A 71,797-nucleotide genomic window follows, 5' to 3' on the forward strand; every position below is an offset into this window, starting at 1 on the left:
TTCCTCATCTGTGGAAGTGGAGGCATAGAAATGTTGTCCCTTAAGATACTTGGAAGAATTCTGTGAAATAATCCTAGCAGATCTTGGGAAAATCATACTGTTGCCAGGATGTAGATATTTTGACCAAAAACAAAAAACAAACCTTAAAATTGTACAGAATGCACACTCTCTCTTACACACACACACACACACACACACACACACACACACACACACACCAGAGAGAGAGAGAGAGAGAGAGAGGGAGAGAGGGAGAGACAGACAGACAGACAGAGGGAGAGAACAAGCTAGACACAGACATAACAAGCCAGAGAATGAGAAGGCAACAGAAGATTAGAGCACATTGCTAGAGCGAATTTGAGGCCAAGCACAGCAATTCAGTCTGAAGCCAAGAGAGAAGCCAGATTGAAGCAGTCAGCTAGGGGAGGCGTTTGAGCCAAAACAGCTGAGTTGAACCAGCCAGCTAGGATTCAGAAAGAACTAGAAAGGGTGAGCTTATTGAGCAGTAAGTCTCAGAGGCTGAAAACATCCTAGGCCTAGGTTAGACTGTACGGAGGCTAGAAGCTTCCAGGACTAGGCCTGGGTTAGCAGACGGAAGCAGTCAGCCTCTGCGATGACAATTACATCAGACCAAGTAAAAGATACTTTTACAGAAGAGTGTTGTCATCCTAAAGCTTGAGCAGAGAGGTGTAGGTCACAGAGCAGCATGAGGTGGTACGGGGTTCAAGGGGTGTAGGTCACGGAGCAGCACGGGGTGGTATGGGGTTCGAGGGGTGTAGGTCATGGAGCAGCACGGGGTGGTGTGGGGTTTGAGGGGTGTAGGTCATGGAGCAGCATGGGGTGGTGCGGGGTTCGAGGGGTGTAGGTCACGGAGCAGCACGGGGTGGTGTGGGGTTTGAGGGGTGTAGGTCACGGAGCAGCATGGGGTGGTGCGGGGTTCGAGGGGTGTAGGTCACGGAGCAGCATGGGGTGGTGCGGGGTTCGAGGGGTGTAGGTCACGGAGCAGCATGGGGTGGTGTGGGGTTCGAGGGGTGTAGGTCACGGAGCAGCATGGGGTGGTGCGGGGTTCGAGGGGTGTAGGTCACGGAGCAGCATGGGGTGGTGCGGGGTTCGAGGGGTGTAGGTCACAGAGCAGCACAGGGTGGTGCGGGGTTCGAGGGGTGTAGGTCACGGAGCAGCACGGGGTGGTGTGGGGTTCGAGGGGTGTAGGTCACGGAGCAGCATGGGGTGGTGCGGGGTTCGAGGGGTGTAGGTCACAGAGCAGCACGGGGTGGTGTGGGGTTTGAGGGGTGTAGGTCACGGAGCAGCACAGGGTGGTGTGGGGTTCGTTTAGCCATCAGAAGGGAGACTGAGGAAGGTGGTGGAGGCGAGCAGGGTACACCAGCAACCCATCCCCCAGCTCCCCTCCATCTAGTGTCCGGCTGAACAAAAAAACCCCTCAGATTTGCCATTTTGCTTCTGTTTCTTAGACGTTGAAGAAGTTCGTTTTTGGCCCAGTGGAACTGGGGGCTGAATAATGAACAGAATTCTGGGAGAATCCGTTCTCAGAGAGGACAGGTTGACAAGAGAACAGTCCAGCACACGTTACAAACCAACCCAAGGCGAAACATTCTTCAGGATGTGAGCCCCAGATGAGGAATTCAAGCCATTGGAGGGCTGAGCACCCAGGCTAAAGCTGCTCTGAATGTCTTCATCCCGCCGCTTTAAAAGGACAATCTTCTCTGACATCTGCCCCGAGAGAGGCCAGGGTGGGCCCTTAGCTGGGAATCTGCTAGATAAACCAGGTTGGGCCTCTATTGCCCAAGTTTTAGCTGGTTTTTTTTTTTCCTCTGTAATTCTCTATCTCTATACCCATGAGTGGGAAGAATAACAGCAAGCAATTCTTAGCGTTAATGTAAGAATTAAATGAGAGACTGGAACCAAAGTCTCTAGGGACAGGCACACAGTGAGCTGTCTCCAGATGGTAACGTTTTTATTGTTTAGAGACTGGGTCTTATACAGACCAGGCTGGCCTTAAACTAGCCACATAGCTGAAGCTGGCCTTGAACTCTTGAACACTCTGCCTCTATCTTCCAAAAATTACAATTATAGATGTATGCCAATATATAAAATTCTTTATATCAGAATTTCCCCTGGGCTGAGGCGGTAGCTCAGTGATAAGAGTGCTTGCCTAGTGTACCCCAAAACCAGAAAAGTATAAAGCAATTTTCTCTCTTAGAGCAGTGACACAACCCAGTAGTAAGAAGGTAAGAGAGGGCGGGCAAGATGGCTCAGACGGTAAAAGCACAGCCTCCAAGCATGTGCCCTGTGACCAATCTATAGACGAGAACCAATTTCCTCAGGCTGCCCTCTGACCTCCATATTCATACCATGATGAAAGTGTACCTACCCCTCCCCACCCCCACAAAGAAATCAATATTTTTTAAACTAAGGAATTAGCAATTTTCTTAATTTATTTTTTCATTTTTGGTTTTTCGAGACAAGGTTTCTCTGTGTAGCCTTGGCTGTCCTGGACTCGCTTTGTAGACCAGGCTGTCCTCGAACTCACAGCGATCCCCCTGCCTCTGCCTCCCGAGTGCTGGGATTAAAGGCATGCGCCACCACCACCCAGCTAGAATCTTTTAAAATTTATTTATCACTATTATGAGAACCAGTAAGTTCTTAACTATAAGGACTTACCCATAAAGTAAAGACTTACCTTTAAAGCTTGGAGACCCCAAAGCAGCTACAGCAGCACAAAGTCCCACCCCATTATGGATGACGTAATGAAAGCTGCACCACAGTCCTCTTCCTGTGTGCTCTACGCGCAGCTGGTGGGGGTAAGAGACGAATTTTATTCTTGTTAAGTTTGATCCTCCAAGGACTCTAAAGCAGCTGAGACAGAAGCCAGACCTTTATTCCTCAGCCTGTGCCATACGGCACATCCAGCTGGTAAAAGCCAAGCATTCTGTAATCTGATAATAAAACACCAAACTGGATCTAGAGGTGCAGCTCAGCTGATGTTTGCCCAGCATGGATGAAGCCCTGAGGCTGGGTTGTGGTGGTCAGCGTGTTATGTGGCCCTGTTCCAAAGCTACAGCTAGGGGATGGGGGAAAAATAACCAACAACTAACTAACTAAATAAATAGAGGGCAGTATAGACATAGCATCATTTCATGTTTTTCCTTTTGTTCACAATGTTTCTAACATGGCTATTTTCTCTCTCCTTTCTTTTAAACTTTGTGCGTGTGTGTGTGTGTGTGTGTGTGTGTGTACAGGTATGTGCAGGCCAGAAGACAACCTCAGGTGTCATCCTCACTTTTGTGGCAGAGTATAATGGTGAATCTATGTTTTAAAGGTTTTATTCTGTTTTCAATTACACATGTACATTGATTGTTAGAGCGCTTCCGTCCGCCTACCTATGATGCCACTGCTCACCTGCCGCAGGGGCACGACCCTGCCCAGGGTCATATAAAAGAGTAAATCCTCCTGTGGTCGCTCTTACTTTCTAGCCTCCCGCCCCCCCTTACCCCTCTCCTCTTCCTCTCTCTCTCTCTCTCTCTCTCTCTCTCTCTCTCTCTCTCTCTGGGGTACCCTTTCCTCTTTTCCCTCTCCCTCGCATGCTCATTTAATAAACTCCATATAACATAATATCTGGTACCTTGTGTCTGTCATTATCTTATTTTTAAACATAACACATATGAGTGCTGGTACCTGAAGAGGACAGCGGCATCAGATCACCCGGAACTGGAATTCCAGGCAATCGCGAACCTCCTGGTGTAGATGCTGGCACCAGAGCAGTGTGTACTCTCAACTAGTGAGCTAAGGCAGGGATGGTGTGGTGGGGATCTTTCTGGAATAACCACTCTGACACCAAATGGAGTGGAAGAGAGGCAGTGTCACTAGTGGGTGGACCAAGGCCAGGGCAGCCCCTGAAAGGCTTCCACCCGGGGTCCTTTTATCCATGGGTGGGCGGGAAAGCAAGTGGGACTTTTCAGTAGCATGCTGGCAGTCAGTAAACTGTTGAGGGCAGCGGCCCGTTGTCCCAGCCAGTTCCCCAGGTCATTCTGTGTGAGGCAGCAAGCGAAGTCAGTACCTGGTAAACCCAGAGTGCAAACAGTGCTTTAAGTAAATTGCTGAGTAAAATCAACAAATCAATATCTAGTAATTAGTCTGTTCTACTGTTCTACCTCAATGGTTAATCTTAATTGTGAACTTGATGAAATCTAGACTCACTTAAGAAAGTGGGCATGGCTGTGGGGATTTATCTTGGTCAGGTTAGCTGAGGTGGGAGACCTGCCCACTGTGTGGGGAACCATTCCCTGGGGCTGTGGGTTCTGTGTGGCGGCTGCTTCACCCTCCTGCCGCCTGGCGTCCCTGCTGAGATGGTTTCTGTCTTTGCGCTGTGAGCTACAGCAGATCCTTTCTCCTTTTAGTTGCTTTTGTTGTGGTGTTTTATTCTAGCAACAGGGGAAAAAAATGAAGATGCAGAGTTTCTCATTTTCCTGTCTGGCCCAAAGCCCCAGAGATCCACCCATCTCTGCTCCCCAGTGCTAGAGTTAAGTGTTCACCGCACTCAACATTTTACATGGGTTCCGGAGACTGAACTGGGGTCCACACACTTCCACGGCAAACACTCTGTTTTTTTTATTTATTTATCTATTTATTTTTATGTAAGTACCTAATTTTAAATTTAAAATTTAAATGCAGGCAGATCTGGCCCATGGCTCCTGTTTCAAATCTCATTCCCTCCTCTTCCTGGATGTCCAGACCACATTTGGATCCCCGCCCCCACCCCATCCAGCTCCTCCCCCTCTCCCTCAGAGCAGAATTGTTGAACTTTAATGTTAACCTATGACAAGAGATGAATGACATAGCTTAGGATGCAGAGATGAGCATTCCAGGACAGCCAGAGAGAAGCAAAGCAGAAGCCCCTGGAATTACCCACAAGCCATCGGGAGTCATCACAGTTGGGGTCTAAAGGGCCTGAGGGCAGCAGTGTTTACTCTTCTTGTTCGTCCCTCAGAGCCTTGTGACTAGTGCAGCCCTTTGCAGGAGAGTTGGCAATCCATCCCAGAAATGTCGATGTGCCAGATGATGCACCAGGTGCTACAAGCTCACTGGAGGGCACAGGCAGGTTGGCAGTGACTGTCACAGGAAAAAAAAAATCAGAAAAACCTCAGGGAAGCCACTCTCAGAACACAAGGTGAAAGTGCTTGGTGATTTTCTTACTCTTTTAAAGAAAATTCCTCTCTATTTCCCATTTCAAAATTTTTAAAGAATCAACACCAAATTGCGGGCCTGCCCACAGTGGCCCCACCCGCCAGGCTTTGGTCCTGGGCTGGCCTTCTGTTAGCTCTTCATCAGCTGATCTGGGGGCACCAACCTCCCAGGCAAGCGTCTGGCACTGACCGTGGCGCTGGTCAGGGTGGGTGGGCATCTACAGACTAGAGGGGGCTCTGAACAGCATGACGTCATCGCTCAGCCGACGGAAACCAAGGGACAGAGCTCGGCAGGTCCATTAGGAGCAACAGGAAGAGGAGGAAATGCTGTGAGAGGTGAGAGCCCAGGGCTGGTGAGGGCGCTGAGCTTCAGCCTCGCAGCTGATTCCAGTGTCTCTGTGGTCATGAGCGGGGCTGGCGGGGGTAAGGGATCACCAGGGGCAAGGGCAGGAAGGACACTGTGACTCCCACTTCTAACAAGCATGGTCCTCTGTGTCCCCTCAGTAGGTACATCTGAGATCACTTCCCAGCGTAGGGCCTGGGATTACTCTTCTCAAACAGACACAATATCCCACATGCCAACAAGAAAATGGAGGATTAAAGAGAAATGCACGACTTGAGTCTGCTGTACGTGAAAAAGAAGCAAATTAAGTGACACCATGAGCAAAGGACTCCTGGGAAATCCAAAGCATTCTCAGAAGAAAGTGTTCCTCTTCTCTCAAGCAGACTGGGAAGCCATTCCAGACTAACACAGACCAGAGGCCCGCCCAACAGCCAGGGCAGCGGTCACGCCACGAGCTCAGTCTAACACAGATCCAGGGCTAACAGGCACCGGGGGAAGGGGGCCATTACAGAATCTAAATACAGACTCTGGTGTCCTGTTCCCTCCGGTCTCACCGAGACGTGATGCTTAGTGTGCTAACGGGCCCACCCAGGTCCCGCCCTTAGGACTGCGAGCCACATTAGATACACTCATCCTACATGTGAAGGAATCCGCACAGCTTCCAAACGTCTATCGGAGATACCTACAATCAGTTTAGATTTACTTCCTAAGCTTTCTATTGGTACACACAATTAAATATCAGTTTCTTGTCAAGTTGCGTAGGTAGCTCCGAGATGGTGGGGACAAGCTAAGGCAATGAAAGTGGGCTGGAGGGAGACAAGAGCGTCCGCCCAGCACTGCGGCTCTTCGCCCCCACCAGCACTGCCGCCCAGCTCAGCGCCGAGCCCAGGGGAGGTTGGAGGTTTGTCAGTTTCTAATTAACAAAGGAACTCTTGGTGGAGGGCCCAGAATTTCTCAATAAGTGGCCAATTTTATCTCATTAACTTCTGTTATTTCATTCAAAAGCTTCTGTTTGAGAGTAGAGGTACAAAAATATCCAACTGGTAACCCTGTCCCCAAGGCTTAGACGTCTGCAGTGTTATTTTGTAGATACATTGTATTGGAGAGATGTGGCTTCTCCCCAGAGGGCGGCTTTTCCTTTCCTGCAGAGGGAAATGTCAGAGTGCATACCCTCATGGGAACCCACATACCTGCAGCGTTGGCAAAGTATGAACTATCATTCTCACTCTGTAGACTTTATAAAGCATAGATTAGAGAGCACATAATTACATTTCTGCAAATACACAAAATGAAAATATAATATCTAGGAGACTGACATCCATAAAAGTATCAACTGCTAATTGTCTGCAAGACAGAGAAAAGCATGAAGCATGCCTCCCTGGCTGAGAGCAGGTACTTGTCTTGCGGGGGGGGGGGGGCCAGTTTGGTCTCTAGAACCCACATAGTAGGTCACAGCTACCTGTAAGTCCAGCTCCAGAGGATCTGGCAGCCTCCATGGCTTCTGCATGCACATGGTGCACATAAACTCACACAGGAAAACTTAGGGAACATGTAAGTAAAAATTTAAGAAAATCTTTAAAAGGAAACAGAGACTGTACTGGCTGGTTTTGTGCATCAGCTTGACACAGAGTAGAGTCAACAGAGAGGAAGGAGCCTCGGGTGAGGAACTGCCTCCATGAGATCCAGCTGGGAGACATGTTCTCAATTAGTGATCAATAGGGGAAACCAGCCTATCGTGGGTGGGGCCATCTCTGGGCTGGTGGTCCTGAGTTCTGTAAGAAGGTAGGCGGAGCAAGCCATGGGGAGCAAGCCAGTGAGCAGCATCCTCCACAGCCTCTGCATCAGCTCCTGCCTCCAGGTTCCTGTCCTGCTTGAGTTCCTGTCCTGACTCCTGTTGGCGATGAACAGTGGTGTGGAAGTGGTGTATAAGCCACATAAACTCTTTCCTCCCCAACTTGTGTTCGGTCATGAGGTTTCATCACAGCAATAGAAACCCTAACTATGACAGATACCTACACAGCCAGCAGAATTGAATTTCTTTCTTTCAGCAACAAAGGAGGGTGACACTCAGCCTGGCACCATACATATTACAATCAGGATGCGTGAGTCAGTTTAAGTTGAGTCTTCAGTTGGGGTTTGGGGGGAGCTGACAGGAGACAGGCTAACCTCTTGGAATAATAGCTAAAGATTAGGGGACAAGGTGGGTGTAAGTGAGCCCTAAGGGCAATAGTCCTTTAATAAATCTAGGTGAGACAGATAGTAAAAGTTCAGATAGAAGCTTGAGAGATGGCTCAGTCAGCGAAACGTTTGCTGTACAAACATGAGGACCTGGGTTTGGTACCCAAGTGAAAAGCCCAGCATTATTGTACACGTCTGCTGTCTCAGGGCTGGAGGGACAGACACCAAGCTCCCTGGAACGCCCTGGCCAGCCAGCCCAACTGAATGGGCGAGCTTCAGTTTCAATGTCAGACCTTGTTTCAAAAAAATAGTGTAGCAATCTGGCCTCCCCAAAAATCGCACGCATACACATGGGTGCACACACAAGTAAATGAATGAATGGGTGAATAGAAAGTAAATCCAATTCATGAAACAATAATAAAGTTATCTGCTAACCCATCCTCCTGGGCAGCAATTTCTTGCAGAGTAGAGGAGTAATTTGAATGCAGCCAGCACCAGCACTTGATTCTATTAGGTTTGGGGCTGCAGGCGCCTTCCATCTCAGAGAGCAGGGCTGCCCACAGCCTGTCTCAGAGAAGATGAGTCAACTGAACTTGACCTCTGACTCCGGCCTCATATTCCAGTGCCAGTTAGTCTGATAGGAGCATTTTCTAACTGATGATCTCTCTTCCCAGATGACTCTAACTTGTATCAGGTTAGCATGAGGCTAACGAACACACTATGTTATGCTGGATAGCGTGGTGGTAGCCCTCCATTTCAGAGCCACTGGGGTCTTACGTGGAAATGGGTTTTCATATATGTAATTAGCTGAGATGAAGCAACGTGCACTAGCATGGGCTCTAAGCCTAAACCCGGTCTCTGTACAAGGCCATGTGAGCACACGGAGCCACAGACACAAAGGAGATGAGTTGTGCTGATGGAGGCAAAAACTGCGGAGGTGAAGCTACAGTAAGAACACCTGGGTGTGGCAGATACCACCAGAAGGCAGGAAGACACCTTGACTGAATCTGTAAGCTTTAAAACTGAAGGATGTAATCCCAGCACTCAGGAGGCAGAGGCAGGGGGATCGCTGTGAGTTCAAGGCCAGCCTGGTCTACAAAGCGAGCCCAGGACAGCCAGGGCTACACAGAGAAACCCTGTCTCAGGGGAAAAAAACAAAAAAAGCCAAAACCCTGAAGGATGGGTTTCTGGTTTCAGTCCCCACTGGTGGAGCTGAGCAGGAAGCCTTGCCATGAGCCATAAACAGCCTGGACCTGCCGCCTCTGCTGGGAATCACGGCACCAGATGGATGGATGGGGCTGCCAAGGGCAGAGCGATTTAATGGAGGCAGAGGGACATCGTCTGCACTGTAGCTTTTCATGGTACTCTGTCTATTTGGCCGACATTCAAGAAGAGATTCCTTTTTACAAAAAAAAATCCTCTAACCAAAACTAGTCTGGAACGCTTCAAAACATGGCCCCTGCTGCACCTCTCAGTTCTCCCCCTGTGCCTCACCATCAACACAGGAAATAGAACCATTCAGGACTGATGCCAGGACAGATCATGCGGGAGAGGAAGGCTCAAGGTTCTTCTGCGTGGCGGGTGCCTCCTTACTCTAGTGTCTTCTCTCTGACCATACGGCTTACCGGCCTTCAGAGCTGGTGTGGGGAAGACATGGAAGGGTTCAGAGCTGTGGACTAGAGAAGCCCCCAGAGAATACAGGCAAAACTATCAATGCGCTGTTCTGGTGGAAGCTTGGAAGACCAGCGTGCTGATGTGTGTGCAGTGGAGGCTGGGTTTGTAAGGTTTCAGAAAGGACGGGGGCAGGGATTTAGTTAGAGGTCACTGGAGTTACGTCCAGTCAAAGGCTCGGTCATGATGCTGTCTCCGTCCTGAAATTCTGAGTGGGGCTCATTCAAAAGTAATGGAATAAGTTGTTTGGTGAAGGAAATTCTGAGCGAGGACAGCGTTCAGGCCGTGGCTTGGCTACTGGCCACTGCTCTCCTTCAGATTTACAGTGAGGGAGAGCAGGACAGTACCAAAAACTGTGCAGTTTGATGAGGGAAGAAATAGCAACAGGGTTAAAGTTGCAGGTAGGGTGGGTGCTATACAGAGGATGGTAGGCAGGGCATCTGACAACCTGTGTGACGCTGACTCTTGTGGATTTTTTTTTTTAATTTGCAAAGAGGGTACTTGAGTAAAGAGCCTCCTGAGGATCCTTCCAGAGCAGGGCTCTAAGGGAAGTTTTTGTTTTGTTTTGTTGGTGTTTTAAACTAGGTTAATCCTTGAAGGGACACAGCGGATGCAGCAGCTGTTGTCCAAGGGGGGGCAGGCTGCGTACATGGTGCTAGCTTTTCATACATGCAAAATACAACAATTCTGAGGTGATAGAGGTTTGCACTGAGTCTCCTGAAAGCTACTGACGCCATCTGCATACAGCGGCTAAGATTCCCCGCGGGGAGTCCCTGAGTAAGCTGTGCGTGGAGCTATCATGCTGCAATGGAGACTCCAGGATACTAGAATGTCAGGAACGTGGGGTGGAGTGAGCCAGCCCATGAACACGGCCACCCACGCATAAGCAGCTGAATATGAGGGGCCAGGGTGCCAGAGCCCAGTGGAGTAGAAATCACGTCAAAACTGTTAGGCCTCAAACCCTGGGGAAATGGCTTACTGAGGTGCATATCAAAGCAGAGCTGGCTGCCAGGGTCTTCAGCCTCCATCAGCCCCACCCCCACCCCCACCCCGACCTCTCCGGCCCGGGAGCTGGGCGGGCCTTCTTCCCTACACACAATCAGGTCATTCTGGCTGTGCAGCCCTCCCACTTTTTTCCCCCTTCACCCTTCCGGTCTCCTGGTCTCCACCTCCACTCTCCTCACTCGGTCATCTTCACCTTGGACTCTCCCAGATGTCCCCGCCTCTGTCTATGCTCTCTCCTACAACGGCCTTCTCCTCCACCACGCCCAGGGGCAGCCTTGCCCTCCTCTTTATGTCTCTTTTCATTCAATAACCATAAGAGCCCCCCAAGCTGGACACGAACCCTCTTAGTTTAGGTCTGTCTTTTGGGTTTTTTTGGTTTGGCTTTTCAAACACCACAGGGTTTCTCTGTGGTGTAGCCTTGGCTGTCCTGTACTCAACTGTATAGACCAGGCTGCCCCCGCCCCCAACTCACAGCTGCCTCTGCCTCCCTGAGGATTAAAGGCATTCCTTGCTAAAGGTTTTTGTTTGTCACTGCTATTGTTTTTGAGACAGGGTTTCTCTGTGTAGCCCTGGCTGTCTTGGACTTGCTTTGTAGACAAGGTTGGTCTTGTAAAAAATCTGCCTGTCTCTGCCTCCTAAGCCCTGGGATCAAAGGTTGCAGCACTGTTGGGGACAATAGGCCACATGGCCAATGTTTAGCCATCTTGTCAGAGCCTGCACCGTTAAGTTTCTGTTTTTCCCCTGGGCTTGTCTTTCACCAGAAAGTAGCTGACCCTGTTGTGGGTCGGCAGTTAGACTAAAGACAGATAGAGATGGAGCAACCCTGTTGTGGTTTAGCAGTTAGACTAGACAAAGATGGAGCCAGAAACCCTGTGTGGCAGGACGTTATGACCCTGCCTGGAATTCCCTGTGTTGTGAGAAAAGCATGCAGCTGGGTTGCTATAGCAATATGTTTCCCTGCCTTCTGACTTATAAATGCTGCTGACTGACTAATAAAGTTTGAGAGCTTGATCAATACTTCAGACTTGCTCTCCTTATTTGTGTCTTGCATTCCAACAGATGAATCTCCTCCTGAGTTTTAGTCGAACCCTGCAGGCTGGGGCACAGCACCACACCCCGCCACGCTTGGTTTAGGGTTCACCTTGTTGGTTTCAGTCTTGTCTGGCCTGATCTTTCCTCCCCTCCCGTCCCCCCCATCCCTCCCTTTTAGAATGGGATTGTTTATTCTGTGCCATTGTATCCTAGATGTACATAATCTGTGTTTGCTTGTTTTGTTTTACAAAGGCTCACAGCTAAGAATTTGTCTTGAGTCTAAGAAGGGAGTTTGGACTCTTGGACAGCATTGGAATTGTTCGTGTACAGGCAACTTTTAAAGTTGGACTGAAAGTATTTTTGCATTATCAGATGGTCACGAGTTTATGGGCCAGGAGTGTAGTCTTGTGGTTTGGATGTGAAATGTTCCCGGCAGACTCTCTGTTCCCAGCTGGTGCTGCTGCTTCGGGTAGGACCATTAGGAGATGGGCTTAGCTGAAGGAAATGGACGATGTTGTGGTGCTGGGGTGTGTGTGTGTGAGGCTTTTTAGCATTTCCCTACATCCTGTTCTGTCTCTGTAATTCACCCAGAGGGGAGCAAGCTCCTGCTGCCATAGCTGGGAGCCTATCCTGTGCCATGCTCTCCTTGTCTGACAGATGGTATTCACTCACCCAAAGTGTTAGCCAAAATGAACTATTCCTCCTTAAAAACACAAGGACACTGAGTTTGTGGTGTGTGTGTGTGTGTGTGTGTGTGTGTGTGAGTGTGTGTGTGTGTGTGTGTGTGTGTTTAAAACTAGGAATACTTGCTAGGCATAGTGGGTCACAAGAGCAACCTCAAAGCTCAGGAGACTGAGGTAGGAAGAGTTTCAAGTCATTCCAGGCTATATATTGAGTTTCAGGGTAGCCTGGATGCTTAGCAAAACACTGAAAACCCAGAACCAAGGCCAGAGTTCTTATGTACAGCAAAAACTGACCCTTTGAAGTAGCAGCTTTGTGAGCTTTGACAGGTGACAGGATGATTAAGTGACCACCCCCAAAACAAGATTCGTAACAGTTTTCTCACCCCAGAAATATCCTCGGGGGACTCAACATACTCCCAGGGGCATGATTCAGGCTCCACTAAGTTTCCAGCTAAGACCACTTTCCTGAGAGTTGGACGGATGGTTTCCCATGTTGTCTCATTAGCCCCGCAGCTGAAAGAGCTGGGTTGCTAATGTCACTTCTCTTGCTCCTCCTGAGAGCAATTTTCTGGACCTGAACAGCCCCCATTGAAGCAACTTCTGTGGGAGGAAGAGCATCACCTGCTTCCCAGAGCAGCCACAAGCACTTTCCCTGCCAGCTGCTCCAAGCACCGGAGAAATAAGTTCACTGATTTGGAGGCCCCAGGGTTCTCTTCAATTAGGGTCTCTTCATGCCAACTGCCACCCACACACCAGACACTCAGAGGGCTTCGCAGGCAGACAGGCTCTCTCAGCAGAAACTATCTGGCTCCTTCATGGTGCCAAGGTCAGCAGCGCATCTCTCCCTGACAGGGAGGCGGACCCTCTCCAGCCTCTTTCCTGAGCCGGGTGAGACTGGCAATATAGGGCGGGGCCTCCCGCATAGAGCTGCCTGCTGTGGCCTGGCGGCCTGTGGGCTTCATTGTCCCCACCTCCCTCATCCCCCCACCCCTCCCCCATCCCCCCACCCCTCCCCCATCCCCCAGTCCTTCCCCTCCTCCCCAGTCCCCATTTTACTCTGCCTCAGTTTCAATGCCAGGGAGGAGACCTGGGGACAAGCTAAGTGGCAGGAATGCAATGCCCAGGGAGCAGTGCATGTGTGGGAGTGCACTTCACAAAATATTTTTGTGTGAGGAGGGCTTGCAAGAAAATGGAATGTGTGTGTGTGTGTGGGGGGGATATGCTAAGGACCAATGGCGAGGTCAATGAAACCGCTAGTAATCAGGCTCCCGTACACAAGCACAGTACCACGCACGCGCACAAATGCCTGCATGCAACAGAACTACGGTCCTTCAGAGGAAGAGGAGCTGATAACTCCAGTTTTTTCACTTACTTGGCCCAGTCCTATTCAGAACAGTGGCAGACTCCTGGCCTTCACAGCCCAGGAAACCATATTCCTCTCAGATGACGCCTGCATGAGCCCTCATCAGACCACCTAACTTCTGAGTTAGAAAATCCTCCAGTCACATATTACCACTAGAGACGATGGGGATGTCCCTGGTCCAGACAACTGCTGGGGACCACGTGGATGTCCAGGGCTGTGCAGAGCCGGCCCCGCCCCTCACTGGCTCTGTGGAGCTGGCCCAATCATCTCTCACAGGCATGTGGCTCAGGAGAGCAGGGCCCTGTACCATGCCCAGGTAGCACAGTGGAGCTGGCCCTAGTGTGGGGTTTGGGTGAGCTGGCCCGTAGGGTTAGGGTTAGGCTGATCCAGCCATTTGTCTGTCATGGGGTAGTATGCAGAAGTCACACACACACACACACCCTGACTTCCTCACTACCTCCCCAAAGTCAGGAAAGCTGACCACAGGGTCATGAGCCTGGGAAAGCTAGCTCTGCCCCTCGCTAGCTGCAGCACTTGAAAGGGCCGGCCCTGCGGCTCATCCGGGCAACACAGTGGAGCCGGCCCTGAAGACATGGGTGCAGGTGAGCCAGCCCTGAAGATATGGCCAGATTGGGTAGCCTCACTGGAGCAGGGCTGGAAATCTCACCCGGGTGGTGTGGGTAAGGCCCACTGACCAGCTCAGCTACCAGCCAGGCCCAGAACCAGAGCTCTGAGTTGGCCCACCCTGAAATGGATATCATCTGTGAATGGTTGGGGTGTGTGAAGGGGCCAGTCTTGCTGATCCAAACCTGCAGGATCTCCATGACACAGGCCAACAACAGGATAACCAGGAGGAGTCCTGATGAGGAACCAATATTGATGATGTCACAGAAGCCAGAGGCCTCAAACCAGACCAATGACTCATTGCAATGAACATCTGCAAATGAAGATTTGGGAACAGAGGGTGTACTGTGTGACACATTGTGACACACTACAGCTTCCATGATGAGATGTCTTCTATGCTTTGGTTTTTGTTTGTGTTTTTTTATTTTGGCGGAGGGGGGGTAGTTGCAAAAACAAAGAGTGGATATGAGGGGGACAGAGAGATGAGCAAGGCTGGGGTGCATGATGTGAAACTCACAAAGAATCAATAAAAAGTTAAGAAAGAAAGAAAGAAAGAAAGAAAGAAACAAAGAAACAAAGAAAGGAAGAAAGAAAGGAAAAAGAAAGAAAGGAAAGAAGGGTAAGTCTTGAGTCAAAACCAAGCACTGAAGTCTGTGGCCAGCGCCATGAGAGGGGCCTCTAGGACAGCCAGCAGGACGGTGGACAACACAAGGTCATCAGTTTCAGAAACACTGGTGGGCTTTGGGGTGTGTATGTGAGTGTTTCTTCTTACCTGGTACACGGCTCTGCATAAGGATTTGCATAAGGTGTCGGAGATAAAGCCAGGACTCTGTACTAGTGGGTTTGTATAGAAAAAGTATGCCGGAGAAGCCCTTTGCTCTCACCAAGGATTGGCCAGATTTGGGGTGGGCAGTCACTCCTTGGCAGCAAGACCACAAGTGCCGGAACAAGCAGACATACAAAAAAACAAACAAAACAAAAAAACCAATAACATGGTAAGTACACACCTGTAATCCACTTGGGAGGCGGAGGTAGAAGATCGGAAATTCAAGGTCATATTTGTGTCATGGCCAGTTTGAGTCCAGGCTGGAATACATGAAACACTGCCTCAACAATAACAATAACAACAACAACAAAAATCCACCCAGAAACATACTTAAGACATTTAGGGAACCAGGCATTGTGGCACCCGCGCCAAGGCAGTACCAAGTCGAGGGCGAGGGACTGCGGATTTAACTCATGTGCCACAGCGGCAGCAGTTTATTATTCTTGTCCCCTTCAGAGTTCCAAAGAGCCTTCTTATAGGCAGCCAAATAGGAATCCTCCTCCCAGGTGAAATCCCTCAAGAGGTAATCACACACAGGAGGACAAGTCTCGAGGAAGGGAGGGGTGCGTTCTCAGAGCAGTAAACATGACTAGCTAACCAAGATAAACACAGACATGGAAGCTGCTAGAAACAGGACATGAAACAGCAAGACAGGCAGGCAGCCCAGTCGGGCCTGGTTCCTACAAGGCATGGTAGAGTACACTTTTTTTTTGTTTTGTTTTTTGAGACAGAGTTTCTCTGTGCAGCCTTGGCTGTCCTGGACTTGCTTTGTAGACCAGGCTGGCCTCGAACTCACAGCGATCCGCCTGCCTCTGCCTCCCGAGTGCTGGGATTAAAGGCGTGCGCCACCACGCTCAGCTTAGAGTACACTTTTAATCCCAGCACTCAGGAGGCAGAGGCAAGCAGATTGCTGTGAGTTTGAGGTGAGGCCAACCTGGTTTACAAAGAGAGTTCCAGGACAGACAGGATTGTTACACAGAGAAACCCTGTCTCAGAAAACAAAACAAAAACAAAAACAAAAACCTCACAAACAAACAAAACAAGAAACAAACACCCAGAAGACATATTTAAGACATTTGGGTTCCAGACAGACAAATTCAAAAAGAATATCGGAGGAACAGGGTTCCCCATCACTTCTGTCTCCTCAGTCACCTCCCTCTCAGGGCCTGGAGACCAGGAAATCCATATTCCCTCAAGCTATTCCGTCAGACCCACACCCACCATGTCGAGTCTACTATTTTTCGGACACTGCACTTGCCACAATTTCTTAGCTACAGGTGGCTCAAAAATCTTCAGAAAGAAATGTCACCAATTCTAAGGGATGGGTGGGTTATGGACCCACAGGACCCACCATTGAGCAGACTGGGCCCATCTGGGACGAGGAGGTTTTGCACCCTCCAGCTGAGCTCCTGCTCCTGCACCCTCACTTTCTGCTTTTCCTTCAGATCTCAGAAACTCCATGTACCTTACTGTCACACATTACCCCCTCCCCCTGCCTGGAACGCTGTCATTCCACGCCTGACTCACTGCTGTTCAGATCTTAGATTAAACATTTTCCTCTCAAAGAAGCCTTGAAAATATCTTTCTGTCGTATCCTTTGATAGCACCCTAAACTTTTAGGATGCTCACCACAATTTATAGTTTTTGCTGTTTGTGTTATGTTTATCTCTTTTCCAAACCAAAATGTCCCGACCAGCAGGACCAGTAATTACGGGGTCGCGAGGGGAGCCATACCTGAAAAGATGGGACGAGAAAGAAGGAGACCGAGACCAAGTAGAACTCCTATCAAGGTCTTCTTTATTGAATCAAAAGCAAAAGCTTATATGGGGTGGAAGCAGGAGCCAAGCAGTAGGGGGTCTGAGAATGTCTCCAGGTGATCTCAGCAGGGGAACATCCTGTGATTCATCTTGAAACAATTCCTATCTTACTTTAGCTAACTATCTCTTGGAAAGTCCCGGCTAAACAACATCTGCAGAGGTCGAAAGGAGGAGGTTATGCAGAGGCTGAAATGAGGAAGTTATGCAGAGGCTGAAATAAGGAAGTTATGCAGAGGCTGAAATAAGGAAGTTTAACTTTGGAATGGGGCTTCAGAATTTTGCCTCAGCCAGTAGATTCTTTTAGCCTTTAATGACCCTGGGCTGGCTCCGGACATCTGCCCCTTCTTTATTAAATAGAAGCAGAGAGAGAGAGAGAGAGGGGGGAGTAGAGGCCTGACCCTCCTGAAGATGGGCGTTGCGTTAAGAGGTCACTGCATGGCCATTTTTTCAGGTCACACATGTCCCCAACCTCCCAGACGCGTTTGCGGAGGACAGGAAAAGGATAGTAACATCCTTTATGCGCGTCAGCCTATATGCAGTCAGGCGTGCCCCTCAGGAACCTACCGAGGTGTCTGGCATGGTTCCCTGCAGTGCTTAGCCTCGCACCCTCTCAAGCGAACAATCGACTCAAGCCCTTAGGTTTCAGCTTGTTGAAGTCGAGGCCATTTTTAGCCACATTATCAAGGACGGCACAGTCTTCTGCCTCGGGGTCAGGTGGTTCGAGCCTGTGGTAATGAACTTCCACATGGGTGGGTCCCTGTATGGCAGAGTCTACTTGGCGTTTGACAAAGTCAGTAATCTTTCTGAAAGCCCACGGTCCAAAAGATATTAGTAACAAGAACCCTATAAGAGGTCCCAGCAACGAAGGGAGGAGGGTAGTCAGAAGAGGGGAAGCAGAAAACCAGTTTTTATACCAGGATTCAGCTCTATCTCGCTCCCGCTTGCGATTTTCTAGACTTTCTCTGACCTTCCTCATGCTATCTTCTACGATCCCAGTTTTATCGGTATAGAAACAGCATTCTTCTTTGAGTGCTGCGCATAATCCCCCTTGTTGTAAAAACAGCAAATCTAGCCCTCTCCTATTCTGCAGTACCACTTCTGCAAGGGAGGAAAGCGAATCCTTTAAAGCTGCCATAGCAACCTGTATTTCAGCAATATCCTTATCTATGGCTGCACTAAGCTGGTGATAGTTTTGATTGGAGATCACTAAAGATGAAATGCCCGTCCCGGCCCCGACAGCCCCGAGCCCCAGTAGAACTGCGATGGTTGCGGCTGTAATGGGCTCGCGTTTGACTCTGGATGGTGTACCCGGAGGAGTCCAGAAGTTGAGAAATTCATCTGTAGAATAAACTGTTAATCGAGGAAGTAGCTGAACAAGCACACAGTAATCATATTGTTGTAGGAAAGGCTGTACCACGATAAACGGGGTTAGGCCAGTGGAACATGCCAAATATGTATCATTTGGGGCTACCAGGTAGGTGGAGCCACCACTGACCTCAAGGGTCTGATTACACAGAGGAGAAATAACGGAGGGTAAACACATCCTGGGTCCCCTGATGCAGAGCCCCAGGCCTGAGACTTGGGCCAGGGTCATGCCTTCCCTGGCCTCTGGGTTCCAGCGAACCAGGGAGGAGTCGTTAGTAGCAGTAAGATTGCCATGGATAGCAACACCCTCATAAAAGGGTGGGGAAGCATGATAACATAACCAACAATCATCTGCAAGGTTGGGACGAACAGCGTGCAGGGCAGACCAGGATTCATTAACCATGGTCAGGATAATATTAACAGAAGGTGAGGGGCCAGGAGGTACGGTGGGTTGAAACAGGGTGGTATGGGGTGTACCAGTGGCTGTTGGGTGGCGTGGATCAGACCGCAGGTTCTGTAGGACCTGATTTGGGCCAATGGCCACCGGTTTTGAATTGGGAATGGTCTTGAGTAGTTTAATTTTAAAAGTAAGGCCAGGATCATATCCAATTGTATATAACCTAAGTCCCCACTCTAGGCCTCGATTCTCCCATGTGGCTTTCTTTCCTTTGTCAGTGAAGGTAATCACAAGGGGGTTGCACCAATTACTACAGTCACGTGTGCCAGAGGGGTCAACTGTCTCTGGGAGATCCTTTCTTTTAACAGTTATATAATCCCAAGAAGATGAAGGTTTCCAATAGGTATCTCCCGTAGTCTCACATCCCCAAGCGGCACAGTAAAAGTCACTAGAGAAGCCGCATTTGTGACCCAGGGAGCGATCTCTGTGTCCCCCGGGACACACATAAATGGGTTTTTCTCCCAAAAAGTACCTGGGCACTTGTCCATCACATCCTGCTTGGACACCCTCAGGCCGAAGATCCAGTGGCTTATCTTGGGGCATATAATAGGAGGGGGTTCCCCAGGCCTCGCTGGCTCCCAAGGCCAGCATACATAAGTCCACTTCCAAGTAGGCCACGGTGTTTGATGAGTGATAGAGGAAGAGGAGTTAACAATGTCCCTTTCCTCAAATAAGAATAGGGTCAGGACCCTGCCACCGGGAGGCGAATGGATCTTTCCATAAGGCTTGAGCATAAGTCTGAGAGGTTGTAGCATGCCATAAGTGATCCGCTGCTGATCTGTGATTTCTGTCTGGGGTAAGGAAATTTAAGACAAAAAGTGCATGGCACAGAAGGGTTTTGTTATTGCCCAATGTGGGGAAGAGTGTTCCCCCTGTACCTTGTAATTTCAGCAGCATATTTTTAAGCGTTTGGTGAGCTCGCTCGACATTTCCCTGTCCCTGCGGGTTGTAGGGAATGCCAATAATATGTTTGATGTTTACTTGGGCACAAAATTGTTTAAAATTGGCGCTGGTATATCCAAGTCCATTGTCTGTTTTGATAGTTCTAGGCTGTCCCATGACAGAGAGGCAGGTCAGTACATGGTTGATGACATTTTTAGTGGCCTCTCCTGTTTGAAGGGAGGCGTAAAGAAAGCCACTATACGTATCAATGGTAACATGGACATATTTTTGTTTTCCAAAAGAGGCAACATGGGTAACGTCCATCTGCCACAATTCGCCTGGGACCAGTCCTCGAGGGTTGACCCCGAAGTGGGCTTCGGGGAGAAAGGTCAAACAACTCTTACAATTACGAACTATCTGTCTAGCCTGTTCTCTGGTAATTTTGAACCGCAACCTAAGGGTGTGGGCATTAAGATGGTGGAGCTCGTGGGCCTGTTGGGCTTGGGAAATTAGATCAGAGGGATAATCTTGAACCTGAATAGACCCGACCATCTGGGTGGCGGCATCGACTAACCGGTTTCCCTCGGCAAGAGGTCCAGGGAGTCCAGAATGAGCCCTAATATGTCCAACAAAAAAGGGTTTGGTGCGCCGATGGATAAGGCTTTGTAATGCCGCAAATAATGGGGCAGCATTAGTGGTAGGTTTTATGTGAGGCACTGTTTCTAGCAAGGGGACCGAACAGGCAATGTAGGCGCTGTCGGTATATAGGTTAAAGGAATGGTCTGGGAGGGCTGTAAATACCTGTATTATAGCATATAACTCAACTAGCTGTGCCGAAAGAAAAGGGGAAGACACACGAGTGGTTACTCCATCAATGGAATAAGCTGCTATACCATTAGAAGACCCATCCGTAAAAACTAAACTAGCCTGGGAGATAGGGGACAATTTCGTCCTTTTAGGGAAAATAATAGGCATTTTGTAAAGGAATTGAAGCAACCTATCGGGGGGATAATGGTTATCGATTTTGCCTTGAAAATCTATGCAATTAATGGCCCAAATATCAGAATTGATAAATAGCCAATTAATCTGAGCTGGGGTATAGGGGAGGATCAAAATGTCGGGTCTTTTCCAAAGGTTTTTCTCGATTGTAAGCGGCCATCCTTTATGAGCTGGGCCACCAGAGATGGGTAGGTGGCAAGAACCTTAGACGATTCCGAAGGGAGGTGTACCCAATAAAGGGGGGCGCCCTGCCAAAACACCCCCGTGGGCGTAAAAGGGGTGGGAAGGACAATGAATTGTAAGAGTTTAGTAGGGTCAAAAAAGGAGATAGTTTGGTTGTTAATGGCAGACTCAACACGAGCTAGGGCAGCCTGTAATTTAGGGGGTGTCAGAGGCCACTGGTCTACCCAGACAGGGGCATCACTTCTCCAAGAGATCTTATCTGCCTGGGGTGCAGGGGATACAGTGAAAAAACAATCCTTAAGTCTAATATAAGTTTAAAAACTTACATCTTTGTAAGAAACTTAGCTTATCAGCAGATCACACTCTGTGGAGATCAGGTTGAAATTTAAGAGTTCTGTCTCTGTTAATCTCCAAGTGTTAGTGAAAGACCCTCCTCACGGAGTGTCCTTCGTCAGGGAGACCCTCCCCAAGAACCAGCGAAACCAAAAGTCCGGTTGCAAACGCAAGAGGCTTTATTGATTACACGGGTACCCGGGCGACACAGTCTATCGGATGACTGGCGCGCCGAGTGAAGGGGAGGAGACCCTTTTATAGGGTGGGAAGCAGGAAGCGGGGGTTACAGAAGCGAGAAGCATAGTTACAGGGTCTTGATTGGCTAACTTAATGTGGCTAGATTTAGCTCTGGTTAGGGCTTTGGAATCAGGAAATGGTTAGGCTAGCCTATTCACTGACCATACATCCTGTTTTTCCAATAACTTGGCCCCAGGGCAGTTTTCTAGAACCGCTTGTGTAGACCTTGTGAAATGGTGGGTGACCATGAACCTTGTGACGTCTGCGAGCCTTGTGACATGGTGGTATTTTTCCAGTCTGACTGAGCCTTTCAGGTGACCTACCTTAACCATTGTACAAGCCTTACAAAATAGAATCATTTACAAAATAGCAAGCCTTGACTAAACAACATTTAGAAGTGGGGTCTTTCATTCCCCTCTTTTTCTATGAACTAGAATGGAATCTTTCATTCTATTTCAGTTTCCATTTCCTGCTTCAGGCGATGGTATTGCTGGGTGAGGACCATCGCTTGGATTATGGATAACCTATCTTTCATGAATTGGACCAATCTGTTGAGGATGCAGGGTCCAAATAGGAGAATCAAGAGTATAATAATGATTGGTCCCAGCAGGGAGGAGATTAAGGTGGTAAACCAGGGGGACCCATTAAACCATCTCTCGTACCATGACTGGCCTGACTCAAAGAGACGCTGTCTCTGCTTTAGTCTTTTTCTTAATTTGCTCATACTATCTCTGACTAGCCCAGTATGATCCGCATAGAAACAACATTCCTCTTTCAGAGCTGCACAGAGTCCACCTTCTTGAAGGAACAGAATGTCCAGTCCTCTCCTGTTCTGGAGGACCACCTCAGAGAGTGAGGTTAATGATTTTTCTAGGGCCGATATAGATTCTTCTAATGTCACAAGATCGGTGTGCATGGCCTGCTGGAGCTGTCTGAACTGGTATGTTTCAGCTAGGGCGGTGGCTCCTGTTCCTATTCCTGCAGCTATTCCTCCCACGGTGAGACCGCCTAACAACAAGGCTAGGGTGAGGGAGACAGGTTCTCTGGGATGTCTGGTCATTCCTTTATAATGAGAGTATATATAACTAGGGTGATGGTAGGTAACCCTGGGCCAGACTTCGACCAGAACACAGAAGTCACTGGTTTGGGTAAGCACTGTGGCTGACACACAGGGGGTTAGTCCCGAGTTGCAGGCCCATTGAGTCCCAGTAGGCCCGGTGAGCCAATATTTGCCGGGATAGATCGTGAGGGTTTTGTTGCATAGGGCCTGATGGGAGTGGGGCACTTTTTCTAAGCAGAGCCCTTTTCCCGGAGAGTGCTGCCAAGCGAGCGGCTTTATCGGCCATCCTGTTTCCCTCTGCCTCCAGGGAAGTTCCTTTCTGGTGCCCGGGGCAGTGTATGATGCTGAGTTCACGGGGCAAGTGTAGGGCTTTTAGCAGGGCCAGTATCTCAGTCTTATTTTTAATTTCTTTGTCCTCCGAGGTCAGTAGGCCCCTCCTCCGGTAAATTTTTTCATGGATATGGGCTGTGGCAAAGGCATACCTGCTGTCGGTGTATACGTTGAGGCGTTTACCGCTGGCCAGCTACAGTGCTTTGGTCAGAGCTATCAGCTCGGCACGCTGGGCTGATGTCCCCGGGGGGAGAGGGCTGGACCAAATTACATCCTTGGTGGTTGTTACGGCGGCTCCTGCTCGCCGTTCTCCATTTTCCAGGAAACTGCTGCCGTCCGTAAACCAGGTGCAGTCAGCATTCCGGAGGGGCTGGTCGGTTAGATCAGGGCGGGTCCCGTGAGTCTCAGCCAGTATTCTCCTGCGTATTGAAGTCCCATTTAGGGCGTTTTAAGGGAAAAGCGCTATTAATCTCGTTGAGCAGCTGGGTTGGCCGCCCGTTCTCTCCTGGGACATTTTTCCGTGCCTCTTGAATGACTCGCTGGTATTTCTCGGTGGTCAGGAGCGTCTGCAGGAGTTGCTGGCAGTCGTCCCAGGTAGGCTGGTGAGTCACTAAAATAGACTCGATCAAGGAAGTAAGTCTAGTGGGATCCTTAGAAAAAGGAGGGTTATTATTTTTCCAGTTGTAGAGGTCTGAGGCAGAGAAAGGCCAATATTGAATTTGTCCTCCATTGCCTGCTCGCAAGGGAAAAGCCTGGGAGGTGGCGTCCGGGGTTTGTTCCCGGCGGTTCCCGCAAGCGGCCCGCCACAGGGGAGGAAGCTGCTGCTTGGGATTGGGGAGGTGCCTCCGGAGCGGCGGGAGGTGCAGCACCCGCCGGGGGCTGAGGGCCCTGGTAAGGTGGAGGGAGTGGTTAGGTGGCGAGGAAAGGAAAGGCTTAACCCAAGGGGGTGGGTCGCGGACCAGAGTCTCCCAAGTAATGATGTATGGGACTTGGTCAGGGTGGCCATGAGGGCCTGGGTCCATCACCTTTGCCTTAACCTGTAAAATGAGAGTCAGGTTAAAAGAGCCCTCCGGTGGCCAGTTAACATTGAAGGTTGGCCATTCGGAGGCACAGAACGTTTGCCATCGGTCCTTACGGACCTCCACAGATTGGTTGTGTGCGATGGTCCGGACTTCCCTGAAATGTTTAAGGGTTAAGGTCAGCGGGGTGGTAACTGTCTGGCCCATGTCTGCAGAGAAAGGGAGTGTACACAGAGTGACAAGAAAGATTAACAACAAACCAAAAGAGATAGATCGCGCTGCGCGGTGCCGGCACCAAAATGAAAGTAAACCAATTGGAGACTGCGTTGGGGTTCCGGTTTCCCCGTCTCCCAGACGAGGAGCGTATCCGTTGACCAGGGGCGAAGCCCCAACCAAGCCGAGTCGGATCGTCCTCTCAGATGGGTCCTAAGGACCCCGGATACCCCCATGGGACGTCTCCCAGGGGTGTGGAGGAGAAGTCCGAGTTCGTCAACTCCTTCTAGCCTCCACCAGATACTAATGACCCAATTGAGTCTCAGAGTAGCACAGAGATGGAGGACAACCAGGAGACAAACAAGACACACAATACCCACAATGCCAGCAGCAGAGAACTTACCTCCCGATTTTGGGTCGGTGGTCCCTGGGCGGGGGTCTCTATCCCGGACGAGCCCCCAAATGAAAGACCCTCCTCACGGAGTGTCCTTCGTCAGGGAGACCCTCCCCAAGAACCAGCGAAACCAAAAGTCCGGTTGCAAACGCAAGAGGCTTTATTGATTACACGGGTACCCGGGCGACACAGTCTATCGGATGACTGGCGCGCCGAGTGAAGGGGAGGAGACCCTTTTATAGGGTGGGAAGCAGGAAGCGGGGGTTACAGAAGCGAGAAGCATAGTTACAGGGTCTTGATTGGCTAACTTAATGTGGCTAGATTTAGCTCTGGTTAGGGCTTTGGAATCAGGAAATGGTTAGGCTAGCCTATTCACTGACCATACATCCTGTTTTTCCAATAACTTGGCCCCAGGGCAGTTTTCTAGAACCGCTTGTGTAGACCTTGTGAAATGGTGGGTGACCATGAACCTTGTGACGTCTGCGAGCCTTGTGACATGGTGGTATTTTTCCAGTCTGACTGAGCCTTTCAGGTGACCTACCTTAACCATTGTACAAGCCTTACAAAATAGAATCATTTACAAAATAGCAAGCCTTGACTAAACAACATTTAGAAGTGGGGTCTTTCATTAGGATTAAAGGTATGCACCACCATGCCCTGTCACAGAGATCTGTTTGTCTCTGTCTCCCGAGTGTTGGGATTAAAGGCATGTGCCACCGTGACTTGTTTAATTGTTTTATTCTAATTTTAGTAAAAAACTTTTTAAACATCTCAAACAAAAATTAATCAGGAAAACAAGAAAATTCTAAGTCCTAGGTAGTTAACTACATTCCCTAGCCTAGTTTAGAAATCTATCAGCCTCCTAGTTCCGCCTCTCCAAATAGCCACGTGTCTGTAGCCATCTCTGCTCTGTAGGAGTCAAGCCCACAGATAACTAGGAGCAGTGTCTGTAAAATTATCTGGCCCAAGGAAATATTAGCCCTGGACTTGTTTAGTTAGTTGGATCTAAGCTGGAAACTCTCAGCTGTAAATGTTTGTTTCCAAGGACAAAACTAGTTTATATCTCTTATTTGAGAATCTAAAAAATTTTTAGAAATATTTCAGGTAAACATTAAGCAAATAAACAAGAAAATTATAAACACCTTGTAGCTAAGGAATTTGGAATTAACTCTATTTGCTAGACCAATTTGAAAAACTGTTAGTCACTTACAAGCAAAAAAATTAAGCAAGAAAATTCTAAGTTTTAGGCAATAAACTCTATTTCTTAGACCGTGCTTTTTCAACTTGTCACATGTTTGCAGCCATGCCTGTTCTGTAAGAGGCAAGCCCCACAGGCAGCCACTGTGTCTAGGTCCAGGCCCTGGAAAGGGCAGGCCTGCTCCTGCCTCAGAGGCAATACTCTTACTGTCTCATAGGCTGTGTGTGCCATGTTGTGCTGCACTGTTTTAGAAAATTGGCCAGCGAGTAAAGCTTAGCCCTCTATCAAGACATAGAAAAATGAAACAGTATTTTAAAAAGTAAACAAATTTACAGACATAGACATAAAATTTGACATGACAATTATAAAGCAATACCCGAGTTCCCTGTGTCCTGAAGGACTGTTTGAATCTCTGTAAGAAAAGCTAATGCTTACAAGGGCTTTTTTAACTCTAACTCCTCTTTCCCTGAGAAAAATTTTAAGGTGGCGAATAAATTACGCCTCCTTTGAGAGACTTTAACCCATCTTATTGACAGAGATGAACACTTACCAAAGTGCGGAGAGATCCTGTGATCGGCAGGCCCGCACCCGAGACGATCGGAGGTACTTTTGACCTCGGCGAGAGACTTGACCGCGGCGTTTCTGAATTCTTTCCCATGAAGGGTCTCTGTCGTGGTAGAGGGCTCGTACCTCGTGGCCACGTTGGGCGCCACGTGTCCCGTCCAGCAGGACCAGTAATTACGGGGTCGCGAGGGGAGCCATACCTGAAAAGATGGGACGAGAAAGAAGGAGACCGAGACCAAGTAGAACTCCTATCAAGGTCTTCTTTATTGAATCAAAAGCAAAAGCTTATATGGGGTGGAAGCAGGAGCCAAGCAGTAGGGGGTCTGAGAATGTCTCCAGGTGATCTCAGCAGGGGAACATCCTGTGATTCATCTTGAAACAATTCCTATCTTACTTTAGCTAACTATCTCTTGGAAAGTCCCGGCTAAACAACATCTGCAGAGGTCGAAAGGAGGAGGTTATGCAGAGGCTGAAATGAGGAAGTTATGCAGAGGCTGAAATAAGGAAGTTATGCAGAGGCTGAAATAAGGAAGTTTAGCTTTGGAATGGGGCTTCAGAATTTTGCCTCAGCCAGTAGATTCTTTTAGCCTTTAATGACCCTGGGCTGGCTCCGGACACCAAAATGCTCACAAGCATAGGGAAACTTCTGACCTTTGACCCCCCCTCCCATGATCCCCCCTCTCTTTCTCTGCCTTTACCCCTCCCCTCTCTCTTTAACACACGCCATGTAGCGTAGGCCGGCCACACACAGTCCTCACCCTCCTGAGTGCTGGGATTACAGGCATATACCACCAAGTCTGAGAGTTGATATTTTCAACACAATACTATCGTCTATAGCACTTCATAAAAATAGCAGCAATTAACATTTTCTAAATGCTTACGGTGCTCCTCACTCCATTGGGGCTGCTTTGAGGGTATCCACATCACGTAACAAGTATTCACCAAGTGATGATTTGTGCTGGTCACGCAAAGAGGTGCCAGGCACACAGCAAGGACGAAAACAGATGAAAGTAGCTGCTTCATGGAGCTGACATTTTAATGGGGATGGTAAATATCCTCAACAAAGTGCTGTGTGTCAAGGAGAAAGAACGCAGGCAAGAGGCTGTGGCAAAGCTTTTGAGATTCCGCGTTCCCCAGTTTTCATAGAACTAGAAATTAAAAACTTGCTCAAAAACCGAAGGCCTTGGTTATCCAGTAGTGGACTCAAGATTTACACCACAGGCTAACCACTGTACTTTCCCACTCCCCAGACAGGTGATCAGTAGGTTTGAGGAAAGCCTAGCCTGAATCTCGGTGGTGGAACACTCGCCTAGCACGCACAGGCTCTGGGGTGGAGACTTGGTGCTGGGGGCGGGGACAGAAGAAGGGACAGATTCAAGAGTTGCTTGTGCTATTCAATGGCCTGAGCATTCACAGTCAAGGGGACCCACTGGGTACCAAGTTTGCTTCATAGGGACTTGCAGCCTAAAAAGTTCCTTTAAGCACCACCCTGCGGAGTGAAGGAGCAGGAGTGTCAACCCCTCTCCAGCAACTGTTTATCCATTGAGCATGCTGGGGTTCCGGATGAGAGCCATGGTGGGGGTGCCTAGGTAGGCTCCACTGAGACTGAAAACAGTAACACAACACTCTCAGAGTTACAGGCCCAGCAGGGCGCTCGCATCTGATCCGTGTCCAGTCCTTAAGCTTTCCTCTGCACCAATGCTATTGACAGACCGTGGGCACCAGAAGGAAGGGTTGAGGCAGTCCGGATAGCACTGGAATTCCGATTTGTCCCATTTCCTCTTCTTCTGGCCACAGAGATGACCTTTATCTCCTAACATTCTTTGCGTTTGTATTTTTCAGTATCCTTTGAAATTACATACGGCCTTCTGGTTGACTTCTTGCCAATAAAACGTGAGTCTATGTGATGGTCTCGGGGTTTGGGCCCGTAAACCCCGCTCACGTGATTCTCTTCATCAGTTCGGCTTGACTCAGGAGATGCCTCATGCTGATCCAGAGCCTGGACCCCCAGTCACCACTTGGCAGAGACCCATTTGTCACACCACCCCGAAGTTGGAAAGTATCTGATACCTGGAGCCTCTAGCTTCCTGTTTCTTTCTTCTAAACTATTTTCAGCCTTTTAAAGATTCCGGACACTTTCAGAATCACTTTGTGAAGAGAAAGACAGAAAATCAAGGAAAACAACACCTAAACCAATGCATGACTACATAATAATTTTTTTGTTTTGTTGTTTTTTGTTTTTCAAGACAAGGTTCCTCTGTGTAGCCTTGACTGTCCTGCATTCGCTTTGTAGACCAGGCTGCCCTCAAACTCACAGCGATCCACCTGCCTCTGCCTCCCGAGTGCTGGGATTAAAGGCGTGCACCCCCCCCTCCACCCCCCCCCACCCCCCTGCCGCCGCCGCCGCCGCCGCCACCACCACCACCCGGCTTACATAACATTTTTTACTCTTTTTTCCTTTGGCAGTGCTGATGTGCTGATCTAGTGGCTTCTCCCATGTTAGGCAAGTTCTCTGCCACTTTGCATGTATTATCTACAGAGTGTTTAAAGAATTAAGTATTATATTTTCTTTTACGTGGATGGTGTTTTACACACCACCGGTGTGCTTTGTGCCTGTGGAGCCAGAAGAGGGCTTTAGGACCCCTGGAGCTAGAGTTACAAACAGCGGAATCCAGGTCCTCTGTTAGAGCAGCCAGTGCGCCTAATCATTGAGCCACCTCTCCAGGCCTGCAATGCTTTTTGAAAGAGCGATAAGAAAATGTCAACAGTACAAAAGGAAAAATGAATAACATAAGAACACGAATAGGCAAGCCACAGCACACGCAAAAACCGACAACGAATATATGAAGATGGAAAATGGCCGCCGTAGGCTCACTGTTAGGAGGAAGTGTGTCACTGGGGGGCGGGCTTCGTGGGTTTAGAAGCCCAAGCCAGGCCCAGCGGCACTCTCCTCCTCTGCTTGCCGAGCCGGTTAGAGAACCCTCGGTTACTTTTCCAGCACCGAGTCAGCCTGCATGCTGCCATGACAATAACGGACTAAACCTCCGGACTGTGAGCCAATCAGATGTTCGCTTTTGTAAGAGTTGCCACGGCCATGGTGACTCTTCCCAGCAGTAAAACCCTAACTGGGCCTCGTCCAGCAGCGCAAGCCTGATGCGAGCCGGTTCACCTTGCCTGTCACTTAGCTCGAAGCGCCCGCTGCCTTTGCTCTTTCCCCGCTCGCTCCCTGCTAACAGGCTTCTTCAGTGTGACAGTGGGCTTGGTGAGAAGAGGGGCGTTTCCTTTGCAGACATGAGAGTTCTGTTGTTCCAACAAAGGCTGGCAGAGCTCTGCCTGGATGTGTTGACAGCGTTTTTACCACCTAGACATCTGCTAAAAGACTTGAGCATGTCTAGTTTTTAATTGCCTTGCCCACCCACATAGAAGCTGTTCGGAGCACTAATCTAGGCTGTTTCGTACTTTCTGATTGCAACCCCGCCGGTACATACATCGGCACAGTTCTTTGGTGAGATGAGAAAACACTGAGTTTCTTCTCTGGTAGAAATGCCTGTCCTATGAAGCAATCACCAAAGAGCGTGTCTACTTCATAATCACAACGGAGATGCAGATACGTCAAGAAAAAGAGGAGGAAGAGGAAGGGTGGAGGCCAAGCAGCAAAGTTAAGGTCAGGAGCAAAAGAAGAAATTAAAAAATGGTGAGAGGGGCTGAAGAGAGTTCGGCTTCGTAACGCGTACTGCTCTTGTAGGGGACTCAAGTTCCGTTCTCAGCACTAACACTGAGAAGCTCACAACCACCTATAATCCTAACTCTGGGGAATCAAACACCCTCTTCTGGCCTCCACAGGCGCGTGCATGCACACCCACACCCCCCACACACACACAGGCATGCACACCCTCCCCACACACACAGGCATGCACACACACACACACACACACCCACAGGCATGCACACCCACACACACAGAGGCATGCACACCCACACCCCCCCACCCCCCCCACACACACATACACACACAGGCATGCATACCCCCCCACATACACACACAGGCATGCACACTCACACACACACACACACACACACAGGCATGCACACCCACATCCCCCCCACCCCCCCCACATACACACACAGGCATGCACACCCCCCCACATACACACACAGGCATGCACACTCACACACACACACACACACACACACACACAGAGGTATGCACCCACACCCACACACCCACACACACACAGGCATGCACACCCACATCCCCCCACCCCCCCCACACATACACACACAGGCATGCACACCCCCCCACATACACACACAGGCATGCACACACACACACACAGAGGTATGCACACACACACACCCACACACACACAGGCATGCACACACACACTCCCCACACACACACAGGCATGCACACACACATACCCCCCACACCCCCACACACAGGCATGCACACCCACACCCCCCCCACACACAGGCATGCACACACACACACACACCCCACACACAGGCATGCACACACACACACACCCCACACACAGGCATGCACACACACACACACACCCCACACAGGCATGCACACACACACACACACCCCACACACACACAGGCATGCACACACACACACACACAGAGGCATGCACACACACACACACACAGAGGCATGCACACACACACACACACAGAGGCATGCACACACACACACACAGGCATGCACACACACACACACCCCACACACAGGCATGCACACACACACACACCCCACACACAGGCATGCACACACACACACACCCCACACACACACAGGCATGCACACACACACACACACACATAGGCATGCACACACACACACACCCCACACACACACAGGCATGCACACACACACACCCCACACACAAGCATGCACACACACACAGAGGCATGCACACACACACACACAGGCATGCACACACACACACACCCCACACACAGGCATGCACACACACACACACCCCCCACACAGGCATGCACACACACACACACCCCACACACACACAGGCATGCACACACACACACACACACATAGGCATGCACACACACACACACCCCACACACACACAGGCATGCACACACACACACACAGAGGCATGCACACACACACACACACACACACACCCCACACACACCCCCACCCCCACACACAGGCATACACACACACACACACACACACACACACACACACACACACTACGTTAAAAAGACATCAAGACATTCTACAACCAGCTGCTTGGACTTGCCATGCTCTGAAGGAAACAGGAAGATGGTGTGAGATGTAGATGAACTCTTACCCAGAATGCACTGTGTTGTTCCTCATGGAAGATGGCTGGGAGGAACACATATTTGGACATGGGACAGCCGGGTGATGGTGGCGCACGCCTTTAATCCCAGCACTCAGGAGGCAGAGGCAGGCAGATCTCTAAGTTCGAAGCCAGCCTGGTCTACAGAGTGAGTAACAGGACAGGTTAGGGCTACACAGAGAAACCTCTAAAAAACAAAATCCTTATTTAGGAGGACCGATGCCCCACAGCCTCAGGCCAGGCTTGAGTCACCATGGCAACCACACAGAGCAAAGCAGTGGTTGATAGACACAATTGGGAGCGTGAGGAGCCAGGACTTTTACCACCAGGCATGGGGTCTCCAGATGCTGCACTGAGCCCGGAACAAGTTCCTGACCAACGAAGACACGGTCACACGTCTTAGGGGCCTGTCTCCAGCTGGCAAGGTGAAGGGGCCTCTAAGGCTGCTCTCCCTTGAGAGAGTAGGCTGTGGGCAGTTTTCAGCAGCCTTTGAGGGTACATGAAGGACACTCAAGGAACTTAATTTTGTGCACTGTCGCTCTCAAGGATGTGTCTGAAGGAAGTTCTCTAAGACAGGATGGTGCTGTAGTGGCAAATATATCTGATAAATCTAGTGTGTGAAAGTAAATAAAGAACAAATCTTTACCAGGCATGGTGGCACACGTCTTTAATCCCAGCACTCGGAAGGCAGAGGCAGGCAGATCTCTGTGAGTTCGAGGCCAGTCTAGTCTACAAAGTGAGTCCAGAACAGCCAAGGATACACAGAGAAACTCTGTTTTGAAAAACAAAAAATAAATAAATATTTTTTTAATTAATGGCAAAAGAAAATGGTATAAATAAAATATTTCAATTAGACATCTCCAACACTATCATAAATAAGACCATTGACTGGAAAGGCACAAGTATGTGTGTGTGTGTATGTGTGAGAGAGAGAGAGAGAGAGAGAGAGAGAGAGAGAGAGAGAGAGAGAGAGAATTTTTTTACATGGTAATTTTTATACTGCTTGAACAATTTTTCTGGAGTAAGCTATGGGAGAAAAAATAAAGTTGTTAGAGCTTGTCTCACTCCATCCATCAAGTGTGTGTATGTGTGAATTTTCCTTTTTTTTTTCTTCTTTGCTGGCGACAAGCAGTACCAGCCCTCTGCTGTCCAAGGGAGAACAGGCTCAAGTGAATCAAGCATTATTCCACCAGAGAAAAATATGGTTGAGTTATCAGCTATAGACTCTATGTCCTGCCTCAGTTTATCCTGTGATGTTGAAGCTGGCCTTCAGCAGAAATGTGGAAAGGCTTCACCATATTAAATATATTCACAAGGTTTCTCTCAAGTATGAGTGTTTTTATACTGATAGAGACTACATAATTGTGAAATGGCTTCACCATATCACAGGGTTTCTCTCCAGGATGAGCTTTTTCATGCCTTCGAAGATGCCCGGACATGCCAAGGCTTTACCACACTGGTCACATTCAAAGGGTTTCTCTTCAGTATGAGTCTTTTATGAATGTGAAGATGATTGTGATGTGCAAAGGCTTTACCACACTGATTACATTTTTAGGGTTTCTCTCCAATATGGTTCTTTTATGCCTTTGAAGGTGACAATGACTTGCACATTGGATAGATACATTCATAGGATTTCTCTCATATATGAAATTCTTTAATGCCTTTGAAGAAAAATATGACATTCAAAGGCTTTACCATATTGATTGCACTCATAGGCTTTCTCTCTAGAATGTGCTCTTTTATATTGGAAACTACGGTGATGTGCAAAGGTTACACCATATTGAATAACTTCATAGGGTATCTCTCCAAAATCAATTCTTTCATACCTTTGAGGCTGACTCTGATATGGGAAGGCTTTAGCACACTGAGTATATTCGGAGTGTTTCTCTCTGCTATGACTTCTTTCGTGCCTTCCATGTCTTCTAGAACTTTGAAAATGTTCTTCAATATTATGGTCTTCCCAATTGTAGCCTACAGCAGTGGGGGTTCGTGTGGGTCTCCAGCATCACATCTTTGTAGAGACTTTCTGGGAAGGATCCAGCAAAGCCCACTCTTCCCGAGTGAAGCTCACATGCTCATCATCATAGGTCACTGCATCCAGCTTAGAGCTCCTGCTGCTCTTGAAAACAGTTGAGGTCAATGGCCAGTATTTACATGGGAGCTCACAACTATCCATTATTCCAAGTGCAGGAGTTCTGACGCCATCTTCTGCTTTTTCCTCTTCTCCTACGTCTAGTCCATTTCTCCTGGTATTGCCCAGTCCTCCTCATGTGTATTCTTCCTTTCCTTCCTGCTCTTTCTCAGAGAGAGGGAGAGATCTTACACATCAGCTACTATGGCAGAAGAAACTAGAATCAGGGAAACTCCCATCCAAGCTGGTACCATCCATGCAGGTGGCCAATAAGCCATTTGCAGCCACCCTGGCAGTACTTGTCAGGACAGAAGGCCAAATGCTCCTTGGCACAATTATTCTGGGCAGACACCAGTGATGTTCATGGTAGGAAGATGCTCCTTGTAATGACGTGGTGACACTGGACTATCTCTGGGGAAATGGCAGCGTTTGCCCTGGTAAGGTAGGTAACTGGAGTGGGATCGGCTGTAGTTGTCTTGGACCGCAGTGCAATTAGAAAGTTCCTCCTCCTCTTCCTCGATAAGGAGGCCACAGAACATCAGTTTCCTTCCAATAAAGCTTGAGCTGCCTACACTCACAAACGCAAGGGGTGAAGGGAGGCCGCCAGCCCTTTTCCCTTTGGCAGACACCAGGAGCAGCACTGAGGGAAAATGGCCATGTCTGAAGGCGGTTAACAACAGCCTTTTTTTTTTTTTCTTTTTTCCTTCTCTAGCCTAGGAAGCAGAAGAGAACTGAAAGCAGTTTGCGTTTCCTGGGCAGGAACAGCGGCGCACCCTCACCATTTTGTCCAGAGTAATAGCAACTCTCTCACTCTTCTATTCTACAAGAGTCTTGATCACCTTGCCGCCTCATAAGACACTGGTGGAGTCCAACAGAAAGAAACAGACGCTTCTGAAGGACCTTGGGGAGACACAGATACCAGACGCTAAGAAATAAATCCCATGAAAATGAGACCCTAGCATCTTGGTGAGTTTCTGGGGGACACAGTTGTCTTAGTCCACTTTCTACTGCTATGGTAAGGCACCATGAACAAGACAAGCTAAAGAAGAAAGAATCTTGGGGATTATAGCTTCAGAAGGTTAGAGGTCATGGCCATCATGGCAGGAAGCAGGCAGGCACATGGTGCTGAAGTACCAGCTAAGAGTTGTTGAGGCAACAACCAGGAAGCAAAGAACGTTCACTGGTAACGGCCTGAACTTCTGAAATCTCAAAGCCAGCCCCTAGCGGCACAGTTCCTTTAACAAGGCCACACCTTCTAGTCCATCCCAAACCGTTCCACCAACTGGCGACCAAGTGTCCAAACCTATGAGCCTATGGGACCAGCCTCATATCAAACCCCCGCAGCCATCTGAAGGGATCTGGAACATAGCACAGTTATATCTGTAAATCAAAAGAGTTGTACACAATTTGTGTACAATATGTGCGCCAATAAGAAGGCACAACACTCACTTTGTGCTTCTGAGTTCCCTAGGTAGCTTTCCAGGCTCAGCCAGCTCAATAGCTATGTCTGCCCAGTTCCTTCCTCACTCCACCCAGACCCCCAGGTACCTTATTCCATTGCGGGAGTTTTCCAGTGTGAACTGGAGAGGGGAGTAAGCGGAGACTGTAGCATAACACATTCTTCTGAAGGTCGTTACAAATTAACTCACTTAATCTCCGCTCCTACCTAGAAGAACCCTCACTAAGTCCCCACCTCTGTTTTTGGGCCTCTGTGTTACAGTATTTTGTATCCCCTTGGCCTACAAAGCAAATAACTGACACAGGGAGACTGAAACGTTCTTTAAAGCTGGCAGCACTTCGCCTGGCAGTCTGAACTGATTCTAATCTACTCGAAAACTAAACAAACTACTCTATAACACACATATATTCCAAACACTTGCTACTGTGACCCCAGGGCCCATCCACATCAAGTTCCCACCGTCCTCCGCCAACCGTCCAAAACTCTTTTCTCTCTCTAACCATCCAACTTTTCCTCCCTCTCCAGGAAGTCCCGCCTCTCACTTCCTGTCCTTCTGCCCAGCTGATTGGCTAAACAGCACTTTATTGACGGTTGATATTTTCACTCAGCATTCTTCCACACCTTTGAGAAGAGAGGACAAGGGACAGAGCTGCCTTTGCCACCAGTTCACTCCCAAAGACCAGTTTCTGCCTGGCCCACTCTGTGGGTGTTTGAGAGACATTGCTGACTCCATCCATTCAGCATTAGAAGTGACGAGGCCAGACGGCCCCAGGAGGTCTAGGGGAAACCCACCCACAGCCAGGCTGAGTCCAAGCTCCTCTGATGGGAGGCCAGATGAGCTCACACGATTGTCTGACCACTTCCAGCACAGTGGCTATTTTTAACTACCTGGTGCTGACCATACCCCTGGGCACCGTGACTGTGAATCACCTGCAATGCTGGTGAGGTCTGCCGAAGGGCATCATGATATATTTAGCCAGGACGGCTTCACAAAGACTTACATCTGGGACGGGGGAAACAGTTTTTCTTGGTTACAACTTGTGCTATGCAGCAGGCTGGCTCTGTCGCCCAGGGCTGGCAGGGCCTTCCTCAGGCAGACTCTGTTCTCCAACCAGGGGCACAAACAGATCCCTGGATGATTGAGCAGGAGGCTAAGGTGTTCCCTGAGGCTCCTGAGGAGCTGAGGTGAGTGCTCTGCGCACAAGGAAAGCCCCAGATCATGGAAGAAGTTGGGGTACGGCAAAAGAGCTGGCAGCAAATATCCAGGTTTTTTTTTTTCTCCCAGGTTTTGATATTTTGCTAACCACATTGTAGTCATGGACCAGCCCTCTCTCGACCTACACTGTCTTCTTGCTCAATGGGTGTCATACAAACTTCACACGTTTGTAGGGAGTGATGAGAAGAGGCTTTATAAACTGTAAAGTGCTGCTCAGAACAGTGGTTGCTACAGGGAGACTAAAATATTGATTTAGAAACTCCAGGTTTTCTGTCTCATCCAGACATAACTGGACAACCAAGGCCAGGCCAGCTCCTTTAGTGCCCTGGGACACTTTTAGTAAACAACTTTCTGTTCATGACTTGAGCAGTGACAGTCCTTTCTCCAAGCTTCTGGCAGCAAGGGGTCTTCTCTGTCACAGGTCTGCCTGTTGTGCTGTGGGCAGTTACGTAGCCAGACAGGATGGTCTGGAAGCGGTCTGCACTTTCCCAGGGAAATGTTACTTCAGGGCCCTCTGAGCTGCTGACTGCCCCTCTGACCACACCCTCACAGGCTCACTTTGTTTTTTTCCCTTGTCTGCAGCACAGGAAAGGGCTGGGGAGCACAGCTCAAGGGTAGTTTCTTCTCTTTCAAAGGCAAACACCCATCTCAGCTGCACAGGAGAGCCTGCGGTCTCTGCATATGGTCAGTAGGAACAAATGGGTGTGTCGTTCCCCAGCTCCTGAGAACCACCCTTGGGAGCGAGACTCATACAATTCTCTTTTAGTGAGTTCTTTGTTTTAAATATATATAATATTTTTTATTTTATGTGTGTGAGTGCCTTGCATGTGTGTGTGTATGTATGTATGTATGCACGTATGTATGCATGCATGCATGTATGTGTGAATATATGCATGCCACATGCGTACAGTACAGAAGAGGGCATTAGATCACCTAGAACTGTCGTCACAGCTGGTTGTTATCTTGTGAATACTGGAGAACAAACTCGGGTACTCTTCAAGACAGCGAGTGCTCTTAGCTGCTGAGCCACCTTGCTAGGCCCTTGGTGAGTCCTTAAAACAAATACATTTATTTTCTTTCTTTTTTGTTTTTGTTTTTGTTTTACAAGACAAGGTTTCTCTGTGTAGCTGTTCTGGTCTCACTTTGTAGACTCAGCCGGCCTTGACCTCACGGAGATCTGCCTGCCCCTTCCTCCCCAAGTGCTGGGATTACAAACATGCACCATTTCACCCAGTTTAAACACCTTTATTTTATTAGCAAACAAACATCCCCTCTTTGTGTACAAGCCGCTAGGGTAAAGAGTACTAGCCTTGGAGTTAAAGGAAGTTAAACTAAGGTACCTGTCTGGGATTGATTTCCTCATCTTTAAAGACTTTTTAATATTTTTAAAGTGTGCGTATTGTGTATATCTCTGTGTGGGTATGTACAGGTGAGTGCAAATGTCTGGGAGGGCCAGAGGTGTTGGATCCCCCAGAATCTGGACTTATCTGTATCTTCTGGAAAAGCAGTATGTCTTCTTAACCATTGAGCCATCTTTCCAGCCCCAATTTTCCCAACATCAGATGACACCAAATGATGATACATTTTTAAAGTTGTCGGGGACTCACTTTGACAACCGACAAACTAGATTCTGTAAAAGAGGGACTTCAGGTTGCTTTAGATCAAGGGCCCAAGGTGGCATGTGACAGAGATTCTGCAGCACTGGTTGATTGGATGAGTGGATGAATAAAGTGTAAAGTGGCTGACAGCAGGTGTGCTGGTGATGTTCGGTAATCCCAGCACGTGAGAAGCAGAGGCAGGGGATTCTGGGGTTCAAGGTCATCCTCAGCCACATGGTAAGTTCAAGGCCAGACTAGCTGCACAAGGCTGTTCAAGGAAAGAAAGGGAGGAAGGGAGGGAGGAAGGGAGGGAAGGAGGAAGAGAGGGAGGGAAGGAGGGAGGGAGAAAGGGAGGGAGGGAGGGAGAAAGGAAAAAAGGAAGGAAGGGAGGGAGGGAGGGAGGAAGGAAGGTCCATTCTATTCTGGAGAGGTGCATTGCTCAACTTAGTCACTGTCACACAGACAGAACTCCAGCAGATCTTTCAATATCTGCCTACTCCAGACCTTTATAACCATTTTGGTTTTCAGATTGGCCAGCTATTATCAGTGAAGAACAAGATAGAATTATCCACCAGCCATGATGGCATACACCTTTAACCTCAGCACCCAAAAGGCAGAGGCAGGCAGATCTCTGAGTTCCAGCACAGCCAGAGCTATACAGAGAAACCATGTTTAAAACAAAACAAAACAAAACAAATACCAGAGGTGCCCACAAGGCAAGGAATTTTATTTCCTTCTTCCCTGTGTGCTAATTTGTGTCCAGGAAATGTTGAGGGGAATATTATGCTAGCTGCTGTAGGGGTTGTGATGACTCCTCATATATCTTATATTTCTAAATTGGATTTGCTGGAGTAAATAATCACCTCCTTGCCAAAAAGCATCAATAATCAAACCCTAAGAACGTAAGAAAATTGGGGGATAAATGATGCCAGAAAAATCTAGAATTCAGGAAGCCACTTATGTGAAAAAATATATACCCTAAAGAAAAGAATCAATGCACTTACCTTAGTGTCTACTGTGCTAAAGCACAGAGGGAGGGCAGGCTACCAAGACAAGTAGAGAAGTTCTGAGAAAAACTTGTCCTGAGGGCATCTGAGAATGATGAGCAATGGGTTAATGTTGACGCTTATTTTTTAAACCCTATTTTATTGTGAATATTGACATCTCTACCTCCCTTCTACCAAACCCCTTAACCCCGGGTAAGAAAAAGAATGTTAGTGGGGAGAGGGGGACACAGACCCCTTTACTTCTCCCGGCTGTTTAGGGTCAATGGGTTCTTTTGGGGCAACACCAATCTCCATCCACAGCAAACGCAGCAGGCAGTCTCCTCCGAGCTGCTACTTTGTAACGTTTCTCTCCGTCCACCACACCAGTCTCTGGTCACTCCAAACTGCTACACTCTCACGCCACCACCACAAACCACACTTTGCCTCTCTGAGCTCTTATTTATCTTCCTCAGAGTCCTAGACCACGCCCCTCTCCATGCTGCAAAAGGCAGGCAGTTGCCAGCTGGCAAAGACCACGCCCTGCACAAGACAGTTATCAGCTGGGGACAAACTAAAATCCCACACTTGAGATTAAGACAAAAACATGCTTGCATAACAAAACTGAGTTTACAAAGAAATCAAAATTTCCATTACAGGCTAATACACAGTGGCATCTATAAGAGAGAGAGAACTCACCCAAGATGGTGGTGCATACTTTTATTTATTTTTATTTTTATTATTTTATTTTATTTTATTTTTTTGGTTTTTTGGAGACAGGGTCTCTCTGTAGCCTTGGCTGTCCTGGACTCACTTTGTAGACCAGGCTGGTCTCGAACTCACAGCGATCCGCCCGCCTCTGCCTCCCGAGTGCTGGGATTAAAGGCGTGTGCCACCACGCCCAGCTGGTGCACACTTTTAATCCCAGCATTCAGGAGGTAGAAACAAGAAGATCCCTGAGTTTAAGGTCAACCTGGTCTACAGAGTGAGTTCCAGGACAGCCAGGCCTACACCGAGAAAAGTTTGTCTCAAAAAGCCAAAAAGGAAGGAAGGAAGGAAGGAAGGAAGAAAAGAAAGTAAGAGGTCAAAGAAAAGGAGTGATAACTCAGTTCTTTCAACTTCAAGAAAAGCCAAAGGGTTTTGAGCTCAAGATGAGGAATGACATCTCACTGAAAATTAAGAGACGATATGAGTGTAGAGCTTGCCTTTGTGCGTTCCTGTGTGTGTGTGTGTGTGTGTGTATGTATCTGTGTGTCTGTGTGTGTGTCTGTGTGTGTGTATCTGTGTGTGTGTGTGTGTGTGTGTGTGTGTGTGTGTGGTGGTGAGAGCCCCCCTTCCAATTACCCGATGATATCTGCTTTATATAACTGTTCTTTGGTGAGCACCTCCCATTGGACAGGTCGGTGTAGTCTGTTTGGCACCACATGGCTCCTGCAATCTGATTGGGTTATGCAGGGGCTTTGTTTTAGTAACTGTGGCCTCTGGGACTTCATGCCTGCCCACTTTAAACACATCAATTAAACTCTCCATGGGAAACCTGTTCGGATAATTTTCTGGGCCCAGGAAAAGTGTGGTCCACAAGTCCGCCTGCCCCTCCCATCCTCTCCCTCACACATGACCTCGCTCGTCTCCCCACCCCCATCTGGGTTGTCCAACCTCTCTGCCAGTGGGCTCCAGGCACACTGTATACTCTCTGAGACCTAAGAATAATAAACAATTTTTTTTGTTTTGTATTTTTAAAATAAGGTCTTAGTGTGTAGAGAAAGCTAGCTTTAGACTTGTGATCCTTGTGCTCAGCGTCCGGAGTGCTGTGCTTGCATACACACGTCGCTGTGCCCCGAGCGTTTTGTGTTTTACCCTGTGTCTGGAGGAGTGATCCACACAGATTCTCAATTAAAACAGGAAGCTTGTCACAGAAAATAGTCACACGTTCACTATGGTCAAATCAATGGGAAGATTGAGATCACTTTGAAAATATATGGGCCGGGCGGTGGTGGCGCACGCCTTTAATCCCAGCACTTGGGAGGCAGAGGCGGGCGGATCGCTGTGAGTTCGAGGCCAGCCTGGTCTACAAAGTGAGTCTAGGACAGCCAAGGCTACACAGAGAAACCCTGTCTCGAAAAACCAAAAAAAAAAAAAAAAAAAGAAAATATATGACTATAAGCAAAAAGGAAGACAAAGGCAGTGCACACAAAAGACATGAGAGAATGTGTTCTGAAAGAAAGCCCAAACCAACAGCAAAAGGAAATCCCATCGGGGCCAGACCATAGACCCAGTAAAGCAAGACATGAGCAAAAAGCAATAAAGCACACAATTAAGCAGTTGTTTTATAAAAGAGTTGAAAAACGTGTGGAAATTAATAGAAATTAAAATATTTACAAAAGAGCTGGGAAGCCGACGGAGACAGCTGAAGACGGAATGGGTGAGTTCAAACACAGATCTGAAGAACTTACCTGGAATGCAGCTCAGAGAGACAAAAAAACGTAGAAACTTTGGCTCAGAAATTTCAAGTATGGAGTAAAAAGGTCTAATGCTGATTAATCTGGGCCCTGTAGGCTGATAATGAGATAGGAAAAAAAAGTATTTAAAGGAATGATGGATGGATGAAGATTTTTGCAATCTTGAGATATGAATCTTCATTTTTTTAAAGTTTAAAAATAATCTCAAACAGGGTACATATTAAGGTAAAACTGCAGACCACTGAAGACAAGTCTGGGAGCGTACAGGACCTTCAGACGTTACCACAGGCATCGCCATCTGCAAAAGTCATGATTCGGAACACCACCATTGAACTTAAAAAAATAAGAAATAAAAACCAACAGCCCTCATAATATTTTAAGAAAACTTATGGCTTTAAATTGGGCCACACTCACAGATATCCTGGGGCGTATGCAACCCACAGTTGTATATGCCTGTAAGGAACTTTTAAAGAAGACACAGTCTCCCCTTAAAGGAACAATGTTAGGCCGGAGGGTTGTCCTCAGAGCGGTGGCAGGAATAACTGTCAGTCCAGCAAAGCCGTGCTTCTGAACAAGTAAAACAAAAATTTTCAGAAATATCAATGTTGCTAAAATTTACCAGCAATATATTCTCACTACTAAGAGGTCCAAGGAAAGCAGAGTGCTCCAGAGCAAGAGTCTGGGGTGGAAGAAAGAACACATGTCTAGGAGAAGGGGTTTTAATCCCTGCCCGCCCCCCACATTGCCCCGCACCCCTAACGCCCCGCCCCACCGTCCCGCCCCCCTCCCCCGTCCAACCCCCCTCACCGTCCGCCCTCCACCGCCCTGCCCCCCCCCTTGCCCCGGCCCCCCACCAGCCCGCCCACACACACCGCCCCGCCCCCACCACCACTCCCGAATCTTTACCTCCACCTCCTTTTGCTAAAGAATAAAATACCCTACTCCTCCGGAACTCCTCTCTTCCCTGAGTGCTGCCGAGAATCCTACCTAGAACTAAAGCAGCTTTCCTCAGAGCCTCCGTGGAACTCTCTACAAACCTCCAGTACGTCAGCTGTTTTCCCTTCTTGCACTGGATGCTCCACGAGGTAAGACTTTACTATGTGGAGGAAGCAAGCAATCCACACTGACAATATTCAGTTCTTTTCTTTTTCTTTTTTCTTTTAAAAAATTTATTATGTATACAGTGCTCTGCCTCCATGTACACCTGCAGGCCAGAAGAGGGCATCAGATCACATTGCAGATGGTTGTGAGCCACCATGTGGTTGCTGGAAATCGAACTCAGGACCTCTGGAAGAGCAGTCAGTGCCCTTAACCGCTGAGCCATCTCTCCAGCCCCAATATTCACTTCTTGGTAATGAGAATTTTACATCAATAAATTCTATTCTCTAGGAAAGGAAAAAATAAAAAAGGATTTTGAAAAAAAAAAAAAAAGGAGACAGAGAGAACAATAGTCCTAAATACTGCAGGTAAAAATAGCAATTACCATGGGAACCCTGGAGAAGCTTCCACGTGGGAATTAAAGAACACAAGACAGGTGCAGGCTTAGGGCAAGCATCAAGACCACGTTTAAATAACCGAGTTTGCAAAGACAAGTCTAGGTCAAGCTCTCTTTCCCCTTTTGCTTTCTTCCTATGTTCCAAAGAGCTTGCGTAGCTGAGAGCGGTGGGTGGCTTGCCCCAAAACCAAACCCCTAAGGAGCAGGTGCCTGCCTTCCTGGGAACAGTGAAACTGCGTGGCTAGGGCCGACTCAGGTTAGACAGCGAGCGGGGGCGGAGCCAGGGCAGGAAGGATGAGAAGGTTTTATTCCCAGCTGTGTCCCTAGGGCAAAGTCCTGAGCAGTGGAGGGAAGTCTCAGGGCCTCCTGTACCTTTTACCAGGAAGCCATAAGAGTGAGGTCATCTCGGCGACCCGCCCCGCAGCTGCCCTGCTGTGAGGTCATCTCAGCGACCCGACCCGCAGCCTCTCTGCTGTGAGGTCATCTCGGTGACCCGCCCCGCAGCCTCCCTGCTGGGAGGTCATCTCAGCGACCCGCCCTGCAGCTACCCTGCTGTGAGGTCATCTCAGCGACCCGCCCTGCAGCTGCCCTGCTGTGAGGTCATCTCGGCGACCCGCCCTGCAGCTACCCTGCTGTGAGGTCATCTCAGCGACCCGCCCTGCAGCTGCCCTGCTGTGAGGTCATCTCGGCGACCCGCCCTGCAGCTACCCTGCTGTGAGGTCATCTCGGCGACCGACCCGCAGCTACCCTGCTTGGGCCATGGCAAAGTAGTACGCCTGTGTAAGATGTCTGTACATAGTTAGGAAACCAGGCTATAGGGCCCCTGTGGGCTGGAGGGCAAGGCCCAAAGGTGTACTCAGAGAGATTAGTGAGCAATATGACCAGAACCAAAAACTCACTGTAATACCAAGTGCATGACATAAAACTAAAATGGCTATACTTTAGGGCAATCAAATAATATGACATTTCCTTAATCTGGTTGTGGTGCAAACCTATTGCCTTTACATGGAAGACTTAATTTTTTTTTTAAAGATTTATTTATTATGTGTACAGTGTTCTGCCTGCACACCAAAGCCAGAAGAAGACACCAGATCTCATTGTAGATGGTTGTGAGCCACCATGTGGTGCTGGGAACTAAACTCAGGACCTTTGGAAGAGCAGCCTCTTAACCTCTTAGCCTCCGAGCCATCTCTCCAGCCGCGGAAGACTGTTATTTTTAAAGAATGAAGAAGATGGTAAAAAAATAAACCTCTAACTCTACAGGAAACAGGCGGAAGGCGGGACATCGGGACTTCCTAGGAAGGGCTGCCCCTGGTGGATAACACTAAACCAGAAGACGGGTGACAGCAGACAGCTTTCCATTTTCCCAGTACCCCAGATTTGTCCTGATCCACAGTGTATTTTATCTTAACATCACAATAATTATTATGAAAATTGTTCATAACAAAACCCAATGGTGTGTGCTCCTCAGCCCAGCGCCCATTGGATAAAGTGCTGAGGGGGGAGAGGGGAGGCGGCTTGCACAGAAGGGGGAGGGACGCAGGAAGCTGGACTGCAAAACCAGCTTAGAAACTCAGCTGACAGCCTTATGGATGCCAGGGTTCCTGCTTCCCTGATTTGTCTGGTGTGTGTGTATCTGTGAGCATGTGAGGGTCAGAGGCCAGCGACAGGTGTGGCTATGGATCCGTGTGCACGTGAGGGTCAGAGGCCAGCTTCAGGTGTGGCTATGGATCCGTGTGCACGTGAGGGTCAGAGGCCAGCGACAGGTGTGGCTATGGATCTGTGTGCACGTGAGGGTCAGAGGCCAGCTTCAGGTGTCTTCCTCAATTACTGTCCATCTTGTTTCCTGAGACAATCTCTTCACTGAACATGGATCTTGCTGACGCCATGCCAAGCACTCACTGAACCCTCTCCCCAGCCAGCAGTTACGGGTTTTAAATCTCTATGAATATATGTCATCTTTCAATTTTTTTTTTTTTACTCATGTCAGAGACATGAGTTTTTCAGAATAAATCAGTTTCCACAACTCAGAAGTCTAGGGGCAGATGTGGCGTTTTAACCACTGGGTGGTCCAGGGTTTCAGACAGACCCAGATCATGGAATCCCAAAGGAAAGGCACACCCTTTAACCCACATAGCCTTAGAACTCTGGTACGGATGAGAATGGCCCAGTCTAAGCCTGGGTCAGGCAGGGTACTTTTATGGCTCAGCCACAGCAACCCTTGTTCAGTAGCTAAGCTTGGGCTCTCTTCACTGGGCCTCACAACGTACATGAAAATGTGGCCTGGAGAAGGGTGTTCCCGAGGGTGACAGCTGGTGGCTTCTCCAAAGGGTCTCGGACCCATTCACTCTGTGGACCTCAGGTAACATAACTCCTATGGCCAGGAAAAGAGCTGCAAGGGAACATTTGAGTGTGAAGATCACTTGGGAGGTGCAAGTGATTTACACAAACGAGATGATTTGCCGGGCGTGGTGGTGCACGCCTTTCATCCCAGCACTCGGAGGCAGAGGCAGGTTGATCTCTAATGGGTTCCAGGACAGCCAAGGCTACACAGAGAAAACCTGTCTCAAAAAAAAAAAAAAAAAAAAAAGAAAGAAAGAAAGAAAAAAAGAGATGACTTATGACCATCCCTAGACACTTCTCTCCAGGGTCAGCTGTCATGGGACTCATTTTGTTCAACATTTCAACAACAAGTAGCATAATCTACTAACTGGGCTTCAGTGAGTCAAAGTGGAGTTTTTAAGTGTCAACGGTTTCACAAATGCTCAGCTGTAAAGAAAACCTCATTCCATCCCCCGATGCCCTGATACTGGAGAGATGGCGCAGTAAGAGCACTGGCTGTCCTTCCAGAGGGCCTGGATCCAATCCCTAGCACCCACATGAAATCTCCATCTGTGACTCCAGTGCCAAGGGATCCGAGCCTTCTTCTGCCCTCTGCAGGCGCTGCACACATATGGTGTACACACACACACACACACACACACACACACACACACACACAGGCAAAACATCCATACACATTAAAAAATATATAAAAAATAGAAAAATGTAAACACTAGCCAGGCCTTGAAGGGACAAGAACCCAGGAACTCTGTGTTCTATCTATCATCTATCAACCTATTTATCTATCATCTATTTATCTATCTACCTATCTATTGCTTATTGAGTATACTGCAATGGGGCAGCAGATTGGGCAGTAGCTTGTAGTCTTGTCTAGTCTTTTAATCAATTTTATTTAGTTATAACTTACATAAATAAAACTCTTCTCTTCAGCTCTTGTAATTAGGTAATACTTGATAGAACACCCAACACATGACCTCTAAGCCAGAGGTCAACAGACCCTGATTACAGAACATTCCTGTCTATCCATCTCTGTGCTTGGAAGCTTCGACTGTCAATTCAGGCTAGGCATGCAATGACTCCTCCCCCTTCACCAAAACCACTGAGTGAGGCAGCGGCAGAATGCTTCCCGTGACAAGCCTATCACCGCTGGCTCCGATGTCCTACCCGTGAGCATGCTGAGGCAGGCCTGCTGGAAGTGGCAGGTGGGGTTTGGCCCAGCCAGCCTGAGCTACCCTGGCTGACAGTGAGAAACCAGGAGGGCCAGCTCCCACTGCAGCTGGCTTCTGAGGCTCCCTCTAGAATGTGCCGAGAACACACAGGCCTTCCTGCTTACTATTCTGGGAGGGGCAGCCATCTCTCCATCTGACACTGTCACTTACTTGTGTAACCTTGGATGAACTCACTGATGTCCCACACCTCAGTCTCTCTGTCTGTAAAGCAAGTCGTAGCTGTCCTGAAGGAAGGTTGCAAAGAGTAAGCATAATGCCTGTGTGAAGCAGGCACTCAGGGGACGTTAGCCACAGAACAGAACCCCAAACTTGCCCTCAACATGTAAATAAATGAAAAGTGTGGCAGGGTGGTGGTGACCATGAGGCTAAGGGTCAAGTGACAGTATTGCTCCTAGGAGGGCTATGCCACTGTTAAGAAATAAGGAATATGAAAACAGCTAGGTAACTCCGAGGAAGAATCAAGACAGTAAACACCGAGACCTGGATTAGTACATTGAATTATACCTCTGACAAGATGAAAGACAGAAACGCATTCAAATTGGGTTTGTGGCAGGGTTTGAGAATTGTTCTGAAACTTTCTCTAATGGGTTCTATTTTTATGGATCACTTGACTTCTACCAGGCCTCCCCAAACTAGAAAACAGGTTGCAGGAGACACTGGCCCTGACGCCTAACATGGCACCAGGAGCGTGAGGTCACAGTGCATCTGCAGTCGTGAGGGTGCAAGAAGTGAGCTGATCCTTAGCTCACTTTCTCCGCTTCACTCAATATGGGATCCCTACTCCACGGGATGGTGCCACCCACCTTCAGAATGGTCCTTTCTACCTCAAGTAACCTAATCTAGAAAATTCTCCACAGACATGGCCAGAGGTTTGTTTGCTAGGTGGTCCTAGATCCTGTCACACTGACACACAATATTAATAACCATAGGAATCTACGTTGGGATCCATTTTTAAGTCCTGTTGAAGCTCAAAAGCACAGAATGAGGAAATCAAGAGCTAGCTTCTTTTTGTTGGCTGTTCTCATTTGCTATTTAGTTATTTATTATTTGTTTATTACAAAAATAGTTTTACCTTGAGGCCCGTGAAATGGCCTAGCTAAGAAACAAGTCTGCTGCTGAGCTTGATAGCCTGAGTTCAATCCCCAGGACTCACATGGCAGAAGGAGAGAGCCAATTCCTGTGGCTTGTCCATGTGTGTATGCATATGCATGCATGTGGGCATACACACACACACACACACACATGTAATACAAAATTCTAAATAAATAGCTTTATCTTTAAATGGAAGCACCCGGAAGCTCCTCCTTGGCCTGAAACCTGGCTCCCATACCAAGGATTTCTGGTTGTCATTTGGTGACCCTGAATTGGTGATCCCTGACTTGGCTGTCTGGGTCTGTCATCACTGGTGCCCAGATGTTCCCTGGCCCTTGGAGCACCCTTCCCCCCCCCCACTCCATCTTAGCCTTGATGGCCACTATGTCTTGCCTGCTTGTAGTCCTGCCTTTCAGAATGAGTGTGCTGGTTGCTTGGTTACTGTCTCACAGCCCAGTGCTGTTTGGTCCAGGTCCACATCACCTCCCAGCTCCCCTTACCTCAGAACTGGGCATCTGGCCGAGTCAGCTCTGGGAAGCCTGTGGGTTCGATGATATCGATCCAACACCCATTAAAAGCAGCTGCTAAAGAGACAGGGTGAGCCAGTCCTTTGGCTCCTGGGTGAGAGTTTTTCCCCCTGAACTAAGAACTTGCTGATACATTTTAACAATTGAAAAAGAAAACAAAATGTAGGCATGACTCTAGCGGGACAAGAAAATGCTGGCAATTTGAACAAACAAGAGTATAGTCATCATCCCTCCTCACAGATGTTTTGTTGTCACCACATCCTCCTGCCACCTCCAGGTCTGCATAGGCATCGCGTCTTAATTAAGATCAATATCTGAGTCATGGAGGAGCCCTGATGATGCCAGGAGAGCTCAGGTCTCTGGCTGTGTCTCACTGGAACACATTAACAGTATACTGCCTCTCCTGGAGGGTCACAGGCAAAGGAATTTTACAAGTTTAACAAAGAGGTTTTTGTCTTGGTTTGTTTTTTGTCATGGGCCCAGAAGCCTGACATGGTAAGACAGAAAATGCAGCTGTCAGAGTGTGCACCAAATTGTGTGTGTGTGTGTGTGTGTGTGTGTGTGTGTGTGTGTGTGTGTGTGTGTGTAGGCCAGCAGGGGTGGGCGATCTGGGTTTAAGCTCAGCTGTGTTGTAAAGCGGAAGAACCCATGGCTCTACTCCTGTGTCAGACAGAACAGTAAGCAACGGCAGTGGGGAGAATGCTTAGTGGTTAAGAGCTCTCAGAGCGCCAAGTTAAAGTCGGAGCATCCATATGGCAGCTCACAGGCATCTTTAATTCAAGGGCCAGGGGACCTGACGCCTCTTCTGGCCTTGTCAGGCACCAGGAATGCATATGGTGTGCATACATTCATGCAGATAAATATTCATACACATAAAATTAAAATAAATCTTTTACAAGGCAATGGAGAGGGTGCCCTGCCTTGCTCATTGCTGCATTCAACTGAACACACCTTCAGGCCTGGGCCAGGTGTTGGGGACAGAACAGCACAGAGACCAGCTCTGGCTTGATGCAGCTCCCTGACTGGACAGGCCAAAAAGAAACACACGCTGGGTTTTGTTCAGTTGGTCTTGTTTGCTCTTTGAAGGCAGACATGAGGGGAACTATATTAGCATAGAGGAAGGACTGTGGGGAGGCTAAAGAAAGCTTCCAATATCTACGCAGAGCCCTCTGAGGAGCACTGGAAACCGACAGATAAGGGAAGAGCGTTCTAGACTGGCAAGGCCATGTGCGGAGGGAAGAATATGGTAGGGAAAACGCAGACCATGAATAGGAAGCTAACCCCTTGAGAAGCCAGGCTGGGAGTGCGGTAGATAGCAGAAGGGCTGTAGAAGGCTGTGCAGGGGCCAGGTCCGACAGTGGGGTGTATCAGGAATCCGGATAAATCATGGAATGTTTGGAAATGTGATGAGCTATGACGGCCACACTCTCGAGCCAGCTCTCAGGGAGTCTTAGCCTTTCCACCCACGCCGGTCAGTCAGCCCTGGATCTGAACATGGTTTGCCTGAGTGGGTAAAAGAACAGGCAGATGCTGACGGGAATGGTTTTTGAGCCCATGTCTCAGAAGCTCCCTGGTCTCCTGGGTTCTTCCCTGTGGGGAAAAAATAATACAAACCGTGAGGAGACTCCAGCAGTACCGCGGAGTTACCAACACGGGCGGTCATGGAGATGACCCAGTGCTCAATGCAGATGTGCACCTGTGATAAAGCCTTCAGGTGTACTCAGTCCCGGCTGACCCTTCGCTGTGGCCTCGTGAGACACACTAAGCTAGAGCTGTGAGATACTGCCTTAGAGAGAGGCGGCTCCCCTGAGGCCGCACGCTGTGGCAGCCAGGCTGCCTGAGTATTTGGCTCAGAAAACAAGCAGGGACAGGTTATCATCTTAGACCCTCCCTGACGTTCCCCAGTGAGAAGCTCAGATTCTAGAGGCCCTGCCTCAGTCAATTAGCTGTGGTCGCTGTGGTCCACCTCCCTCGGCACAAGCAGGGCTGTTATCCAGTGGCGCAGAGTATGGAGGGAATTCTCAGAGAAAAGAGTGAAGGTCAAGAGCCCTGAAGTGTCTCTCACAGAAGCCAAGAGCGTGAACAACACGGGAGCTTCTTTCCATTTTCAGAGCACAGCCAGACCCAAGCACGGCTTTTGGTTAAAGCTCCTGCGACCTACTATGAAGTCCACAACTTGCGCAGAACATCCTGCTGCTGTATTTAAGACAGGACTGTTCACTTTCTCTTGTTGACTCCCAGCTGAATGTCCCCAGTGAACTAGGTCTGGGGTGAGCGGGAAACCACAACCCTGCCTCCAAGTGTTTGGAGGGATTTCTGGATGCCTCAGGGCATCTCAGCATCTACAATGGTAGTGATGACCTATGGCTTTAATATGGGCAGATTTCAGCTGAGTCAGGGTACAATTCAATGCCACGGCCCTCTCCAGTCCTTAGCCAACGCGTCCCTGCTGCCCCTCGCTCCTCCCCTCCTCCTGGGCTTCCCAAAAAATTAGCCAGGTGTCTGATGTATAGATCATTCTGAGTATGAGTTCAAATAACAAACTGTGGAGAGTAGCTCAGACCATAGAGGACCTACCTAGTGTGTGCAGCCCAAGGTTTATCCCTTGTGCCTCATAAAACCCGACTTGGTAGCGCAAATCAGTAACCCCAGAACTCAGGAGGGGAAGTAGGGAGATCGTAAGTTCAAAGTTATCTACTTTGAAATCCCATGTGCAAATCCTGCATACTGAGTTTGAGGCCAGCTTGGGCTACACAAAAACCCTGTTTCAAAACACAGAAGCTTTTCATAATCCCAAGACCACTAACAGAAAAGCAGTGTACAGAAGTAGAAGAGAGCTGGGCGTGGTGGCGGCACACGACTTTAATCCCAGCACTCGGGAGGCAGAGGCAGGTGGATCGCTGTGAGTTCGAGGCCAGCCTGGTCTACAAAGTGAGTCTAGGACAGCCAAGGCTACATGAGAAACCCTGTCTCAAAAAAACAAAGAAACAAAACCCACAAAAAACAAAACAAAACAAAACAAAAAAAGTAAAAGAAGTCATGAAAAGGCCTTAAAGTACCAGAACTGTGATGGGAGGCTTCTGAGGTTTCTGTGTGTGTGTGTGTGAGCATCACTAAGGCAGGACTCAAACAGGGCAAAGACCTCCCGAGGCCACGGAGGAGCGGGGCTTAGCCATGGCCTGCTTAACCTGGGTTTTTTGTTTGTTTTTGCTTTGTCTTTTATACAACCTAGGACCATATTCTTAGGGGTAGCACCTCCCACAATGGGCTCAGCCCTCCTACATCAACCATTAATCAAGAAAATGGTCCACAGGGTTGCCTGCAGGCCAGCCTGGTAGAGGTAATTCCTTAATTGATGTTAGTGCTTCGCAAATTACTCTAGCTTGTGTCAAGCAGACCAAAAAACAAAACAAAGCAAACAAAACAAAACTTACTGCACACAAGTCAAACAAAAAAGGGTTCCTGAGCTGGCATGTTTTCTGGACTTGTCAAGGAAGGCCTCTTATGCTCTGTGGTATAGAAAGTGCCCTCACCAAACAGGGCAGGCACCTCAGCTACATTCTTAGACTTCCCAGCTTCCTGAGTCATGAGTCAAACAGTTTTCTGTCTCTTATAGATGGCTTATCTTTCTTACCCTGCAGACGGGCAGTGCTTCCCTTTGCAGTGGGGGAAGAGAAGAGAGCTCCAGCTGACTCCAGCTTGCCACAGCATGCCAGGGGATGCTAAAGGCGGGCAGCACACTCTATGTTTGATGCATTTCTATTAAAAAGGATGTTATGCCTGTGTGTGTCTTCCTGGCCAACACACAGAGGCACCTACTCAGCCTGCCATTGCTTTTTGAGTTCTTCAGGGCCCCAGAACACAGAGAAGGATTAAAAAAAAAAATCCATGAAACGTGGTAACTTATTGCCACAACAGCTTCTCGGCATTGTTTGCTAAAGTGCCCTTTCAGGAACCACAGGCAGCAGAAATGGCAAAACCCACACTCTTCACAGAGCTGGTCAGGGCGGCTGGCTGTGTGGTGTATACACACCACATCTAAATCGTCCTCTGTGGCCTCAGCCCACACACTTTCTGGAAGGGTCTGTGTGGTGTGGTGAAATGTCTCCCCTTGAAGTCCCAGAGCTGCAAACTACGGTTAAAGCTGGGGGAAGGAGCTGGTGGGGCTGGGGTTGAATCCTCCACGCTCTGCTACCATCGCTGCTCCTCAGACAGATGACTCTCCATGTCTGTTTCCATGACAAAGCCATTGTCACATGGATGTGGTTGGCACAGCACAGTCCTTGGTGACAGATGATTTCATAGGGTAGAGTGGACACCTGCAGTCCACACATTCCAAAGATCACCACCATGTTAGCTGTGTAATTGTGGCTAAGGTCTCTGAACTCAGGTCAGGCTTGAGGAGTAAGGACTCCATGTGGTCAGTGGACACCCTGGTGACCTGTCCAGTAGCTCCAGGTGGCTTTTGACTATTTCCTATGTCCTTCCCAATCATCACCTGAGCCTCTCTGTGAAGGAACACATCTCCCCATGCCTTTTTTTTAAAGGTTCTTTTCACAACTTTTTTTAAAATTTAATTTTATTATGTATACAGTGCTATGCCTGCATGTACACCTGCAGATCAGAAGAAGGCATCAGATCTCATTATAGATGGCTGTGAGCCACCATGTGGTTGCTGGGAATTGAACTCGGGACCTCTGGAAGAGCAGTCAGTGCTCTTAACCTCTGAGCCATCTCTCCAGCCCTCCCCGTGCCTTCTTAAGGGTCCTGAAGCAGCCACTGTTTTCCTCCACTGAAGCTTAACATGCACTATGGCAGGAGTACAGAAGCTTTGTGGCCTGGCTTTGAGTGGGGACTGAGTACTACCTTCTCCGTGGAACCAGGCCCAGGTCCCCCTTCACAGGCCCTGCCTCCCTCCCTTCCCTGTGCCATTCTGTCTTTTCAAGAAGCACCACCTCCTGCAGACAGTTCATCTCAGGACAGTACCTGACCCCATGTGTCTTAGCTATGGCTTCCTGGACAACCTCCAGCTCCACATATCCAGAGGAGTCCCAAACAGAAGTGTCTTTGATTGTGCCTGAGTCCCCTTCGCTGCTGCACTTGACCATCACAGACGACTACAAATTTGATTTGGTTCCTGAATCACAAGGCCCACAGCTTCCATAACCTACTCAGGGCCATCAGAGTTGTCCATTATTTGACAATTCTAAGCAATTTTATATTTTTAATTTTTTACATTTTTTAGATGTCTTTATTATTATGTATACAGTGTTCTACCTGCATGTACACCTGCACACCAGAAGAGGGCATCAGATCATGTTATAGACGGTTGTGATCCACCATGTGGTTGCTGGGAGTTGAACTCAGGAACTCTGGAAGAACAAGTCAGTGCTCTTAACCTCTGAGCCATCTCTCCAGCACCTCCCTAAGCATCTCTTTTAAATTAATTAACTTATTTTGCAGTAGTAGGGATCGAATCCAGGACTCAGATATGCCTGTACCACTGAGCTGCTAACAAGATCTCTATTTTAAGACAGTGTCTCACTAAGTTGCCCAGCCTAGCTTTGAACTTGCTAAGTAGCCCAGACAGGCCTTGAATTAGTTAGTGGTCTTTCTGCCTCTCATCCTCCCTAGCTGCTAGGATTACACCCCTGCTGCCACCAGCTACTAAACATCTTTGCCCCCACTGAAATTATCATTTCTTATTCATCCTCCAAGCTCAGTTCCAGCCCACTATCTCCAGGGACCTTTCTGGTAAGTGGCTGACTCAGGTGCCACAGTGTTCTGTATATGGCACCCTCCTTGCCATTTCAGGTTTTTATAAGCCCTCTCCATTGACACGTTTGAGTCTCAGTGAACCTCTCTGTCCCCATCGGTGAACCTCGCCCAGAGCAGTCTTCAAACAATATGTGCAAAATCCCCCAGCATGCAGGTAGAATTAAAAACCCACTCCCAGCCAGCCGCAGTGGCGCACGCCTTTGATCCCAGCACTCAAGAGGCAGAGGCAGATGGATCTCTGAGAGTTCAAGGCCAGCGTGGTCTACAAAGCAAGGCCAAGACAGAGAAACCCTGTCTCAAAAAATCAAACAAAACAAAACAAAAATCAGTGCCAAACAAACAAGCAGACAAACCCACTACCATCCTGTGGGTCCCTCTTGACCACACTTGGCCAGTTATCTCTAGTTTTGGGCTCCTGGGAGCTGCTCTGAAACAGTCACAAGCTCGTGGCTAACGTGGTATTTGCATAGAATTTGCCCAAGTTTGCTTGAGATTGGCTTGAGCCTGCAGAGCCCAGCCTCCTACCATTGGTTTTCATACCAAAGCCATATAAATCATTGAAACACGCTAGGGGCCGTCACTTCCCTTCTGCCTCAGTGGATCTTGTTACCCTCCACTTCCAGCCAGGTCTGAGCCATTGGAAGCTGCCCTTGTGGATGGCATCTCCAAGGTCTCTGAGAGTAAAAAGCTCCTGGGAGAGGTGCTGTCCAGGGAGGGATGTGAGACTTGCTTTTACCATGAGGAGCAGTGCGAGCATCTGTGAAGGATCTCAAGGACACAGACTGTTCTAGTAACAGCAGAAATTCACGAGGGATGCCCGTTCGCTTACTGTACGTGGGGTAGGATCTCTAAGAGATTTTTCATGAACCGAGACCAGCACATGGAAGCACTCTTGGAGCCTCCAGATTGACCCTTGAGTTGCTTATAGGACCCCAAGTTATGGACTCCCCCCAACTAGCTGGTGGCACCTTCCTTCCTAGCTCTACTTCCTACCCATAACCCTTGTTTGCTTTGGAACGACACAGGACCTCGCTTTCTGGCCTCTGGTTACGCAGCTCAGGCTCCGGTGTCAGGCCAGCAGCCATGCCGAAGCTTGCAGGCTAGACCAGACTGCCTGGCCCACACCATACAAATGTTCTACTGTGTGAAACTGCACGTTTCACTTCAGCAAGCCATACTCAAGACAGCACGGCAAGAACTGCTGGCTGCTCCTCACGTGCTCCGCCAGCCAGATTTGTGCTGTGCCGGAGCACAGTGATGGCGTGGTGACCACAGTCTAAAGTTGGGCTTGGCTTGCACTCAGTCCGGGCTCGAGAGGGCGTGCCTTGGAGATTAGGATCGTTAGTGTAACACAACTGACATCCCAGACATGCCACCTCAGAAAAGTGCTCTAAAATGGCTTAAGTCTTTAAAAAAAAAAGTATTTAGGCTTTCCTATAATTCCAAAACACAGTAAAAATTGCACACACATACACACGTAGAAAAAAACACTGTGTGATTTAAAACTGCAACTGAGGAGTCCAGGCTAACATGCCCTCTCTGCCCTCTCTGTACAAGCATGGCAACCTGCATTTAATCCCAGGACCCATAAAAAACAAGCACAGCGGCATGTGCCTATAACCTCAGTGCTGTAAAAGTGGATACAGGGGATCCTTGGGGCTTGCTGCCAGGCTTGCTGAATTAGTGAATTCCAAGTTGTAATGGAAGCTGTGGGTTTTGTTTGTTTGTTTGTTTGTTTGTTTGTTTTTGTAGATTCAGTTATGTTATATAAATGTGTTTTTTGTTTTAATCCCAAGTATGGAATTTTAGTTTGGGCTCCAGTTTGTCCACAGATGATAACTGTCTTGTGCAGGGCGTGGTCTTTGCCAGCTGGTAGCGGCCTCTGCCTCATGAAACAAGGAGAGGGTGTGGTCTAGGGCTCTGAGGAGGATGAAGAGGAGAGCCTGGAGAGAGAGTGGTGTGGTGTGTGGTGGTGGCGTAAGGCATGTAGCAGTTTGGAGAGGCCAGTGTGGCAGATGGAGAGAAACGTTTCAATGCAAGGGCTTGGAGGAGACTGCCTGCTGCCTTTGCCGTTGACAGAGGTTGGTATTGTGCCCAAAGAACCCAACTGACCCTAAACAGCTGGAAAAAGTAAAGGGGTCTGATCCTCCTTTGCCCATTAACCTTCATTTTCATACTCAGGGTTAAGGTGTTGGTGGAGGAGTAGAGGCATCAGTACCCCCAAGTAAAAATAGGGTTTAGAAAACAAACATCAACACCAACTTCAGTGAGAGATCCTATCTCCAAAAAAATAAAATGGAGAGTCCTTGAGGAAGACACTTGCATCCACATGTGTGCCATGGTCCTGGTCTGATGTCACATGGCATGAGTGACAGCTGAGAGGTTGTCGGCAGGCAGCTTCACGGGTTCTGACATGCATCAGGGTATGTGCCCAGGGCCCCGTCCAGCCAATGTCCTGTATTCTCCTGTCAGCTTCCTGGCCTCTGCCAAGTGAACTGCTCTGCTCTACCTTGCTCTTCCTGCCATGACGGACTGGCAATGAGCCAAAACAGTCCTTTCCTCTTCCTAGTTGCTTTTCTTGGGCACATGGCCACAGTGACACAAAAGCCTGACAAACAAAAACAGAGCCTAGCAACTAATTCAAAGCTCCAGCTTTGAACTGGCTGAAAATTGGCTACAATTTTGTATCAGGTTCTTTAGGACCCACGCACATTTGCTACACCTCTTTCCTATAAGATTTTTAACAACAACAATAACAAAAAGCCTGTCCTAGCCCCAAAACCAGCCATGTGAACCCTTGATTAGCGGTTATATCACCTTGTTAACTTTCACTAAATGAACTCTGTGGTGGTAGAAATCTGTTTATTCTTGCCAAAGCAGGTGTGCACCAGGGATGGGAAGACCTAATTAGATCAGACTCCTCTCGGAAGTGATGTCTGCACATTTCGTATTTCCTTTTAAGCTGTTGGGCCTCCTCTCCAACGCATAGGTTGTTAGCATACCCTAATTAGAAGGTCATCCAGCTCTGCTGCAACTGGGCCAGCTTAATCAACACCTACCCTTCTGTCCTCAAGTCCCTTTAAACTCAGCGCTCTTTGCCCAGACAGACTTTCACACCTGTCTTAGCAATTGTGGGAGATGCTCTGAAATGTCTTTTCAACCCCCTCTGGTAATGATCCAATAATTATTGTGGTGACTCTTCAATAAAGTGCAAAGCACCCAGCTAGCTGTCAGCCAAGAGCATCCGGAGTCACCTGAAAGAGATGCGCAGAAGACAAAGGGACCAAGCCAAGCCCAGTCTGGACCTGCCTCTTGGACCTCAGTGATAGTCCCCTCTGGCCTGAGAAATTGCCCTGCCAGAGGGAGGCTTTGCCACCAGGAGACCCTGATGATAGGGTGCCTCTGTGAACTCGGGAGGTCCGCCTGACTAGCCTCTGGGAAATCACAGTAATGACCCCCAATCTCACCAGTACCTTAAGAAGCCACCTAAGTCCCTCTCCACACACAGCCAGCAGTGCTGTCCTTCCTCTGTCCTCTTATTTGTGTTGAGAAGAAATGTTTCAGTCGGGTGGTTCTCCACGTGGGGCTCCCCGACCAGGAGCCCCAACATCTCCTGGAAATCACTGGAGAGCTGTTACAATTGGGGATGGGGCAGCATCTGTGAATTCCTGGGTCCTCCAAAGAATTCTGGTGCCCTTCGGGTCTAAGAGGATACCTCAGTGGAAGTGGGAGTTTCTCAGAGGACACACTTAAGAGCAAAGCCCAGAGCTCACACCTGGTATGGGGGAAGGATTGAAAAGCCTGAAAAACAAGGCCAAGCTCGGGGCCATTTGACCCCTGCCCTAGTTCCAAGAAACCAGCAAAACAAAACACCCCCTGCAGCTTTAGGAAAACACCCCGGGCGGGAAAGCCCCCACACAGCCTGCTCTCTGCCCCCAGTTAACTCGCCCGAGCCAATCATCCTGCTCACACACCTCAGATACAGCAGCCCAACCAATCAGTTTAAAGGTCAGGTCCTCCCCCTGGCTTGCGGTTTTAGCCTTTATAAGCAGTCTGAACCAGCTACTAGGGTCCTTTGCCTCCCGAGTGCTGAGAGACCCTGACACATGAACAATTGGGACATCTGGTGTGTCAGTAATAAATTTTACCTATACCTCTCAGCTGGTGTGACTTGAGTGGTTTCTCGCGGCGACCCCCTTGCCGAATTGGACTTATAGGGTCCAACATTTTGGGCCAGGGTCCAACAGGATCTGGTGACTTTGATGGCTCTGGCCACAAAGGCCCAGCATGCACTGGGAAGTGGGACACGGCTGAGGACAGCGCTGACTGAAAGGCTTCGAGACTCCTTGAGCAAGTGAAGGGACAGGAGAGAGAAGAGGGTGAGGCCACTGCAGACACCGGAGGGCACGCGGGCAACCATGAGGTAGATCGTGGACCGTCAATACCGGTTATCACGAGCACGCCAATGCACCTGCGCTGAGCTGGCCTTACTCATGAACATGTGGCTTGTTCCAGAGCTCTGCCGTCACAGAGCTTAATGAGTGGCATCTTGGAGCTAAGCCTGCTTCTTCATTCACTGTGGTTCGGAGTTCCCCAGCAATGCCCGGCTGCTGCTGGGCACCTTGCTGAAAGTGCCCACTTCTCCACCTGAGGCTCCAGGCGGGGATAGGGGGATTGGGGAACGGCAACTGGGGATGCAGCAGAGAAGATTTCTGGCTCTTTCAGTTGCACTGCCGGCACCTGAGGGCAACGGAAGCCCAACCTGATTCAGGTGAATAGAACAGCGGCTTCAGGAAACGGCCAGCAGCTCGCTCCTGCAGATGGGCACTGCAGTGCGTGGAGCGGCGAGAAAGACGGCAGCGGTGATCTGCACTGACTCACCGACCAACAACAGATGCCCGTGGCCACTAGAAGAACTTCTACAGTGACCAGATGGTCCCGCAGTGATAGCCTCACCACAGTCAGGTCAGAGGCTCCAGCAGTGAGTTCTTGAAGGAGAAGAGGAGCCCTTCTTTCTCCAGCATTACAGCTCAGCATAAAACAGCCAGTCTCAGACGGTCTTCAGTGAAACGGATGGTGGTGTGTGCGTGAGTCATGTGAAACAGAGGCTTATAAACCTTGACACACCAATTCCTCTGGAGACATGGTCCACAAGCTCCACAATTCCTAACTAGGATTTTGAACAGATTTACAAAAACTAAGGGATTTGGGTTCAAATGCTAAACATGCTAAACACCATAGAGAGCAGGGATTTCACCTGAGCTTGGAAAGGCAAAGGTCACTCAGAGCATTTACATAGATTATTTCTTTCCTGTTGTTGGAGTTATAGCGTCCAAAGGGTAGAGCCAGGCGACTTCTGAGAGTGTGAACAGAGGAAGCAGGCGGCCTCCTCGGACAAGATTAAAGCATTAGAGGTGACATCTTCCTGCCTGATAGCCACTTGGTCAAAAAATAGCTACTGCAGCATCACAGTGAATCAGTCATCTGCTAGGTGTCTCTGATTACAACTCTGGTTTCTCCTGATGTCTATGGCCCCTGAGTATGTCCTCGTGGGGGGCCTTCTGAGGGTAAAGGGGGGAACTAGAGATGTGCTCAGGCGTTTGCTGTTCTTCCAGAGGACCTGAGTTCAGTTCCCAGCACGCATGTCAGGATGCTCACAACCACCTGTAACGCTAATTCCAGGAGACCTGACTCCCTCTTCTGGCCTCTACAAGTACATGTGTGATATACATGCCATACACATGCATATAGTCAAAAAAAAATAAAATATTTTTAAGGGGCAAAAGGAGGATGCTTCAGTGAGTTGCATGGATTGTGAGGAATAATGATTAGGGCTGACGTTGTTGCTCAGTGGTTCTACACTTGCCTGGAAAGGCTCTGGGTTCCGTCCCAGCACCACCCACAAAAGCGCTGTGATTGAAGGGTAAATTTACTTCTTTAACTCAGTCATTTTGGGGGGGGGGGTTGTTTGTTGTTGTTGTTTTGTTTTTGAGATAGGAGTTCTCTGTGTAGCCTGGGCTGTCCTGGATGCGCTTTGTAGACCAGGCTGGCCTGGAACTCACAGAGATCTGCCTGCCTCTGCCTCCCAGAGCTGGGATTAAGGGCGTGCACCACCACCGCCCAGCCTCATAATTCATTCTTAATGATTTTTCCCCCGTGACATGTTCACAGAATGGCCACCACAGCACAAGATAGAGTAAGCCATTTCTGTCACATTTGCCTTTACTTGGTGCAAACATCTAAGGTAAATTTCAGCAAGCTTAAGTAAAACCGAAATCCAAGTCCCACAGTCTAACGGCAGCCAGGATGCCCAGGTCTCAGACGTACCTAGGTCTGGAGCGTCAAATGATCATGTCAGGGTTTCTCCGGCTCCTCTTGTTTGCTGTTGGCCTTCTTCCCTCCCTAGGCACACCAGCTCCGCGTGGAAGGAATGGAGGAAGGAGAGACGGGCAAGGAGTGGGTGGAGCTGTGTCCAGCCTTCTCACTTCTGATTGGAGGCTTGGGGAGCTCGGGACAGCCTGGGGCACCATGATTGGCTAGGCTTGGTTCACATGCCCACAGCTGAAGCCAGGTGCCAGGCGGGCTGGTGAGCAGACTATGTTCAAGAAAGAGAGGGTCTTTTGCCATAAGAAAGTGCAGAAGGGACACAGAGGTGATAAAACCGCAGACCACGCCCATCGCTGCCTGTATTTCTTTAGACTCTTGAAGCTACCCCTCAACCTGTCACAGTGTTACAGCTTCCGGATCTTGTTTTGCTTCTCTTTTCTTTCTTTTTTTTTATTTTTTATTTTTTTATAGCTTTGACGAGCAACCGGCATACAAGTCACCCATAATCTTCCAGAGTCCATAAGTAAAAGGCCTTTCATGATAGAGTCTCCACTGCTCATCCTAGTGATGGTCCCAGGGACTCTGAGGCTCTACCCACCCCCCTGGCTTTTTTTGGAACCTGAAGCTGAGATCTGTCAGCCTCGTTCTCACAAGTGTGCGTGCAGGTGTGAGTGCAGGTCCCGGCACCTGAAGGTCAGGGCTTCAGAGCCTCAGAGCCGACGTTTGCTTAGTGCACGTTCAGCCAGTGCAGTCAACCCTTCACCCTGCAAACCGAGTTAGAAGTGAGGTCCCAGTAGACGCCAAGCCCATCGCTTTCCTCTTCTCTCCCAGATAAACTAGAAAGGCTCTTTGCTTTCACTTTGCAGTGAGACTGATTTTTTTTTTAAAGCAACTATAAAAGCATAGAATAGGACTAGACTTAGAGAGGCCCACGTCTGAATCCAGTTGGGCAGGGGACTAGGTTCAACCAGATTGTTGTTGTAAGTAAAACCAAAACTCCCCCTTGGACCTCAGTTTCCAAATATGTAAAATAAGGAGTTCAGGCAGTGGGGCTTCTGGTGTCGCCTCTAACCCCATGACTGCTGAACCCAGGTTGGTCTGACTGTGGATAGGAGCTGTCCCTGTTATCCATGTACACTAACTCTCTCAACAAGTAGCCCTGGCTAGCCTTCAGCCTGTGACCCCCTGCCTCAGATTCGGCAGTACTCGGGTCCAGTCACACACCACCACTCTCAGCTCAGCAGTGACAATTTTCTTCGGGTGAAAATGCAGCGGACTAAGGACAGACGATGTGCTACACATCATTCCCCATGAAAGAGAACTTTCTAGGGCATTAGCCGCACTCACCAAACACCCTGGCTTCTCAACCGGCTGTGCTACAAGGAAGATTTCATTCAGTGCTCATCGCAGAGCAGCCAGGAAGCCCATTTCGAGATGAAATTTGAGACACAGAAAGGCAAAATGCTGTCACGGGTCAGGTTTGCCAGGTTTCAATGGCCATATCAACGGTCACAATTCTTTCAAATCCCCAAATCTGGGGACTGTAGCATAAAAGAGACTAGGGACTCTGAGGAGTGGCCTCAACACAAAGAGCAAGCCAGGCAGGCACCCAAGTTATTGAGCATGCCCCGGCAAGCCATGCTTCCCCGGAAGCATGTGGCTGTGGCTGCCACTGGGTCCACAGTGCAAACTGTGGTCAGAAGGCATCCAAGGCCATGAAAACTGTGTTGCAATGTTCCCAGAACTCACATCTCCAATTTGGGCTTTTGCTCACCCATGCCCTCTCCACCCCTATAAATGGAATGACAGTTATTCCATTTGAGGGGTGCGGCGCTGTTTGGAAGCAGTATGAAATCGCTGTTTATGACGCCTGTGGTGGCAGAGGGGAACATTCCGTTGCTTTGGCTTTGACAGCCGGTTCGGTCTCCCAGGTGTGCCGCATTGAAATCCTCTCACTCCACAGCCATCGGTGCTAGATAACATGCTAGGCCTCTATGAGGCAGATACAAAAGCCACAACATAGGGTTTGTTTTTAAGCAGCACACAAACCTAGAGAAAATGCATATTACTAATTATAAAAAAAATTTTTTTAAACAGATTCTATCTTATTCATCCAACAGACATTAACTCTAGGGGAGAAAAGACGTTCATGGGCAACTGTCTCACAGGAACACCTCTGCTGTGCCCGGCGGTGTGGTCCCTGCAGAGCTCCAGTCTTTTTTTTCTCTTCAGTACCTCTAAGTAACATTAAAGTCATCACTTAAAAACCCACCAGAGGCTCATGGGAAAGCTCCAAGCTGAGCAGACCCTGCTGAGTCCTGGGTGCTGACGAGTACTGACTAAGCACCCATTCAGTCTCAGGCATCCTGGTAACTGTCCATTAGCTTTGTGTCACCATCACAGACCAGCTGCAATAATTAACATATAAATGTGCAATATTTAGTTTGGCTTACAGCTTTGACCGTTTCCAAGGGGTGAGCGTGAGTGTGTGTGAGTGTGCGTGTGTGGGGGTGTGCATGCGCGCACGCACCCACAAAAGGGGCTTATTAGATAGGCTCACACATAGGTGTTATACACTCCAACTGTGGCTGTCTGCATACTGGAGCCGCTGAGAACCCAATAGCTGCCCAGTCCATGAGGCCGGATGCCTCAGCAATTCCAGTTTCTCAGTGTAAGCCTGAAAGTGCCTGGAGAGCTGCTGGCCTTCCCGTCCCTGTTGGAATGACCGAGAAGCTGAGCTCTGCTGGCAGGGAAGGATGGGGACAGCGGCAGACTTCACCAGCAAGCAGCGACTGTGGACAGGTGAGAAGCCTTCCGTTTCAGTTGCTGCCAGAGGTGCTGGCCAGTCACTCAGAGGGAGGAGAGGACATCTTTCCTGGAAATACCCATAAAAGCTCATCTAGATGCGAGTCTCTGAGCTCATCCCAGATACAGTCAAGCCCAAAGTCGAGATTAGGCCTCGCAAGCAAATGCTAGAAGCACTTACCAGAAAAAACAAAAACAAAAATAAAAACAACAACAACAAAAAAACCCAAAAAACCCATACCTCATTCCAGGAGAAGAAAGAGCTAGAATCTCACAGGTCCCTTCAAGGACACACCACCAGTGACATAAGGGCCTCTCCCAGCAGCCCCTCTGAGCCCTACCATTTCACTTGGAAGATAAGCCTCGAGCACACAAGACTTTGGGCGATGCTTACCCAAACCATGGCAGTGGTCCTGGAGGTACTGAGGGCAGGGCTCTGGCTCTGGGGAGCACTGAGCTTGGAAGACTGACTTGACAGCAGGAAAGCTATAACCCAGGACTTCATCCATGATGCTTCAGGCTGGAAAGCCATCCTTAAGTGTTTCAGTGTTGGTAGAATTCATGAGTAGGGACCAAGTACCAAGTAGACAGCTGAAAGGCTAAAGAGTTGTCAGCAGTCCTGACCAGGAAAACAGGGGATAACTGTGCCCCATAGGTTGTGAGGGCCACATAGTAGGACTGCATTTAAGAACAACGTGGTGGTGGCACACGCCTTTAGTCCCAGTACTCGGGAGGCAGAGGCAGGTGGATCACTGTGAGTTTGAGGCCAGCCTGGTCTACAAAGTGAGTCCAGGACAGCCAAGGCTACACAGAGAAACCCTGTTTCGAAAACAACAACATTAAGGCTGGAGAGATGGCTCAGAGGTTAAGAGCACAGGCTGTTCTTCCAAAGGTCCTGAGTTCAATTCCCAGCAACCACATGGTAGCTCACAACCATCTGTATATTGTGATCTGATGTCCTCTTCTGGCCTGCAGGTGTACATGCAGGCAGAGCATTGTATACATAATAATAAATAAATAAATCTTAAGAAAAAAAACAATATTAAGACAAACTTTGCATCTTGGCTCTATTAGTACATTGCTGTACGAGGGACAAAGTTCTGTGAGCCTCAGTTTACCTCATTTGTGCTGGTTAGAGGACAGTGTGTACCTGATGTAGGCAATACCATCATGCCCAGCACAGGCCAGTTGGTCCCCTCAAGTTCCTTCCCATAAGGGCCTCCCAACCCCACCCTCCCCCTGGCTCTGTCTTAGGCACCCACTCTCTCTCTCTCCAGATCAGCTGGAGCCTCAGAAAGCCCTTGCCGGAATCTTACTAGATGCCAAGCGCGAAGAAAAACATACAAGCAGCAGCCCTGCCCATTACAGGGGGTGGAATATCTGCAAATGGCGTGTAATATGCCAAGACAGAAATAAGCCCAGGGAACCACTTGCAGTGACAACAGTAGCCCTGCCCCCCGGGAAGCCATGATTAATGGCCAAACGATCTGTGCAGGGTGTGACTGCTGGTAGAATTCTTCACAGGCCAGTGTCCTCAGCAACCACAGCAATCACAGGAACACACATGCACACAGACCCTGGAGATCTGGCTGGGACCCTAGGGGACTGCTAGGGCAAGCAGAAACCAGGACAAGAAGCTGTGGTAGCTTGGGGGCCCCCAGACCTGTTTCCGTGGCCTGCTGCCAGCTACCCGGCGCCAGCGTTAGGCCTGAGCTACAGCGTGAGAATCGGTCTTCATAGGCAGTGGGCCATGTTGTGGAAAATAAAAGGGCTAGTAACGTTTCCGTTAACCCATAGATGATTATGGAAGTTATTATTTAACTGCTAGCATATCCATAAAAGACACAGACACCTGTTAGATTTTAATATGCCTGAACACTGGGGCTGGGCAGAAACTAGCCCCCGAAGCACCGCTCTCTCCCCCGAGCCCCACATCCCATGCCAATTGCTCTAATAAATCCTAGCTGAGCTACTTCCCATCCAACAACCCATAAACGCTTGTATACGGTTTTCATCTAGGCTGCTCTTCGTCACTGATCTTCAAAGTAAACTCCTCCCAGCCCCGTGGTTCTTCTTTAGGCTAAGCCATGAAGGAGGTCTCCTCTTCTCCGCTCTCCTCTGCCTGTCTCATGTCTCCTCCCATGATCCTTCTGTGCTCCAAGCCCGTGAGCATTGGCCCTGCCTATCTCACGCCTACCCTGCCCAGGTGTGGGCATTTATTCAGCCAATCAGGGATAATTCGGAGGCAAGGTTACACAGTTTCATTTTGGGTACATGATAGACCTCCGGGAGCAAAATAATTAACAATCAAATGTAATCTCAGCACTTGGGGAGGCAGAGGCAGGTGGATCTCTGTGAGTTCAAGGCCAGCCTGATCTCCAAAGTGAGTCCAGGACAGGCAAGGCTACACAGAGAGACCTTGTCTCCAAAAACAAACAAACAAACCACAACATACATACAAACAAAACAAACATAGAAAGCCATCTTTTCCACTTCTCAAGCCTTTCCCCAAGCACAGACCCTTCACTAAGACCACACCTTCTGCAAGGGACTTTGACACGTCCTAGGCCCTAGTTTCTACCCTTGTCATTGCTCTATCCCATTTTTCTTTCTTTCTTTCCTTCTTTCTTTCTTTTTTTTTTCTTTTTTTTTTTTTTTGGTTTTGTTATTTTTTGGTTTGTTCATGGTTCTTGCTTGTTTCCCAGTCTACGATGTGGCGGTTATATGCCAATTCCACCCAGAGTAAGAGAGAGCCGAGGAGAGACTGCGTCTGCAGGACACGGAGGAGAGACTGCGTCTGCAGGACACGGAGGAGAGACTGCGTCTGCAGGACACGGAGGGGTTGAATGAGAAGAATTCAGAGAACCCGGATCATTTTTTTGAAGCTATTGTTTCAATAGGCAGTAGGAGAAAAAATTAGCTAATACCAGAGAGGGACATAGGAAACGGGAGGGTGAGATTGCTGCACACTTTTACTAATTACCTTCTTTGAGGCACTCTGTTGTTGTAACAATGCATTCTGTGCAGGAGAATTGTCCATCCTTGTTTTACAGACAAAAGAGTGATTTATCAAACCCACCTCTCCTCTGGGATTGGAGATGATGGAGGGGATCTCATTAGCATTTTTACACACACACACACACACACACACACACACACACAGAGACAGAGAGAGAGAGAGAGAGAGAGAGAGGGAGGGAGGGAGGGAGGGAGGGAGGGAGACAGAGAGATTGAGATTCTCTGTGTAGCCAAGAGAGAGGGGGAGATTCTCTGTGTAGCCCTGGCTGAACTGGAACTCTCCCTGCAGACTAGACTGGCCTTGAACTCTCAGCGATCCATCTGCCTCTACCTCCCAAGTGCTGGGATTAAAGGTGTGCGCCACCACCGCGCAGCAGTCTCATTAGCTTTTTTTCTTCAGTCTGATAAGGAACATCTAGGCTGTTCCAACCCTCTCTACCTCCTAAGCTGTTGTTTATATTGTGTCTCTGGCTTGACCCAGGCTGTTAAATTCACTCCCTCCTCCTCCTCCTCCTCTTCCTCCTCCTCCTCCTCCTCCTCCTCCTCCTCCCCCTTCTTCTCCTTCAGCTCATGTGGGGGTGGGGGTTAATGTATCTATATGTGGGCGAGCTGCCCTCTATGACAGAAGTTGGCGTTCGGTGTCTTCCTCCATCAGTCTCCTTATATCTCAAAACCGAGTCTCTTACTGAACACGATGCATGCTGATTCAGTTGGACTGGTTACCCAGCCTGGTTATCCACCTGGCTCCACCATGTATCCAGTTGGGGGTTGTATGCATGCACCTTTGTGCCCAGCTCTAGGAGTCTGAATTCGGGACTGTTCAGCAAGCATTTTTCATAGTGAGCCATCTCCCTGGCCTGTGCTCACTCACTCAAGCCCTACGGCGCGCCATGTCCAGTTCTGCTGGACACAACAAAGTCCTGCTTGAGGGAGGAGAGACAAGAAGCAGACAGGGAAAGCACACTGCAACCTGTGGGAGGGCCCTGAAGCTGACGTTCGCTCCGTGTATTCCCAGGGCAGCAAGGGAGCCTGCATACCTGCAGCAGAGCAGGAAAGGGACAGAAGCGGTAAAGGTGTGGCCAGCAACCTCAGCCCATGAACAGTCTGTAGCTCAGGCCAAGTTCTCAACCAGCAGACACACCCACTCAGTGACTGGGCCCTGGGCTTGTGTCCTATGTCCCCAGCAAGCTGGACAGGAGAGCTCACACAGTGGTGCTGGCCGTGAAAGGTAGGATGAGCTGGGCACGGAGGCACTGACCTGCAAATGCAGCGCTTGGGAGGCAGAGACAGAACCTGCTGCCTCCTGGTGACATCAACCATGGTGCAGCTGCAAGGGTGTGTGTCATATGTAAAGCAATCGGCCTTCAAGAATGCCACACAAATAGTAGGTAGTCTGCAAACCAACTTATTAGTAGAGCCTCTGCCCTGGGCTAGCACATAAGACAGAAGGTAACATCTCCTGTTCTCAAACCCCAGTTGTCCAAAAAGATGGTAAGTCTCTTCCATCAAGAGGCGGGAAGTCATACGGTTCCGAGTGGGAATCACACTTCTGGCTGGGTTGGGGATGTGGTCTAGGTGAAAAGATGAGGGGTCATGATGCCAACAACTTGACAGTGACAAACAAGAGTTGCTTGTTTCTTTGCTTGTGGTTGACTGGCTGGCTGGTTCTTGAGACAGGGTCTCAGATAGCCCAAGCTAGACCTGAACTATTTCAAGCTGGCTTTGAACCCCTGATCTTACCTCAAGTTTCCGAGTGCTGTCATGGTTGTACGCCATCATACACAACTGTAAACAGATCTGTCTTTTTTTCCCTTCCAAGATGTCCCTCCATGTCGTACAGATACAGCATGTGAGCTCTACGGAGCTCAGCATGCTCCTGCCTCCAGTCCCAGAAAATGTCACCTTCTGTCATGGAGGCCTGGCTCAAGACTCATTCCTTCACTACAAGGACTCTTTCTGCCCTAGAGATCACCAGGTATCCCTGAGTTGAGACACTCATTAGCCACATGGCTCGTGTTTAAACACCAGGCAGATTAATTTGTTCCTGAGATGAAGACTAAAATAATAAGTCAGTTTTAATAAGAACATGAAACGGTGCATTGCCTCATCTGGTAACACAAAAGTGTGAAGAAGAAGAAAAAAATGAAAAAAATGGGGGCATGCCCTGTCCTTCAGGAAAGCCAACCTTTTCTACAGAGATTGAAGGTACTCCGTCACATTGGGCTGGACTGAAAGACACTAGATCGCCGACTGGACAGTATTGAGAAAGCGGGGCAGATGCTGGGTTGCAAAAACTCATTACCACAGTCCCTTGCATGGTGGGTGCCAACCACTCCACTGCCAGACGGGGAACCAAGGCCAACAGAGAATGACTTGGTATTTTGGAGACCTCTATTATGAGGTGCGTGCTCTCTCTCTCTCTCTCTCTCTCTCTCTCTCTCTCTCTCTCTCTCTCTCTCTCTCTCTCTCCTTCCTCCCTCCCTCATTCCAATCTTATTGTTTGTTAGAAAATAATTTAGAAGCTCTATGGTACACGGCTGTAATCCCAGCAGTCAGGGAAGCAGAGACAAGTGGACCTTTGTGAGTTTGAAGCCAACCTGGTCTACATAGGACAGCTACATAGTGAGACTCTGCCTCAAAAGAAGAAAGAAAAGAAAAGGAAGAAAAAAGGGGCTGGAGACATGGCTCAGAAGTTAAGAGCTCTGGCAGCTCTTCCAGAGGACCTGGGTTCAATTCCCAGCAATCACATGGCAGCTTAAGACTGTAACTCCTGCTCCAGGGGATACAACACCCTCACACAGACATATGTGCAGCATCTATCACACAGACACATATGTACAGCATCTATCACACAGACACATATGTGCAGCATCTATCACACAGACACATATGTACAGCATCTATCACACAGACACATATGTGCAGCATCTATCACACAGACACATATGTGCAGCATCTATCAGACACATATCTGCAGCATCTATCACACAGACGCATATGTGCAGCATCTATCACATAGACACATATGTGCAGCATCTATCACACAGACAGATATGTATAGCATCTATCACACAGACATATGTGCAGCATCTATCACACAGACACATATGTGCAGCATCTATCACACAGACACATATGTGCAGCATCTATCACACAGACACATATCTGCAGCATCTATCACATAGACACATATGTGCAGCATCTATCACACAGACATATGTGCAGCATCTATCACACAGACACATATGTGCAGCATCTATCACACAGACACATATGTGCAGCATCTATCACACAGACACATATGTACAGCATCTATCACACAGACATATGTGCAGCATCTATCACACAGACAAATATGTGCAGCATCTATCACACAGACACATATGTGCAGCATCTATCACACAGACACATATGTGCAGCATCTATCACACAGACACATATGTGCAGCATCTATCACACAGACATATGTGCAGCATCTATCACACAGACACATATGTACAGCATCTATCACACAGACATATGTGCAGCATCTATCACACAGACAGATATGTATAGCATCTATCACACAGACATATGTGCAGCATCTATCACACAGACACATATGTGCAGCATCTATCACATAGACACATGTGCAGCATCTATCACACAGACACATATCTGCAGCATCTATCACATAGACACATATGTGCAGCATCTATCACACAGACACATATGTGCATCATCATCACACAGACACATATGTGCAGCATCTATCACATAGACATATGTGCAGCATCTATCACACAGACATATGTGCAGCATCTATCACACAGACACACATCTGTAGCATCTATCACATAGACATATATCAAGCAAAAACACCAATACACATGAAATAAAAAAAATAGAGAGAGAGCAATTCAGAGAAATGTATTCAGCACCCTGCACCCAGCAATGACTGTCACACTGTCCTTTGCAGACCCTGGGGAAAGCTGAGCTGGTTCAGAGGGAAGGGTCACTCTTAGATTCACAGAGCACAATGGTTTCATACCATTTGGGGATCAGCTGACATTAGTTTCCAAGTGTGAGGCCAGAAAACAAGGCAAGTGAGGTTTTGTTTAGGCAGCGCGGGGGATTGAACCCAAGGCCTGCTAGGGCACGGGGCAAGCCCTTCCCCAAATAAGCTACATCTTCCTCCCAAGAGCTTTTGTGTGCTCTTTAGAGATGGAGCCTAGGCTGACCTCCAACCCACAATTCTCCTCACCACATTAGTACTGGGATTTTGCTTGAGACAGGTTCTTGTGTAGCCCAGGCTGGCCTCTCCAAGGACCTAGGGCTCTGGACCCTCCTACTGCGTTTCCCACCACTGGCACCATTAAACCCAGCCCTCGGGTGGGCTCTTTAATATAAATTGTATCTTGATAGATTACTCTTGACAGCTCTCTCCCACACAATATACATCCCAGAAGACTCTGACATTCACGGACTCTAGCACACAACTCTTGGTATCTGTGTGCTCACTAGACTGCAGGTCCCCAGCAAGAGGGTCACCCAGGTGTAGGACTCTCAGCGAGGACCCTCAAGCGTCCGACCTGGGGAATTCACAGCCCCACAGCCCTAACCAAATACCAAAGCTCTTCAGAGTTCTTGGAATTATTTTAGGGGTTCTCTTCCTGTAAGAATACCAAATCTAGCTATCGTTCTGGAGACGTTAAAACCAGCCAGACTCCAGATCTGAGTCTTTCTGAAGTCAGCAGAAAGGGACAAGGAGCCGGTGGCGCAGAGTTCTGTCTCTGGCTCCTGAAGTGGCCTAGAGACAGTCTCCCCTCGGATTCTCCTCTGTAGCAAGTGGGTACTGATGAGCCCGAAGGGGAGACTTCGAAGGTTCTCCTCGGGCGTGACAAAGGGATTGTCTTGGGCTTCCCGCCCCCCGGGGCTCCCCCTCGCTCCGCCCCCACGCACCGCTTCGTTCCGCAGGTCTCCAGTTCCCGCCCCTGCGCGTGGAGCCCCGCCCTCCCCAAGTCCCCACACCCGGTGAGCCGGGGGCGGGGCGCGCGGAAGGCGGAGCCGAGCAGGGGAATCCTCTCCCGTTTCGCCGCGGGCCCGCAGAGCCTCCCGGCCGTCCAAAGGCCCCAGCTCGGGGGCGGTGGAACCTCGACGAGCCGAGTCTGCCGGGGCCCCCGCGGCCCGTGAGCCAGGGTCGTCCCAACTCGCTGGCAGCGACCCGCCTCGGCCTTCCCGGCCCCGCCGTTCCCTCGCCGGACGGTCGCCCGCGCGCCATGCAGCCGCCGCCCGCCCCGCGCGCGTAGGCGCCCGCCACAGGCCATGCTGCCCCTGCTCGCCGCGCTGCTGGCCGCCGCCTGCCCGCTGACGCCGGCGCACGGCGGGGCCACGGGTGCGCCCAGCCTTCCCGGGACGGCCCCAAACGCCTCGGCCAACGCGTCCTTCCCCGGCGAACCCGCTGCCCCGCGTCTGCTGGCCTCGGCGACATCGGCGCCCCCGGAGCGCGCGGGCCCAGAGGAGGCTCCCGCGGCGCCCTGCAACATCAGCGTGCAGCGGCAGATGCTGAGCTCGCTGCTCGTGCGCTGGGGCCGCCCGCGGGGCTTGCAATGCGACCTGCTGCTCTTCTCTACCAACGCGCACGGCCGCGCCTTCTTCGCCGCCGCCTTCCACCGCGTCGGGCCGCCCCTGCTCATCGAGCATCTGGGGCTGGCGGCCGGCGGCGCGCAGCAGGACCTGCGCCTGTGCGTGGGCTGCGGCTGGGTGCGCGGCCGCCTGCGGGCCCCCGCCGGGGCTCCCACCGCACTGCCTGCCTACCCCGCGGCCGAGCCCGGGCCGCTGTGGCTGCAGGGCGAGCCTCGTCATTTCTGCTGCCTGGACTTCAGCCTAGAGGAGCTGCAGGGTGAGCCGGGCTGGCGGCTGAACCGCAAGCCCATCGAGTCCACGCTGGTGGCCTGCTTCATGACCCTGGTCATCGTGGTGTGGAGCGTGGCCGCCCTCATCTGGCCGGTGCCCATCATCGCCGGCTTCCTGCCCAACGGCATGGAG

The 71,797-nt window shown here is 49.2% G+C and overlaps 1 protein-coding gene, 1 long non-coding RNA gene and 1 pseudogene across 3 annotated transcripts in view; 1 reads left to right on the plus strand and 2 right to left on the minus strand.

The window, feature by feature from the left end:
• Positions 1-3,694: 3,694 nt before the first annotated feature.
• On the minus strand, positions 3,695-31,365 carry LOC311580992. Its single transcript, XR_014773625.1, has 4 exons — positions 31,302-31,365; positions 15,108-15,186; positions 4,924-5,127; positions 3,695-4,439 (listed from the first exon to the last, which is right to left on the minus strand). It is a non-coding gene; the product is annotated as an uncharacterized lncRNA (long non-coding RNA).
• Positions 31,366-32,964: 1,599 nt separating this feature from the next.
• Positions 32,965-34,300, minus strand: LOC311580753 (zinc finger protein 120-like; annotated as a pseudogene). Its single transcript, XR_014783541.1, has 2 exons — positions 34,221-34,300; positions 32,965-33,605 (listed from the first exon to the last, which is right to left on the minus strand). The product of XR_014783541.1 is annotated as a zinc finger protein 120-like (transcript).
• Positions 34,301-70,923: 36,623 nt separating this feature from the next.
• Positions 70,924-71,797, plus strand: part of TMEM158 (transmembrane protein 158) — a 1,652-nt gene continuing 778 nt past the window's right edge. Inside the window, exon 1 of the mRNA XM_084752226.1 lies at positions 70,924-71,797. This exon is cut by the window's right edge and continues 778 nt beyond it. Coding sequence (XP_084608352.1) covers positions 71,075-71,797 — 723 coding nt within the window. The 5' untranslated portion in view covers positions 70,924-71,074.

This window comes from Acomys minous (assembly GCF_964271855.1).
Source record: "Acomys minous genome assembly, chromosome: 13".
Lineage (NCBI taxonomy): Eukaryota > Metazoa > Chordata > Mammalia > Rodentia > Muridae > Acomys > Acomys minous.